Source organism: Chiloscyllium punctatum, chromosome 6, assembly GCF_047496795.1.
Source record: "Chiloscyllium punctatum isolate Juve2018m chromosome 6, sChiPun1.3, whole genome shotgun sequence".
In the NCBI taxonomy this organism is placed as follows: Eukaryota; Metazoa; Chordata; class Chondrichthyes; order Orectolobiformes; family Hemiscylliidae; genus Chiloscyllium; species Chiloscyllium punctatum.
In genome coordinates, this window is record NC_092744.1 from 28,500,757 (window position 1) to 28,572,845 (window position 72,089).

At 42.5% G+C, this 72,089-nt stretch overlaps 1 protein-coding gene across 1 annotated transcript; it reads left to right on the forward strand.

Moving 5' to 3' along the window:
- The first annotated feature begins 26,044 nt into the window (after positions 1-26,044).
- LOC140478482 (somatostatin-1-like) lies at positions 26,045-27,712 on the forward strand. The gene is made up of 2 exons (XM_072571742.1): positions 26,045-26,326; positions 27,267-27,712. The coding sequence occupies exons 1-2, from the start codon at positions 26,183-26,185 to the stop codon at positions 27,471-27,473; spliced, it is 351 nt and encodes a 116-aa protein (XP_072427843.1). The 5' UTR covers positions 26,045-26,182; the 3' UTR covers positions 27,474-27,712.
- Positions 27,713-72,089: the final 44,377 nt, after the last annotated feature.

Below are 72,089 nucleotides of genomic sequence, written 5' to 3' on the forward strand. Positions count from 1 at the left end.
CTGCATTTTTCACTATCCTAACTACCTATTAATGCATTTTCATGGAACTCTGAACCTGCACTCCAAGGTTCTTAGTTCAGCAACACTCCCCACGACCAAACCATTAAATGTATAAATCCTGCCCTGATCTGCCTTTCCAAAATCATCTTATCTAAATTAATCTCCATCTGCCAATCCTGGCATATTGGCCCCATCTGATCAAGGTCCTGTTGCATGAAATCAGTATATAATAGTGCTAGAAACATAGATATTCAGCCCATCATGTTCATGTAGACTCTTGGAAACAGCAGCTCAGCCAGTCCTGTTCCTCAGTTCTCTGTAGACCTGTAGACTTTTTATTTCAGCCATGTTTAATAGGTCTGTGCAGGGTGAGGAAAAGTTATGTGGAATGCTGCTGTGCCCCACATCCATTATCCACTGCAAGCTGCCCATGGGCTCCTAAAATAAATTGCGACAACAGAGCATCCTCCCCTGACTCCACAACTGAAACAAGCCAGGAACCTTCTGGATGCTCCAAAGGCATCAATTCAGAGCGTGATCTGCATTTTGACCAGTGATATATTGACTGCACAACTACCATGTGAAGCAATAAAGATGAACAATGAACTTGGACTATTCAGAAATAAATCAGAAATGTTTCACAGATGATGAAGTCATTGACGATGCAATGTGACTGTTGACTTTTTATTCAAAAACTATGAATAAAGATGCAATGATAACTGTAGTCTAGTGCATGTTATTTGGCACTTCCACGGTGGAAAAATGAGTGAAATCTTTGTCCAAAGACATCTTTCAGCAACTACAGCAGGACCTGGAGGATTGTGAATGCTTCCCACTGCAGTTCAATGAATCCACTGACATGACTGACACAGCCTAGTTAATTGTTTTGTGTGCAAGATGTTTAAGGGCATAACAAAAAAGGGAACCTTCATCTTTTTCCCCTTCAGGAGAAATCAAGGGAAGAGTATATCTACATTAACTTCAAGGGTTTGTGCTTGAGAAGCATCTTCCAATTAAGAAAATGGTTTCCATCACAACTGATGATGCATCAACTATGCTTGGCCCAAATACAGGGTGGGGGGTGTTGTTGCAATTTGTAGAAATGATCCCGATTTCTCTTCTCTTCTAAATTTTTCCTGTTTAATTCACCAGCAATCATTACCGAGTAAAGCTATGAACTTTTCTCCCACAATGAGAGTTGTTGTTAAGATTGTAAGATTCAAGCAAGAGCCATTCAGCACCACTTGTTTAAATCCTTATAATGAAAGGGTGAGTAGATTGGGCTGGTACTCAATGAAATACAGAAGAATGAGAGAGGTCCTTAAAGATTCTTAGGGGACTTGGCTGAATTGATGAAAAAAAGGCTCTTTCCCCTAGTGGAGAATCTACAACATGAGGGCATAATGTCAGAATTAAAAATTAATGTTTTATACAGAATTGTGGAGGAAATACTTTTATCAGAGGGTCATGAACTGTGGAATTCTTTACCATGTGGTGCTGATGATGGCTCATTGCATATTTTCAAGGCTAAAATTGATGGATTTTTAATTATTAAAGGAATCAAGTGTTGTAACAAAAAAAGCAGGAAAGAGCAGTTGATGCTTATCAGACCAGCTGCAATCTCATTGAATGTCAGAGCAGACTTGATCGGCTGAATGTATTCTGTTCTTATGTATTCTGGCCTGAGGTCTTGCTCAATATCCTTGATATTGCCTATATTGAACAAATCCTTCATGCTGAAGTGAGGGTGTTAAGTCAAGAGAATTCCTTCCAAAGATTTTTTTATCTGATGCCTGAATTTTTTCACATTTATAAAATTAAGGAAACAAACGTGCAGTGAACTGCCAGATGATGTGTGGTTGCTAACTTCAAGTTCATTACAGACACAATGTCAAAACTGAGCAACCTGAACTGTGAACTTTAAAGAAAGGTCAGAGACTTAGCAACATGAAATTAGTGCTGTGAATACATTCAAATCAAAACTAGGTTTATGGTCCTCCTAATTAAAAAAACAAAACACAACAATACTTCCTGAGTCTGGAGAAAATTCTAGAAAAAGACAAAGACAAAGGAAAATGTCTTAGCACCCCTGAGGAAGTTTGCAGAGTCATTCAGCAGGTGTTTTCAGCAATGAGATGTGATGGAACAAATTGTCATGTTTATCTCAAATTCATTCCTTCAAGTAGTCATTGATGGGTTGGCTGGCTGTTCCATCAGGTATTGACTTATAAAGCAGTGGATAGAATTACTAAGCAACATAATAGTGAGCTGAAGCCAGATTGGGGACAACAATATTTGGAGAATTATAAGCAGTGAGAGTAACCACTCTTGTCATCTTGTGTTTTCAAAGTGAAAGCGAGTCCAAGTTTTGCACCCACCTCACAGACTCGATGGGGTAAATGGCCTAATTTCTGCTCCTATATCTTATTGTCTTTGATAGGTTACATACTATAAGTCTCGAACTACATCTCAGACTTCAAGGCACTGACAGATAATGTACAGTCACAGGTATCACACTGTGGCATGGTGAGCAGAGGACAAAATAAATAAATACACACACTTGGTTTTAGATTTATGTGGCACTAAAATTAACATTTTATTCCATATTTTCTTATGGTAGATCCTGGCTTGCACTTAAATTCAAAAAGTGGTCTTGTGACATTGCCATAGAATTAGTGCAACAGGTGTTCACCAGACTTATTCCTGGGATAACAGAACTGTGCTATGATGACAGTTTAGGCAAACTGGGACTGTATTCATGAGTTTCAAGGTATAAAAGATGATCTCATTGAAACCTACAAAATTCTTGAAAGGATAGACAGGATAGATGCAGGTTTGACGTTTTCCCAGTGAGACTGAGTTGAGTTACTGCAGTGTATCTTGCATATTCATTAACGTCACTGCGTGTCAGTAATAGAATAAATATTCAAGAAAGAATAGTGGTGCCAAGCAAACAGGTGCCTTTGTCTTAGATGGTGTTACAATTCTTGAATATTGTTAGAGATGCCCTCATCCAGGCAATTGGACTGTTTTCCATCACACTCCATACCTGTGATTTGTGGATGGTAGATAGGATTTGAGAAGTCAGGGGATGAGCTACTCAATTCAGGATCCCTAGCCTTTGACCTGTTCTTATGTATTTATACAACTGACCTAGTTCAAATTCTAGTCAATGTTAACTCCCAGATTGTTGAGGGTGGGGGATTCAGCCATGGAATTCTCATTGAATGCCAAGGCTGACAGTTTGGCTCTTGCTGGAGATGGTCATTGCCTGATATGAAGGTTGCATCCCACTTGTTGGTCCAAGGTCTAAATGTTATACAGATCTTACTGCATTTAGGTTGTATTTAAAGAGGTACTAAAGTAGTGAATGTTGCAATCATAAGTGACCATTCTTATTTCTGACCTTATGATGGATCATTGATGCAGTAGCTGAAGATGGTTGGATAGAGGACACTACCCTCAGAATCTGCTGTCATGATCTCCTGGAGCTGTGATGGCTGATCTCCAGCAATCACAACTATCTTTGTTTGTGCCAGGTATGACACCAACAAGTGAATGTACATTGTCATCAAACAACAGGCTTGAGCTTGTAGTAGAGCAGCTTGGTTGAGTTGTGGATCGTTTTGGAGCACGTGTCTTTAGTACTAATGCTGTAATGGTGTCAGGCTCCATAACCTTTGCAGTATCCAGTGCCTCCAGTCATTTCCTGATATCATGTGGTGTGTATCCAATTAGGCATTTGCTATTTGTGATTCCAGGCACTCAGGAGGAGGTCACCACGATAGGTAATAAATCCTGGGCTGAGCCAGGGACATCTTGTGACTGAATAAAAGCATAAATTTAGAATGTCACCGGGATTCTATTAAAACAGCCATAGAATAGTTTTAATTGTTTCTTAGCGACAAATTGTAAGATTTACCTCTGACCCATTCAACGAACTAAATTATTAGAAACAAGATAATATTTGTTTAATTCTTTGGAGTACACACAATAAAAATTCTGAGGGACCCAGTACTTGCAATTGTGTGCGGCATGAACCAGATTGGCATCATTTGTTTATTTGCTTGTTTGTGTAGCAATAGCAAAATAGAAAGCTTCACTGTACACTGTGGTCTGTTTCATATCGATTGCTTAACATCAGGATAGCAACATAGGACCACTCAGAATTTAGACTGAACTTGGAAGATATCACATCATTGCAAGTTCTTTCTCCTGGGAACATGGAAAGGATGGTCAGTAATTGTAAATTACTGTGAAAACTTTGTTTGCCTGATTCAGTTTTTATTACAAATATTCTGATCATTTCAAAAGAATGAATTTTGCTCGAGGAAGGTATCAGTTGTTGAATTGAAATCAGAATTGAAATTGAAATTGGGGAGGGAAGAGTAGTTACCAATTCAGTTATAGGTAAAAACAAGGACTGCCGATGCTGAAAACCAGAATCTAGATTAGAGTGGTGCTGGAAAAGCACAGCAGGTCAGGCAGCAGCCAAGGAGCAGGAAAATCAACGTTTCGGGCAAAACCCCTTCATCAGGAATAGAGGCAGGGAGGCATGTTTTACCTGCACATCCACCAATATCATTTATTGTATCCGTTGCTCCTGATGTGGTCTCCTATACATTGAGGAGACTGGACATCTCCTAGCAGAGCGCTTTCGGGGACATGTCCAGGACACCCGCACCAATCAACCCCACTGCCCTGTGGCCCAACATTTCAACTCCCCCTCCCACTCTGCCGAAAACATGCAGGCCCTGGGCCTCCTCCACCACCGCTCCCTCACCACCCAGCACCTGGAGGAAGAACGCCTCATCTTCCGTCTCGGAGCATTTCAACTCCAGGGCATCAATGTGGATTTCACCAGTTTCCTCATTTCCCCTTCCCCCACCTCACCTCAGCTCTAAGCTTCCAGCTCAGCACCGCTCTCATGACCCGTCCTACCTACCTATCTTCCTTTCCATCTATCCACTCCACCCTCCTCTCTGACCTATCACCTTCATCCCCACCCCCATTCACCCATTGTACTCTTTGCTACCTTCCCGCCCCCTCCTCTCTGACTATCACCTCCATCCCCACCCCGATTCACCTATTGTACTGTATGCTACTTTCTCCCCACCCCCACCGTCCTCTCATTTATCTCTCCACTCTGCAGGCACCCTGTCTCTATTCCTGATGAAGGGCTTTTGCCCGAAACGTCGATTTTTCCTGCTCCTGGGATGCCGCCTGATCTACTGTGCTTTTCCAGCACCACTGTAATCAATTCATTTACAGTCAGGTGCGATTTCACATGGGTTTTGGAGATAATGAAATGGATGTGTTGAGTTAGTGATGATGCCAAGTTTATATTTTCTTGCCACAAACTCCTCTATTTTTGCAAGGTTTGTGAAGGTGTGTAGCTCAGGTTGAGGTTTAGGGTGTAGGTTTGCTCGCTGAGCTGTAGGTTTGATATCCAGACGTTTCATTACCTGGCTAGGTAACATCATCAGTGGCGACCTCCAAGTGAAGCGAAGCTGTTGTCTCCTGCTTTCTATTTATATCTTTCTCCTGGATGGGGTTCCTGGGGTTTGTGGTGATGTCATTTCCTGTTCGTTTTCTGAGGGGTTGATAGATGGTATCTAGATCGATGTTTATGGCGTTGTGATTGGAGTGCCAGGCCTCTAGGAATTCTCTGGCATGTCTTTGCTTAGCCTGTCTCATGATAGATGTGCTGTCCCAGTCGAAATGGTGTTTTTTTAAGACCAAATACTTAACTACACCAGCAACCATCTCAACGCACACAAACGGAGCTGTATCAGAACACTATTCCAACGAGCCATCACACACTGCAGCACAGACGAACTTCGGAAAACAGAGGAGAACCACCTGTACAACGTATTCAAGAAGAACGGATACTCAAAAAATACAGTCCGCAGATTCCTCAGGAACAAACCACGACAAGCATACCTAACACAGCCAGAAACCCTAACCACCTAACCATCAAAGAAGTCTCAGAAATGACAGCCAGACTACTAAGACCCCTCGGAATCCTAGTAGCACACAAACACACCAACTCTCTCAAACAAAAACTAACAAACTTAAAAGACCCAGTATAACCCATGGACAAAACCAACGTCATCTACAAAATTCCATGCAAGGACTGCCACAAACACTACATAGCACAAACAGGAAGAAAGTTAGCCACCAGGATACACGACCACCAGCTAGCCACAAAAAGACACAACCCTCTCTCCCTCGTAGCCCTACACACGGATGAAAAAAACCCACTATTTCGACTGGGACAACACATCTATCCTGGGACAGGCTAAGCAAAGACATGCCAGAGAATTCCTAGAGGCCTGGCACTCCAACCACAACGCTATAAACAAACACATAGATCTAGATACCATCTATCAACCCCTCAGAAAATGAACAGGAAATGATATCACCACAAACCCCAGGAACCCCATCCAGGACAAACATATAAATAGAAAGCAGGAGACAACAGCTTCGCTTCACTTGGAGGTCGCCACTGATGATGCTACCTAGCCAGGTAATGAAACGTCTGGATATCAAACCAACAGCTCAGTGAGCAAACCTACACCCCACAGCCTCCTCTAGTTTTGATCATCATCATAAGGAAGGGAAGGTCCAATGAATATGGACCTCATCCTTGCCTAACAACCATGCAGATATCCTGTGATAGTGTGGTAAAGTGGAGAAATCACTTGCATTTTTGCTCTTCCTAGCACATGAATATTGATCCCTCCCACTTCACTGTGACCAGCATAAACTGGTGTTGGATTTTTCTTGAGTATAGAGTAGATTAAGCCATTTTATCTTTCATCTCCATTCCCCCTCACCACACCATTTCCGCACACCTCCCTCTGACCTTGCTTTATTGGGAGAAAATTTAGAAATGGTCTGTTCTTTTTTAACTTGCGGAATTGCAACACGGAACTGACGAGACTCTCAGCGTTAGATAGCTGACATCAACATGAGGCAATGCGAAGACATGATGAATTTCCACATTTCAGTGTCTGACAAACTTTAGTTGCTCCTTTGTAGGACCTTCTGAAGGACCCAATGATCTGGCTTTTAGCGGTAGCGGATGCAGACAAGGATGTTGTAGAAGCTCGTTTGTAAGCGCCATTCACAGAATAAAATTTAAAAAGAAACATTGCACCTCATTGCACTGTACTTCTCTGTATTCAATGTAAGATTCTACTTCACCATTTCACGATGACTCCTTCCCACTTTGCTGCCATGCAACCTACTCTCCCCTTCTGTACCTCATTTTATCCTATTAAACTTCACTGTACTTCACTGTTGTCCTACTGTACCCAATTGCCCTACTCTGTGTCTCACTATGCATACTGACTCTTTCCCTCTGTACCTACTATATTGTATTATACCACATTGTAGTACACTTGTACCCCACTGTAACACATTGTTCGACACTATAGGCAACTGTACCCCACTATAAAGTACAGAGTCTTTCACACTGCACCACAATCTACGACAGTGTGTACCTATGTACCTTTTATATTAATTATAATCTGACAATAGTTGCAATTAATCTGCAGTACAACTGAAGCTTTAGTTTAATCTATTTGATGAACACATCCTTTACTTTTTGTTTTGCATTTGTACTCAAAATCCTTGTGTTACTTTTTATGCACGATGCAATAAAAATGCATTCACACTTGAAGGTTATGCTGCAGTCTCTGTCTAGATGAAATGCTTTCATATATTTTGTGGGATATAGGTAAAGAAGTGTTACTTCTGCAATCATAGTTACTTATGCAAGGTAAATAAACTCACACCAGTGTATAATTGTTTCAACCAAGAGCTGAGTCAACAAGGATGAAAACTATGTGAAGGAAATTTATAATTGTTTTTGTATTAGCTAAAATGTGCATACAAGAATGAAATGTGCCTGCAAACAATGGTAGATGTTACAGACAAATAGATAAGGTGCTGTGAGAGTGTAGGTTAAGCCAGATATGCTTGTACAAACAGTAGTTAGAAGCATCTGTTTCCCACTTCTGCAAAAACAAAAACAAACCTCAATTAAGAGGTCATAAGGCTCAATATGGATGAGGAATGGGAGGAAATGTTGCAAGTAAGGGAAGCAGATGGCAATAAAGAAGGATATACCTAACAATGGACCACAGCAGGATGTGGTCAAACGGCCTTGTGAGGCCAGAAATAAGCATTTTGTCACAGACAAGGTCGGATAAGGCAAGAGATAAACAAGAGTAATGGGTGCCGGTCTTAGGGAAGTGGGAGATGTAAACAAGGGAGGAGCAATGGGAGGATGGAAGAGGAACGAATTATATAAATATTGTGTACTCGATAAACACGGTGTGTGTGACTATTTTGTATATAGACACCACACCCCTCTTGCAAGACCGTAATAAATGATACTACTGTTTCAGATCTTGTCTTGGATGGAAATTATTGAAGTGAGTGAGCTTCGTTTCTCATATATTTCAAACAACCTGGTGAGATTTATCATGGCCTTACCGAGGATCCAGTAATGGGAGGCCTAAGGTGACAATTCCATGCAGTATTGAGGCGCACTACATGCCATCGGTGTTATTTTTAGAACATAGAACATAGAACAGTGCAACACAGTAGAGGGCCTTCGACCCTTGATGTTGTGCCGACCTTTTCTGGCAGTCTGTCCTTTCAGCTAGACTTGGAAATGTCACAGCTTCAGTTGAAGATGACCAGAACGTTTTTGTCATTAAATGACATCATGTGTGATCTGTTTCTGTTTGAATTCCACATTCCCATCTTTTCCCACCAATCTTTGACTCCTATGCATTACTTATAGACCTATCCCCAGTAATTGTCAAATTTTCTTTTGTCATTCACTTATTTTCGCACAAAACTAAACATCTGCACCCAAAGTAATAAATCTATAAACAGATAGAACTAATTAACTCTGAAATGCATATCTGAAATAAATGGCTAACGGAAATCTTAATTTTGCAAAGTCGCTCCCATTTATCTCATACTAAAGCAAAATAATATGGAGACTGGAAATCTTAGATAAGAACAAAAGTGTTGGGAAAATGCAGCATGTAAGACACTGCCCATCAAGAAAGAAAGAGTTAAACATTTAATCTGAAAATTGACTCCATTTCTCTTCAGGAGTATTCCCAACTTGCCAAAATTTCTCAGACGTTTGCTGTTAATATATAACTTAGAACGGATTTGAAATGAAACACCATATAGTACCTTTATTACCAAATCTATAAATGTGATGTTGAAAGACATCTGGCTTAAAAAAAACCCTAAAATCTTCAATTGTCTTAATGTTTTAAACAAGAGTTCTAATAAATATAAACGTAACATGTTAAGAACACTCAGCAGGTAAGGCTGAACCTTGGAGAGAGTAACAAATGTAGAGAAAATAATGCAATCCATTTTTTTTTCAGAAAGATACATTTCTGGAAGCCAAACTTTAATAATAGTAATTTCAATTTGAAAGAACATGTTACTTGACCAATTTAATTGGAGTCTGAGTCATCAGCAGCATTTGGAAAATATAATATGGTAGATGTAATGCTTTATGTTTCTAAATGACATTCAAAAGTTAACATTTAATAAACTAATGAATAAAGTATGCAGATTCATAGCAAATGTCAGAATGAATGCAAATTAACTGCAAACAGAAAGCAGAGTGGGGATAATTAGCTGCTCAGAGTCACAGAATCTATGAAGAAAGGTTGTTCAGAAAAAAAGCAATGGCATTTTCAATTTATTTTGATGATTTTGGAATCAAAGCACAATTTAGAAATTTGTGGTTGTTTCCAAATTGGGTCAGAGTTAGAGTTCATTTTGAGGCAAACAGGAATACATTTCAAGAAGATATGTATAAACTTATAGGATGGACATGTGGTAAGTTTCAAAATAGATAGAAAATAAAGAGTTACATATTACTTGCAAATAAGAAATTTGATTGAATATTAGACCACAGGAAGCAAGACAGACACAGACATGAATCACTAAGAATTGCTCAACTGCCCACTAAGGCACTAAAGAGTAAAGCAAACACTCAGCGTTCCAAGGGGTGGGGGGGCATTAAACTCTAAATATTCACTGTTTTCTCTTTCTACAGATGCTGCCAGACCTATGTCATTTCTCCAGCACTTTTCATTTTTATTTCAAATCTCCAGTACCTGCACTATTGTGATTTTATTTATCTGAAGATGATGAAATTGGAAAGAGGCATCAGAAAGTACTTGGTGATACCTTGTACCTTTCTACTACCAGAAATATTTTTCTAGCAACAGAAAAGATATGAAATGAAACATCTGCCCAGAACCCGAATGAATAGTTGTCCAGTTAAGGGGGTGCGGGCGGTTTGGAAGAGATGCCATATGGGGAGTTGGTCCAGTTAAACTGGGAGTCTGGAAGCAGGCTTTGTAATTACATGCCAACTATCCACAGCTCAATTGACCATCATCACAGCAACTTCCCCTCAATGCATCCTCATGCACTTGGTGCACTGGAACAAATAGCTATCGTAGCAAGGGTGCTGCTGAACTGTCAAGTGTTATTCTTGGCATCAGGCCATTATTCATTATAGACTCAAAAGGTCCAGCATTGTCACTTAATTGGTTGCAGTTGGCAAGATGGAATTCCATTGCCTACTGCACAGGGATCATCCTACTAAAGGTTATACCTCACACCTATCAGTGTTGAAATTCATTAGCTGACATGTCAGTTACCTCCTTCACCATTTTGTCATTCCATGTCCTATACCCTCCCACCTCACTGTGCTTTAACCTTCATTCTAATAGCCTCCTTTACTGTGCTATAACCTTGGATCCTATACTTACCCTCACTCTGCCATAGCATATGGAACCTATACACCAGCCTACCACCCTCACTGTGCCGTAACTCTGGGTCTTATAATCTTCCTCATTGCACTGTAACTCTGGATCTATTATCCTCTCTCACTGTTCTGTAACTCTGCGTCTTATACCTTTCTATGTTGTAATGTAACATATGTCTTACGCTCTCTCTGACTGTGTTATAACCTTGGGTCCTACAGACCAGCAGTCCCATGTCCCTTCAATGTTCTGTAATCCTATTACCCTCCCTAACTGTAGTGTAACCCTGGACCTTGTACTCTTTATCATTATACTGTAATGCTGGATCTATTACCTTCCCTGTTACCCTGGGTCTTGCACCCTTTCCCCCATCTCACTGTGCTATATCCTTGGGAATCCCTTACTATGCTGCAGCCTCGAGTATACGACACTTCTTCACTATGTTGTAACCTTTGTACACTCCCTTGCTGGTCTGATACCCTCCCTCACTGTGCTGAAATTCTGACTCTATTACCCTCTCCCAAAGTGCTATAATTCTGCATCTTACACCCTCCTTCTCTATGCCACGACCGTGAGTTTTGTACCCTTTCTCTTTGTGCTGCAATCCAACTTCCTTCAAGAATTTGTGCACCCAGGCTTCCAGATGCGCCTGCTCCTGCAATCCCTTCGAATTACACCGTTTATTTTACACAGCCTCTCCGGGTTTATTCCACCAAAACGAATCACTTCACATTTCATTGAATTGGATTCGCTGTGCAACATGTCTGTCAATTTCATCTACCTTGCTATGTTTTTCGAACTTCTCTGGGACCCTCCTCACAGTTCACAAATGCTTCCAAATTACATCATCAGTACATTTTGAAATCGTCTGCAGTACAGAAGGATCTAAATCATTAATGTAGATCAAGAAGTTCAATGGTGACGAAACTGATCCATTCGACTCATCGTGCCTATATCACCAACTTGAAGGTGCCACTCTCTTTAATACAAGCGGTCAATGTTATGTTCCTGACCTGTTCCGCACCGTCTCAATGTCAAGGCTGAGAACAATTCCAGCTTTAACTACTCCGAGGCGCCTCAATGTCTGCCATTCTAAAATAATGTCCATTTAATGAATCAGCGATTAATTTCGGTGGTTTCTTTCCCTTTGAGACGCTTCCAGATTAGTCACAGGCCCCTCTCACAGACCAATAGCTCATTAATCTCCCGGGACACTGGCACATCACACTAACAGTGACACGAGTTTCTGCCTTGCCTTGAGTTACGATAAATGTTATTGTAGAGCTCCCTGGCGCTACTATCCATAAACAGGACAGAATCCATTCAGGCTGATAGGCTCCTACTTATCTTGTCAAAACACACCGACATGTAAGTAACAATTACTGCAGCCTTAATATATTCATCAGCACTCGTTCGCCAAGCCGCGCCCACTATCTATTTCTCCTCAAGTTCCTTCACATTGATTAACAGAAATATCTGCATAATAATCCAGGAAATCTCCTTTCACTCTCCCAATTTACTACAAGAACAATGGTTCAAACTAACATTACTCAGGTCCTTCGGTCTTTTGTGAACAAGCTGCAGCTCTTCCTGATGTCTGGCAAAAACAAAAGATCATTTGTCCGGTGCATTCCAGTTTATTTCTGGTGCCGGGTGAGACCGTGCCATCTGTAAATGAAGATAATCTCGGCGAATTGTATTTCCGTCCAGCCGTTCCCACTCAGCGCAGGAATCTTGTAAAAGTCAAACTGAAATAAGATGAGGACATACTCCAAATAGTTCAGCAGCATCGGTGTTGGCAGAAAATTTGCCATTTGATGATAAATGTTAGGGTTTAAGCTGAAGACTTGAATGAAGCTTAGAACAGAGCTCACAAATTGTAGGTTCCGATTTTTGAAATTCCAAAACGAAAATCCAAAAGATAAACGAAATTGGACAGACCGTCGAGACAGACAGAGACCGGGACAGACAGGGAGACGGGCAGAGATGGAATCGCACTCGAAGAGACAGAGACAGATAGAAAGTGTCACTCTTTTTAATTGTGACAAAATCTGAATCATTTTTTTTCCTTGAATTTGAATTATCTGAGAAACCGTTACCCGTAGAATTTGTTTAACCTGTTCATGTAAATAAAAACAAGTATTTCTCCGGACAATGCTTTATGTAATAGTCGGTCTGGTGCTGACTGCAGTTTTCTTGCTCTCGCGCAGAGATTCAGGTATTTCATATTGGTTGAAGCGATCAGGGAGGTCGATAACATTAAAATTGTGAAGGGTTGTAGGTTGCAAATCTCTACTAACCACCAAATTAGTGTAAAAGTTAAGTTAAACCCCGAGTCCACTGGATTTGGTGCTAGTTTTAAGATAAATACGTATCAGAACGGGATTGTTAAAGCACACATAAAACTGCCACTCAATTATTTGGAAATGAGCGTGTCTTTCCCCAGGAAATAATTATTTTCTGTGCCTCACCCAGTCTCTGTCTTCAAAAACCCACACAATCCAATCCAGCAGCAAATAGAGTCATGGAGCCATAGACATGTACAGCATGGAAACAGACCCTTCGGTCCAACCTGCCCATGCCGACCAGATATCCCAACCCAATCTAGTCCCACCTGCCATCACCCTGCCCATATCCCTCCAAACCCTTCCTACTCATATACCCATCCAAAATGCCTCTTAAATGTTGCAATTGTACCCACCTCCACCACTTCCTCTGGCAGCTCATTCCATACCCGTACCACCCTCTGCGTAGGAGCTGGAGTCAACTATTCTACCTATCGCCCCTGATATCCATATATTTAAATTCAGGCTGAACTGGTTGTGGTCCAATTTGCTGACGAGATTTTGCTGCCTTGTCACGGCCTATCGAATTCTGCATTGATTCATTTCAATGACGCAGCCTGTGCCACTTTCTGAGGAAAGATGTTCAAGGAGAAAGTGAGGACTGCAGATGCTGGAGATCAGAGCTGAAAATGTGTTGCTGGAAAAGGGCAGCATCCAAGGAGCAGGAGAATCAACATTTCAGGCATGAGCCCTTCTTCAGGAATGGGCAACACATTTTCTTTTCCAGCAACACATTTTCAGGAAAGATGTTCAAGGACTAACGACCCTCTGACATCTCCCAGCTCAGTCTTAAAATGGTGACTTCATCCTTTATAGAATTAGAATTCCTACAGCATGGAAACAGGCCCTTTGACCCAACAAGTGCACACCAACCCTCTGAAGGGTAATCCACCCAGCCCTATATTACTCTATCGTCCCTCTGACCAGTGCACCTAACCAACAAATTTCTGAACATCGTGGACAATTTAATATGGCCAATTCACATAACCTGCAGATCTTTGGACTGTGGAAGGAAACTCACCAGACACGGAGAACGTGCAAACTCCACACAGACAGTCGCTTGAGGCTGGAATTGAACCCGGGTCCCTAACACGGCCAGGCAGTAGTGCTAACCACTGATCCACCATGAAACTGCTGCCTAGAGTTATACTCTTCCTCATTAGAGGAAACACCCTTCAGCATCTCCACCTCTGGATCATTCAGTTTGAGAAGGGATCGGCCAGCACTCCTCCGGATTCTGGTCAGAGAGTTTGCTTGATAAAATTCTGTGCATTTGGAGAGCTATGGGCCCCATGGTCACTCCAGCCTTTTGCAGAGGTTAGTGAAGATCATCTGGCCCCACCACCCACTCCCCACTCCGTCTCACGATGCCTCCCTCAGAAACACCAAAACAATGGATCAATCTCAATTTATCCAGGCACTGAGAAAGAGACCCACAATATGAACATGGTGATTGGAAGTGGAGATATAGCATGGACTATCTACTCAAAGAAAATTCCACATATTATGATATTAATAATCCAGAATCTCTCAAGGATGTTGCAGGATTGAAATGTCAACAAATAAGCTCAAGTCATGAAGGGACAGGACAATGAAGCAACTCAAAATTATTTGGATGTGAACATAGGAGGTATCGTTAGGAAGTTTGCAGATGAAGCCAAAACTGGAGGTTTGTTGGACAGCGAAGATAGTTACCTCAGAGTACAACAGGATCTTGATCAGATGGGCCAATGGGGAAGAGTGGCAGATGAAGTTTAATTTAAATAAATGTGAGGTGCTGCATTTTGGAAGAGCAAATCAGGATAGGACTTACACACTTACTGGTAAGGTCCTGCAGAGTGTTGCTGAACAAAAAGACCTTGGAGTGCAGGTTCGTAGTTCCTTGAAAGTAGAGCCTTGGGTAGATAGGATAGTGAAGAAGACAGTTGGTATGCTTTCCTTTATTGGTCAGAGTATTGCATACAGGAGTTGGGAGATCATGCTGCCACTGTACAGGACATTGATTAAGCCATTTTTGGAATATTGTGTGCAATTCTGGTCTCCTTCCTATTGGAAGGATACTGTGAAACTTGAAAGGTTGAGAAAAGATTTACAAGGATGTTGCCAGGGTTGGAGGGTTTGAGTTATAGGGAGAGGCTGAATAGGCTTGAGCTGCTTTCCCTGGAGCATGGAAGACTGACGGGTGACCTTATAGAGGTTTATAAAATCATAAGGGTGGGGGAGGGGAGGGAGTCCAGAATTAGAGGGCATAAGTTTAGGACAAGAGGGGGAAAATTTAAAAGGGGCAAAAGGACCATCTTTTTTTACACAGAGACTAATACGTGTATGGAATGATCTGCCAGAAGAAGTGGTAGAGTCGAGAGTGTGGTGCTGGAAAAGCACGGTAGGTCAGGCAGCATCTGAGGAGCAGGAGAATCAATGTTCTGGGCATAAGCCCTTCATCAGGAATGAGGCCTGTGGGCCAGGGGCAGAGTGATAAATGGGAGGGTGTGGAGTTGGGGGTCAAGTAGCTGAGAATGCAATAGGTAGATGAAGGTGAGGGAGAAAGTGATAGGTCGGGGGTGTGGAGTGGATAGATGATGGACAGATCAGGAGGGTGATGCTAAGTTGGAGGCTTGGGACTGAGATAATGTGAGGGAAGAGGAAATGAGGAAGCTGTTGAAATCCACATTTATCCCATGTGGTTTCAGAGTCTCAAGGCAAAATATGAGGCATTCTTCCTCCAGACATTGGGTGGTAACGGTTTGGCAGTGGAGGAGACCCAGGACCTGCATGTCCTTGACGGAGTGGTAGGGGAGTTGAAGTGTTCAGCAACAGGGTAGTGTGGTTAGTTGGTGAAGGTATCCCTGAGATGTTCTCTGAAACGATCTACAAGAAGGCGTCCTGTCTCCCTGATGTAGAGGAGACCACATCAGGTATAGTCCATGACATTGGTAGAGGTACAGATAAATTTCTGTAGAATGTGGAATGATCCTTTGGGATCCTCACTTTCTCCTACAGGAAGTGTCGGAGGCTGGTACAATTACAACTTTTAAAAGGCATCTGGATGTGCATATGAATAGGAATGGTTTAGAGGGATGTTGGGCAAGTGCTAGCAAATGGGATTACATTAAGTTAGGATATCCGGTGGGTATGGGCGAATTGGACCGAAGAGTCTGTTTCCGTGCAGTATATGACTCTAAGACTTGACTGAATTGGCTGCATTCATTCGTAATGGACCTGTCCCAATATCCCAATACCGAAGCAACTGCCAAATTGCGATGAGGTAACCACATTGAGACTCCCTGCAGCCGTCTCCCGACGTGAGCTCAAACTAGGACAAAGTTGAAAATCACACAACACCATGTTACAGTACTAGCTTCAAAATAAACCTGTTGGACTACAATGTGGTGCTTTGTGATTTTTAGCTTTGTCCACCCCAGTCCAACACAGGCACCTCCACATCAACAGCCACATCCACAACCAACTGATGAAGACGCAGCGCTTCGACAGCTTGTGATTCTAAATAAACCTGTTGGACTATAACCTGGTGTTGTGTGATGTTTAGCGTTTAAAAGGAGCTGCAGCAGCCAGGAGCGAGTCGGCGTGGAACTGTCCGCTGAGCTAGTGCTGAAACGCCGCCAACGACAAACGCTGTCAAGCTGCAACTCCCACTTCTTTCCTTCCTTTTCTTTGCGAGGTGCCTCGCTTTATGCAGTGATGTGGTGCAGCCGAGTTCTCAGCCTTCTCTCCATCGCCTGGCAGTGCTGAGGCCGGGCAGGTATCGCGAATTCCTGCAGACATCCATGGCTGCTGCAGGGCACCGGAGTAAAGCGGTAAGAATCCAGCCAAGGTCACAGTCCAACCAAGGGAAACCCTATTTAATAAAGCGGATAATATGGCCATACAGGGGAGGTTAGTTATTGCTGAACCTAACCTAATTAGGAAGACGTAATGCGCATCAAATAATAACATGGACGTGTGAGTTATATTTGAGCTCCACAGATCTCTCGGGTATAGGAACGGCTCTGAGCCCGTGGGAGTTGACTGAGAGATCACTGGCAGCATTGGTTGAAAGGGATATACATTTAAATGATATTAACCGTACAGTTTAGATATTCTGTTTATTAGCTCTAAGCCCCAGCTAAATCAGAATTGCGGGAAAGAAAAGCAAGCTCGGATTCTCTCCTATTTCTCCGCTCCTTGACAAAGCCCAAGCACCACCATACCATCTCATCTATGGTTTCCTCCTTCTTTCCAAATAATAGAATCCCTCCAGTGTGGAAAGAGGTCATTCGGCCCATCGAGTCCGCACCGACCCCCCCGAACGACATCCCATCAAGACCCACCTCTGAAAGCCGCCCCTGTGACCCTTACATTTCCCATGGCTGCTCCACCTAACCCGCGTACACCTGGAATACTGGAAAATGTGCATGGTCGATCGGTAACGGGACCATCTTCGGACCGTGGGAGACGGGGAGAATGCGCACACTTGACGCAGACAGTCCCCTGAAGGTGGAATCAAACTCGATTCCTGGCTCTGTGAGGCAGCAATGCTAGTCACTGAGCAACTGTGGATCAGTTCAGCGAAGGGAGCTGCAACGATGTATTTGCTACTTTGTGATTTTATTATCGATTGGGGGGTTCACGTCCTGTTGGAGTGAAGTAGGAAATGAGGATAATTTCACTCAGTGGGATACAGGGTCTGATCAGCCAGATTGAGTTGCAGAATTGTGCAGCAGCAGTCCAGTTCTCATTGTGATTAGATAGGATTGCCCTAATTAACGAGGTTCTTTCTCATTGAAATAAAAGATCTGTTTGAAAGTGCAATACTTTGTTCGCGTTTTGTGTTTTGGGAGCTGTGGGCAAAATACTCCACGGGCAGAAACAAATCAAACTTTCGAAAACTCCAGTCGTTCTGGGAAGGTGCATTGCGTGGAATTAAGCTCCCATCGGGAATTTGAAGAATCTGAACACAAGTGGGTGACAATTGCTTTGGGTCGCATGCCCGAAGGGGGTTCCATCACAAGTCTTCGTGCGTACTGTGATTGTTACAAGCTACGCAGAACGAGACCCATCCACAATGCAGGCATCGATACCCAACCGCCTCAATGAAATAAGGAAAGCTATCACACACCGTGTAACTACCGTTCCATTAAAAATAACAATTGGTTTTGCCAAGTGAGACCATGCCCAGCCCTGTCCCACGAGCAGCACAGACCCATCCGGGACAATGCGAGATGTTGAAAGTGGGATCCTTGTCTTCGGGAATGCACAACTTTACATTCCTGAGTCCAGGAAATTTCGCATCAAACAATAACTCGCCCCATACTTTAACCAACAAATCAGTGTTTAATCTGTTGTGCAGAGACAGGAAGAAGCTTTAAGGGAAGCGGGGGAATAGAACGTATTCTGATTCCGACACCACTGCGAGGAGGGACAGCCACGCACACCTTCAGAAGGCAAAGCATTCTGTTTAGCAATCCTTCATGATGCATGGTGTGTACAGACTAACTGTCAATGATACACTGTGAACCACAATGTGTAACCTCGTGATCGAGCATACCTCTCAGTCTTCCACAATAATCCATCCAGGAGACAATCTGGTTCAGTCGACTGTGGCGGAATTGTGAGAATGCAATCGGCCATAGGTTTTTATCCAAGTTATTTCCATCTTGATTTGGAGATATATTGTAGTCCCTCCACTCTTGTTAAACCAAACTCCAGGAACTTCCTTCCAACGGCACTGTGAGTGCCCTAACCTCCCAGGAACGGCTGCAAATGAAAATGGCCGCTCACCACAGCTTCTCCTGAATAATTAGGGATGGGTTATAAATGTTGGGCCGGCTAGTGACACCCACGTCCCATCACTGAATAACAGTAAAAGATCCTGGGAATAGCAGCAATCTCACTTAGAAAAGAGACAAAAAATTATTCATGCTATAACATTGAGATATTTATCAGAGCAAAACATTTGGGAAGCCAAATTATCAGAGCAAAGCGCTATTGTCCTATTATATGCATTAAAGTGCATAAGGAGGGAGTAAGAGGATTTGAATGAAATGACACGAAAATCACCATTCACAAACCACGATGAGTGTTAGAGAGAAAGCTGAAAGTTTGCAAAATCTTTATCAAGAGGTCAGCGTCAGGATATGTTGCTGAGACTCTCCGAGGTTCCAGCAGGTGAATAAATCATGGACAACGGTCAGTCTTAAATGTATTGCTGCTGTTTCCTCAATTCTGCTGTGTGTTCTAACCTCAATTCCCGACCTTTCTAACTATTAATTCTTTACACACATTTTCCTAATCTGATTTAACGGAGAGAAGAATGCAAATTGTTATCGACTGAGCAACCAATTGGATGCGAAATGCATTCTTTTTCACAATAATTCAGATTCAAACTGTGCAAAGTAAACCTTTTGCTACTCTGGGGATCTCCTTCCCCCCCCCCCCCCGCCACACACACACACACCTAAGATCATAAGAAATAGGAGCAGGAGTGTGCCATTCGGCATTTCGAGCCTGTTCTGCCATTCACTAAGATGGTGGTCGATTTTAAAAAAAACTGCCGAGCTGGCTGAGTTCGCCTCCATTCAATGCTAATTCATATCTAATTGGATATGCGTGATTCATAAATCAACGAATCCCCAACATCGCCCACCCCATTTCCCAGCTAAGAAATGGTGCTCTCCCAACTTTAACGTTTGGAATGTGGTCATCTACTCGCGATAAATTGCATTGTTCCAATATTTAACCCTTGTTTTCAGTGTGCCTGCTTGTGTGACTCAAAAACTAGCACTTTGACTGATAACGTCAAAGATTGTCAGTTCAAACTTGATCTTAGAGGCTTCAGAAGAATACCATGGTTGCTGTTTGGATCCAAACACATTTGGGAAAATGGCTGGAATTCAGTTCCCCTGAACTCGTTACCAAATTAGACAGTGGTGTTAAAGTCTACCATGACAAAATCACTCTTTGGTATATTGAAATAAACCTGACAATTGGATTCAAACTTCTTTCATCCAAAGCAAAAGACTTTAGATGGCTTATTTAATATCTTCTCATTGTCAAACTCTCATGGCCAACTTCATATTCCAAGTCACCTATCTGTTCCAGCTAGCAGCTTTTTAGCAGTTACATTATAGAGAGCGGGCAATGAGAAATTACTGAGGTGGACCCTGGGAGAGGTCAACTCATTCAGTACAACTGATTAGGAATTGTGGAGGACCCAGTGCTCAACAGGAGGAACAATATTCAACAGAAAGTGGCCGTAGATGCAACTGAGGAGGTTTCTGAGAGACGCCGGCTCATTCATCAAATGTAGGAAGGAGATCATGGAGGATCTGCTGGTCTCAGGAGGAAAAACATCCAATAGAATCGAAGAGTGAGCAGCAACAAAGGAGAACTCACAGAGAAGTCAGCCGTCCCACCACAAACGAGAAGGGGAGCTCAGAAAACCTGGGTGAAAAGAACCATGTTAATAATGATGGCAGGGACTCTGGGAATGCCTGTGATATGGTTAGACTGAAGTTTTGGATCTACAAGGCATCTAGACCAATCACATCTGTGAGAAGGGCCACAAGGCAGCAGTTCTTGAATAACATGTGGCTGGCTTGGAGTAGTAACTTTCCTTACTGAACTATGTACAAGAAGGGGTGTGGTCACTCCACATCATGATAGACAGGCAATGATGACTGCAGAGATGGCACGTCTGTGAGTGACAAATCATTAAAATAAAAAGAGACAGAAGGTCTACAAAATCCAGGACTCCTTGGAGCTGTCTATCAGGTGAGAAATTTTAGGTGCCTATTTAATGAGAAACATGATTGACTCAGGCCTTGAGGGAGAATCACAGTACCATACTGCTTGAGGCTAATCTGGGAAAATAAGGAGATAGCAAGCAAATTAGAAAGATGTTAGCCCGTGGGTGACTCAATATGTGAGGGACAGATCATGAATCCCATATGGTCATTTGTCTCATGCGTGCAAAGATTTGGGGTGCAACGGAACCGCTGGTTAAACTTCTGGAAAGGGAGTGTGAACAATCAGAGGCTGTGGTTCATGTGGGACAAAGATTGGATGAAGTGCAGGATCTGGTTCAGGAGTTAGGGAGTAAGTTGAAATGTAGGACCTCTGGAGTAGTAATCTCAAAAATATTATCTGTGCCACGCACTTCACCATTTAGTAAATGCTAGATCAGGGAGGTATATTGAATGTTTGAGGAATGGTGTAGAATGGAGGGGCTTAGAGTTATGGGGCACTGGGATCACTTTGGAAAAGGAGAGAGCTGTCAGAAACAATGGGCTTCATTTGAACAGAAAAGCAAACCAATCTGTTGGCTGAGAAAGTAAATTATGTACTGTATTGGGGTGGGTTTAAATGTGTAAGGCAAAGAGGTTGGTTAACTGCTGGGCCTAATTTCAGCAGTATGAGAAAAAGGTAAAAGAGAGGAGTGGATAATGGGGAAAAGGAAGTGAGGGAAGACTTGATTGTTGACAAAGAACAAAGAAATGGTCACTTTCCAAAGGGCAAGAAGAAGATAAAGGCAGATTTAAATAGCATATATGTAAATGCACATAATATACTGAACAAAAGTTGGGAACTGGAAGAAAGGGAATATGACTGAAAAGACTGGATATCTTATATCCTGGGTTATAAGTTTTTGAGTAAAAATCAGGTGATGAAAAAGGGAAGACGTATAGCAAACTTGGTCAAAGATAATATCATTAGCCTTGAGTGAGATACAGTTCCTGAATTTGAATCTATGGCAGGAGATGAGAAACAGAAAGGGAGTAGTGACCTTGATGGTTATTTATTATAGACCTCCAAATAGTGGAGAGGAAATAGAAGAGATCATTTGTTAGGCATATTAAGGAAATTTGCAGTTCAAGCAGGGTTGTGATAGTTGGTGATTTCAATTACCCGAGTGTAGACGTGGAAAAAGGTAGAGAGTGGGGGATGGAAGGGAAGAAATTCCTGCAACATGTGGAGAAAAACGTCCAGTACATTTCCACTTGCACCAGAGAGGGACGTGTACTGGATCAGGTCCAAGGGAATGAGATAGGTCAAGTAGTGAATATCAGAGAGTGGAACATTTGGGAAACAGCAATGATAATATGATAATGTTTAATATTAAATTGGAAAAGGATAAACAAAACATCAGTCAAGGGTTAAGTTTCAAGACTGGAAAAGAGCTGATTTTTGGTGATTAGAAGTTGACTGTTGCAGGTTCAATTGAAGCAAGAGGAATAGGGAGGTACTAAATGAGAGCTTTACTTCTGTCCTTACCTAATTAGAAAATGGTGACAATTGCTTAGTTGAAAATATGGGACAGATAAAGAAGAGGAGCTAAAAAGAAAGACTGGCAGCACACCAGATAGAGAAGTCACCAGACACAGATTGAATTCTGAAAGATGTAGGTGAGCAAATTGCAGAGCCATTGACAGACATTTTCCAGGCCTTTCTGAATGTAGGATTAGTCCCAGCAGACTGCAGGAGAAAAGTGAATTGTTGGGATTCATTTTTTAAATTTATGTACATGATTTGGAGTTGGGTATTGAGGGCAAAAATCATTAAATTTGCAGAAGGGAATGAGATAGGTCAAGTAGTGAATATCAGAGAGTGGAACATTTGGGAAACAGCAATGATAATATGATAATGTTTAATATTAAATTGGAAAAGGATAAACAAAAGTACTAAGGGAGAAAAGTGAATTGTGAGGACAATGCTGAGTAACTTCAAAGGAACGTTGACAAGTTGGTCAAATGGACAGATATTTGGCAGATGAACTTCAATCCAGAGAAATATGTGGCATTGCGTTTGAATAGAAGAAATACTGAGAAATAATGCAGGGTAAGTGGTAGAACTTGAGGGGTGTGTAGCAGCAGTGGGACTTCAGGGTTTGTATACATAATTATCTAAAAGTCACCAGGAAAGTTGAAACAGCTTTTAAGAAGGCTTATAGAATCCTTAGGCTTATAAATAGAGGCGTAGAGTTTAAATGCAAGGAAGTGAAGTCAAATTTCTACAAATAATCGTTCACACCACGTTTGGAGTATTATTTACAGTTCTGGGCATGTTATTTAAGGAAGAATGTTAGAGCCCTGGATAGAATGCAAACGAGATTTACTAGAACAATATCAGATTTCAGCGATTTTAGATACAAGGAAAGATTTCAGAAATTGGGCATATTCTCCTTGGAGTAGAGAAGATTAAGAAGTGGCCTTATTGGGGTGTGCGAAGTTCTGAACGTTTTGACAGGGGAGAGAAGTATATTCTGTTCACACTAGCTGTTATGTCAGTAACTAGGGGTCACAATTTCAAGATGGTCACCAAGAAAACTAGGAGTGAGATGAGGAAAAACGCCTTTACTCAGACAGCTATTATAATTTGGAATGCAATGCCTGGGGGAATGGATTCTATAGGAGATCTCAGAAGAAAAAGTGATATATATTTGAAAGTGCTGGTTTGGAGGGTTAAGGAGAGAGAGTTGGAGAATGGAACTAGCTGGGTAGCTTTTTCGGTACCGGTGGGAAAGGCACGATGGATCGAATGCCTTCCTGCTGTACTTAAAATCCTATGATTGTATGATTCTATTCTACGCTGATTGAAAACCTTATTACTCTCTCAGTGCACTGCAGGGACATGGATTTCAAGTAACATAATTTCCAGTCGTTCGGACTTTCGTGAATAAGGCATTCAAAGACAGGCACGGGATCGATCTCAGATCTTTCTGATGCCTGGTGAGTATTCATTATCCTGCATCATTCCATTTCATTTCTACTGCCGGGTTGCATAGTAAAATCTAGAAATTAAGATAATCTCAGTAAATTGCATTTCCTTCCATACCTTTCCAATCATTACAGACTTCATCCAAAACTCAAACTGTAGATGCTGGGAATGTGAAATAAAATCAGGACATGCTAGAAATCATCAGGAAGTCAGTCAGTATCTGTAGAAACAGAGCACTTGCCATTTGTCGCTCGATAGGGTTTTTGTGGAAGATTTAAATGCAGCTTAGATAGAACTCAAACATTGTTGGTTCTTAGTTCTGAAATTACAAAATGAAAATCCAAAAGATGAACGAAATTTGACCGAGCTTCGAGAAGACAGAGGATTGAACAGACGGCAACAGAAGCAGACAGAGACCGAGACAGACAGGGAGACAGGCAGAGAGATGGAGTCGCAGGCAGAGTGACAGAGACAGACAGAAAATGCCACTCTTTTTAATCATGTTCAAGTCTGGATTGTTTGTTTCCCTGATTTGAATTCTCCGATAAACGTTTAGCCGTTAAGCTGCCTGACTTGAAAATAAGCAGGTATTTCCCTGAAAAATGGTATATTTAATACTCAGCCCTAGTACTGTCTGCTGTTCAGTGTACTTCCGTTCGCGCAGATATTCGGATATTTGATATCGTTTGAAGCGATCAGGGAAGATGATATCATTAAAATTATGAAGAAATTTGCAGGTTGCAAATTTCAACTAACCATTAATTCAGTGTAAAAACAAAGTTAAACCTAGCGTCCACTGGGTTTGGTGCTAGTTTTGAGTAAAGAAGTATCAGAACGGGATTGTTAAAGCACACATAAAACACGGAGATAAATCCACAAAATACCACACAATTATTTGGAAACTAGCGCACCTCTCTCCACGAAACAATCCTTGACTGTACCGCATGTCCTCTCTGCCTTCATGATCTCACACAATCCGATGCAGCAACAAATACTTAAGGAGCTGGAATCAGCTATTGTGCCTTTCTCCTCTGATATCAATTTCTTAAAATTCAGCCTGAATTGATTGTGGACCACTTCCACTTTGCTTTCTCGTCACAGCTTTTGACTGCCTTGCCTATCAGAAACCGATCGAATTCTGCCTTGATTCATTTCAATGGCGTAGCTTGTGCTACTTTCAGAGGAAAAGATGTTCAAGGACTAACGACCCTCTGACATCTCCCAGCTCGGACTTAAAATGGTGACTTCATTCTTAAACTGTTTCCTAAAATTATAGTCTTCCTCATAAGAGGAAACATCCTTCAGTATTCTACACATTTCCATCTCTTAATCATTCATTTCTATAAGGGATCATCTAGCACTCCCCAAGATTCTGGTCAGAGAATGTGTTTGATAAGAATATTCGTGTTTGAGAAATGTGCTCACTTTTCCGAATGGGCACATGGTCTCTCCCGCCTTTGGACAAGATCGAGTTATCAGTGGAAACCACACCGCCCAGAAACTCATTTCAGACCCCCCCTCACAAACATCAAAAGGACTGGTCAAATTAAATTCATCCTCGCATCTAGAAAAAGACCCGCAATAAGAACATGGTGACAAAAAATAGAAATTGCTGTAAAAAAACTCAGCAGTCTTGCAGCATCTGTGGAGAGAAAGGATAGTGAACGTTTCGGTTCCAGTGACCGTTCTTCAGAATCATGTTTCTGATCTCCAGCATCCGCAGTTCTTTGTTTTGTTAAGTGATAATAACGCCGTGATTGGTAGCGAAGATACAGGATGGGTTTTCTACTCAAAGAACCATCCATGTACCATGACACCAAAAAGTCCGAGGTCCCTCAAGGGTGTCGCAGGATGAAAATGTCAACAGCGGAACTCAAATCATGAAGTTCCCGAAAAATTGAACAATTCAACACTTGACTGAATTGACTGCATTCATTCGTGATGGACATGGCCTAACATCCAATCACAGGACCAACTGTCAGAACGCGATAAGGTGTCCACATTGAGAGTCCTTGGCCGTTATCTCAATCTTCGTCAGCTTGGTAATTATTTGGTTGGATGATGTGACTGGGTTGTGCGTAAATGCGAGTAAATCTCTTGGGAGCCGTCCTCCTGACGTGTGCTCAGGTTGGGAGAGCGCCTTTAAAAGGAGCTGCAGCATCCAGGAGTCAGTCGGAGCGGAGCTGTCCATTGTGCTAGTGCTGAAACTCCGCCAACTTTCAAACGTTGTAAACGCTTGAACCTCTTATTTCTTTTCTTCCTTCCTTCTCTTTGCGAGGTGCCTCGCTTTGTGCAGTGATGTGGTGCAGCCGAGTTCAGTGCGCCCTCGTCCTTCTCTCCATCGCCCTGGCAGTGCTGAGTGCGGGTGCCGCTCCCACAGCCGACAGGTATCGCGAACTCCTTCAGACATCCATGGCTGCTGCAGGGCCCCGGAGTAAAGCGGTAAGAGCCCAGCCAAGGGAAACCCCCCTGTAATAAAGTGGATAATATGGTCAAGCTGTTTAACTTAAATAGAGACGAATAAGGGGAAATGAATTATTGATGAATCTAACCTGGTTAGACAGATCTAATGCCCATCAAATGATAATAAGGATGCGTGAGTTCCACAGATCTCTCGGGTTTATAAACCGCTTTGAGCGTTCTTGTTTCGACCGAGAGAGATTACCGAGCTGCCCAGGTCCACGGAGACAGTCCTCTCCCTCTCTCCAGTTGATCTCGCCACTCTGATCAGACTGGAAACAAACGGCGTGTAACTTTCTGCAGTTTTCAGGAACCTGCCCTCTCCATCTTCGATCCAGGCTCATTCCCTCGGATTGAATTGATAATTCTCTGACCAACCTCCAATCGCTCATCTAAATTGAATCAAACCAGCAGCAAAGTTACCTTGGTTGGTAGAAATGTTGATGTAAGTGATGTTAACCTTGCAGGTTTAGACGCTGCGTTTATTAACGGAAAGCACAGAGCATAGATTCACCAGAATTGCGGGAAAGATAAACGCGCTGTGATTCTCTCCTCTTTCTCCACTGTATCTGCCTCTCAATAAATCCTAAGCACTACGATACCGTCTCATCCGGGGCTTCCTCTCTCTTTCCAGAGACCGGCCCACCATGATTAACTCAGCTCCTGAAGCATCCACACGGGATACGAAGGGAGCTGCACAATGTATTTGTTGCATTGTGAATTAATTGTCGATTGGGGGTTTCACTACCCGTTGGAGTCCAGAAATGGGAAATGAGGATAATTTCACGCAGTAGCACACAGGGACTGATGGGTTTGTTGTAAACACTCGCCAAGCTACACTTTCAAATCCAGCAACTGGCACTTTCACCAGCGCCAACTGAGAGAATTTCTCTGCCCTAATTATTTCCTTTTCTTAATGTAGGAGCTGATCAAATACAATCTCGTCCAACTGCTCTCGGAGCTGGCAAACGCCGAGAACGAAGCCTTGGAAGCGGAGGATTTGCCGGGGATGGCGAAACAGGATGAGATCCGGGTTGAGTTGGAGCGATCCGCCAACGCCAATTCGCCCCAGAGGGAACGGAAGGCGGGCTGCAAAAACTTCTTCTGGAAAACCTTCACAGCCTGTTAACTCGCTGACACTCCAGAACAACCCGCGGGCTACTGCTTCATCTCAATCACACACGGTCAGATGTGGCAGCACCAGAACTGTAAACTAAATAATGTAATCGATGATTTGATTTGATTTATCTGACAGAAGAGTTTTAGCTTTTGTCCAGTAGCAGACCAGTCCTCATTGTGAGTAGGTAGGATTGCTCTGATTAATGAGGCTCTTTCTCAGTGAAATAAAATTTTCTGTTTGAAAGTGGACTACGTTGTTCTTGTTTTGTGTGGTGGGAGTTGTTGGCAAAATATCTGAACGAGAGGAAACAAATCAGGTTATCCCAAGCCCCAGTCGACCCGGGAAGGCACACAGCGCGGAATTAAACTTCCACAGTTAGAACAATGCCACCAGCAGCTGGTGGGAATCGCTTTGAGTCTCATGCCCGGAATCTGGTTTGTGTTAAGTTGCCCCGTGTCCAAGCGGCAGTGACAGTCAGCCTTCTCTATATGAGGGGGATTCTGCTCCAGGTCTTTGTGTGTTTTCTTATAAACTACATGGGACCAGAGCCGCAGGACAGGCATCAGGACCGAACCACCTTAATGAAACCAACAACCTACTGGTGGTGGTGGTGAAGGTTGAGGGGGGGGGGGGGGGGGGGGGAGAGAAGCACACACTCTTTAAGAACGAAAGGCGTTTTCTGTAACAATCCTTCATGGTGCATGACATCGGCATGGCAAGTATCTACAATCTGACGCTAGATCACCACTGACAATGATACACTGTCGGCCATTAATGTCAGAAGAATTGTAAATCTTCGTGCTCGAGCACACTTCCCGTCTTCCACAATCATTTAACCAGGAGACAAAATGGCTCAGTCGGATCTGGAAGAATTGTGGGAATGCCATCACCCTCACGTTCCTCTCCAAGTTACTCACCATTCTGACTTGGAGACATATTGTTGCTGGGTCAAATACCAGGAGCCTCCTTCCAACAGCAGTGTGGATGACATAACAAGGAAAGAACAAAGAACAAAGGAAATTACAGCACAGGAACAGGCCGTTCGGCCCTCCAAGCCTGCGCGATCCAGATCCTTTGTCTAAACCTGTTACCTATTTTCGAAGGATCTGTATCCCTCTGCTCCCTGCCCATTTATGTATCTGTCTAGATAGATCTTAAATAATGTTATCATGCCCTCTACCACTTTCGCTGACAGCACATTCCAGGCACCCATCACCCTCTGCGTAAATAACTTTCCACGCATATCTCCTCTAAACGTGTCCCCTCTCAAGTCCCCCACTCTGAGAAAAATAATTCTTGCTATCCACCCTGTGTATACCTCTCATTATTCTGTAGACATAAATCAGGTCCCCCCTCAACCTCCCTCCTTTCTAATCAGAATAATCTTAATTGACTCTACTTCTCTTCATAGCTAGCACCCTCCATACCAGACAACATCATGGTGAACCTCCACTGCACTCTCTCGAAAACATCCACATTTATTTGGTAATGTAGTGACCAGAACTGTATGAAGTGTTCTAAATGTGGCCAAACCAAAGTCTTATACAACTACAACATGACTGTCAACTCTTGTACTCAATACCCCATCCAATGAAGGAAAGCATGCCGTATGCTTTATTGACCTGTGTTGCCAATTTCAGGGTACAATGGACCTGAGCACGCAGATGGCTCTGTACATCAATTTTCTCTAGGACTTTTCTCCTTACTGTATAGTTCACACTTGAATTGGATCTTCCAAAATGCATTACCTTGCAGTTGTCTGGATTGAACTCCATCTGTTATTTGTCCACTCCAACTCTCCAATCTATCTACATTCTGCTGTACTCTCTGTCAGCCCCCTTCACTATCTGCTACTCCACCAATCTTAGTGTCTTCTGGAAACGTACTAATCAGACCACTTATACCTTCCTCCAAATCAGTTATGCATATCACAAATAACAGTGGTCCCAACACAGATCCCTGTGGAACACCAATGGTCACAGTTCTCCATTTTGAGAAATTCCCTTCCACTACTACTCTCTGTTTCCATAACCTCCCAAGAACTGCTGCAGTTGAAAATGGCAGCTCACCACAACTTTCTCCAGAATGATTAGGGATGGATTGTTGACACTGGTCAGTGACACCCACATCCCATCACTGAATAACAGGAAGGATAAGGACAAAAGGGTAAATCAGGAGAGAATAGGGCCCCTCAAAGATCAGCAATGTGGCCTTTGTGTGGAGCCGCAGGATATGGGGCAGATACTTAACCAGTATTTTGCATCAGTATTTACTGTGGAAAAAGACATGGAAAATATAGGATGTAGGAAAATAGATAGTGACATCTTGAAAAATGTCCATATTACAGAGGAGGAAGTGCTGGATGTCATGAAACACATAAAAGTGAATAAATCCCCATTTCCTGATTAGGTGTACCCTAGAACTCTGTGGGAAGCTAGAGAAGTGATTGCTGGGCCTCTTACTGAGATATTTGTATCATCCATAGTCACAAGTGAGGTGCCAGAAGACTGGAGGTTGGCTAACGTGGTGCCACTTTTTGAGAAGGGTGCTAAGGACAAGCCAGGGAACTATAGACCAGTGAGCCTGACCTCGATGGTGGGCAAGTTATTGGAAGGAATCCTGAGGGACAGGATGTACATGTATTTGGAAAGGCAAGGACTGATTAGGGATAGTCAACATGGCTTTGTGCATGGGAAATCATGTCTCACAAACTTGATTCAGTTTTTTGAAGAAGTAACAAAGAGGATTGATGAGGGCAGAGTGGTAGATGTGATCTATATGGACTTTAGTAAGGCGTTCAACAAGGTTAGATCTCATGGAATAAAGGGAGAACTACCATTTAGATACAGAACTGGCTCAAAGATATAGGAGACAGAGGGTGGTGGTGGAGGGTTGTTTTTCAGACTGGAGGTCTGTGACCAATGGAGTGCCACAAGGATTGGTGTTGGGTCAACTATTTTTCATCATTTATATAAATGATTTGGATGTAAGCATAAGAAGTACAGTTAGTAAGTTTGCTGATGACACCAAAATTGGAGGTGGAGTGGACAGCAAAGAAGGCTACCTCAGATTACAATGGGATCTTGATCAGATGGGCCAATGGGCTGAGAAGTGGCAGATGGAGTTTAATTTAGATAAATGTGATGCACTGAATTTTGGGAAAGCAAATCTTTGCAGGACTTATACATTAATGGTAAGATCCGACGAAGTGTTGCTGAACAAAGAGACCTTGGAGTACAGGTTCATAGCTCCTTGAAAGTGGAGTCACAGGTAGATTGGATAGTGAAGAAGGTGTTTGGCATGCTTTCCTTTATTGGTCAGATTACTGAGTTCGGGAGTTGGGAGGTCATGTTATGGCTGTACAGGACATTGGTTGGGGACATTTGGAATATTGCATGCAGTTCTGGTCTCCTTCCTATGAGAAAGATGTTGTGAAGCTTGAAGGAGGTTCAGAAAAGACTTAGAAGGATATTGCCAGGGTTGGAGAATTTGAGCTATAGGGAGAGGTTGACTAGGCTAGGGCTGTTTTCCCTGGAGCTTTGGAGGCTGAGGAGTGACCCGATAAAGGTTTATAAAATAATGGGGGACATGGATAGGAGAAAAAGACAAAGTCTTTTCCCTGGGGAGTCTAGAACTAGAGGGCATAGGCTTATGGTGCGATTGGAAAGATATAAAAGAGACCTAAGAGGCAACATTTGCACTCAGAGGCTGGTACGTGTATGGAATGAGCTGTCAGAGGAAGTGGTGAAGGCGAGTACAATTGCAACATTTAAAAGGCACCTGGATGGGTATATGAATAGGATGGGTTTGGAGGGATATGGGCCATGTGCTGGCAGATGGGACTAGATTGGGTTGGCAAATCTGGTCGGCATGGACGAGTTGGACTGAAGGGTCTGTTTCTATGCTGTACATCTCTATGACTTGCGAATAGCAGCAATCTCATTTCAAAAACATACACAAAATTCTTCAAGCTGGAACAGCAAGTTATCTGTCAGAGCAAAGCACTGATCAGAGCCAGCTGATCAAAGCAAAACAATGTTGTCCTGTTATACCTAGTGAAGAATATCAGTGCATAAGGAGGTAGTAAAAGGATTCGAATGAAATAACATGAAAACCTCCATTCACAATCATAATGAAGTCCAGGTCATGTGTGTTAGAGACAAAGAAGAAAGTTTGTAAAATCTTTATCAGGAAGTGAACACGAAGATATCTTGCTAACACTCTCCAAGGATCCAGCAGGTAAATGAATCATAGGCAGACAATATGTCTTTAAATGTATTGCTGTTAACTCCTCAATTCTCCTGTAAGATCTAATCACAATTCTGGTACTTCCTCTCTAACTATCGATTGATTTTGTTCTTACATTTCTTCAAAATTTTCTTCAATCATTTAATACTGAAAGAATGCAAATTGTTGTCAGCTGAGCACCCAGTAGGAGATAGGATTCTAGTCTGAACTCAATGATGGCAGTCTTCTTTGCAAGTGAACAGTACCCTTTGTTTTGGATGAGCAATATCCAATTGTTGAATAAAAACAAATACACCCAACAAAAATTACATTATTCTATTGCCACCTGCAACCCTAACATCTTCAATTTGTGACTAAGTAAACATGAGGCAGTTCAGTCAATAGGACCAAAATCACCAAGTTATGACATTAGTTGTAAAATTCATTCTTTTTACATTAGTCCAGATCCAAACTGTGGAAAACAAGTCAAATTGTACTCTGGATTTTGTTTTTTTACCGAGATTCTAAGAAATAGGAACAGGAGTGGGCCATTCAGTCCTTAGACCAAACTCTGCCACTCAATAAGAACTTGGAAGATGAAATAAATATGTTGAGCTGGTTAAGGTTTGGCACCATTCAATGTCATTTCCTGTATAATTGGATACAATTGGAGATTTATTACACACACCAACTCCCAATGGTACTCTCCCAAATTTAATCTCTGAAATGTGGTTCTCTACTCGAGATGTATTGCAATGTTCCAATATTTTAATCTGTAACTAGTTCATTGTTTTTAGTGTGATTGTGTGGTTTGATGTTTCACACTTTTCTTGATACCATCAAAGATTATGAGTTCAGGTTTGACTTCAGAGACATCAGAATAATACCCATGCAGGAGCCATTGTTTGAATCCACACTCAATCAAGAAAACAGCTGGAATTCATTTCCACTGACTGTAGTTACCAAGTGAAAAAATGGCCATCAAAGTTTCTCCTGATCATTTATACTGTGGAATACTGAAATAAATGTGACAATTGGATTCAAAACCTTTTTATTCAGATAAACCTGGCTCTCCAGCATCAAATCCCAATGCTTCACTTTATATTCTGCATCACCCACCGCATAGCCTTGGCAGCTTTTTAAAAATAGTTCACATAATAAACCAAAGATTCATCTCCATCTACTACATGCTCAAATTTGCTTCTAGGATCATTCAGTGCCCTCTGAAATGTAATGCTTTTACAATGTGCAATGAAATCTAATCTAACTTAATTTCCCCATTTGATGTCCAATAAAACTTGCTGGTAATCTCATTAAGTACCACAATAAGATTGTCTTGGTCCCATCCTGCCATTTTCCAACCTCCTTCTAAGATAGTGGAACTTGCAGTTAGAACCAATATAATTCATACTTTGCACTGAACTAGAGTAACTCTTCAGAGCAAAAGTAACCTACTGGCAGTGTAATACAAGACTAGTGTAATGTGATGCCAATGTAACTCTGTGCCATTGTACTGGGTGTCAGATCAGTTCTGTGACAGAATAAGTTGATGACAATGTGACTTCATGAAGTGGAACTTGGTCCCAGTGTAACACAATACCATGGTAACTCAGTGTCATTGTAACCCCTTGCTGATGTAACATAGTACCAGTGTATTGTCAAGCCAGTGCAGCTCAGTATTAATGTAATGCCATGCCAGTGAAATGCAGTGATAATGTGACTCCAGCATCAGTACAAATTGTTGCCAGTAAAATTCAGCACTGTGTTACTCCAAACCAGCAGAATTCATTTGATGCCAGTGTATGCTTAAAATAATACAAATATAGCTTTATGCTAATGTATCACACACCAGAGTAACAGTGTACCAGTGTAATTCTGTATCTGTGTAATCACATTCAATACTAAGTGTGTGGATGTAACTTGCTGCCACAATGCCAATAATAAGTTGGTGTTAAAGTAACTCTATGCAAGTGCAAATCTATGTTTGTGCATGTTATACTGTTACACAGGCAGCCAGTTGCACTATTACAGAGTTTTACAGGCAACAATTCACATTGACAATGAGTTATATGACCACAGAGGTACACTGGCAGAGTTAATTTGCCACCCTGATGCACTGGTATGGAATTGGACCAGTACCAAGTTATACTGACATTGAATTATACTAGCATTTAATTACAATGACACACAGGAAGGGAGTTATACTAGGACATAGTTATACTGACCCAACTAGTGTAACTCCATACCAAGGCAACATGATGCCTGTCTAACTCAGTGTCAGTGTAACAAGGTGCCAATGTGGACTTGCTGCTTGCATGATTCAGTGCCATGATAGAGTAATTTAGTGCCAGCATAACTCACTGCCACTGTGTTTGTGAAAGTCCATCCCAATAAAGCACAATGCCATTGTGATGTTGTGCCAGTATAACCTGATGCCAACAGAAAGTGATGCCAATGTTAATCTTTGCCAGTGTAACTTAATGACAGTATAACTGTGTCAATATCGGCAATGTGTGTCTATGCCAGTGTAAAACTGCAAACAAAGCACAATACCAACACAAATCTATGTCACTTTAACACTTGCAAATATAACTGGGTGCCAGTGTATCTCTGTGTCAGGATAAAACTGTGCCTATGTAAGAAAACAAGTGTAGCTTCATGCCAATTTTAAAAGGTACCAATACAACTCTGCTCTGATCTGCAATAGTGCCCATTTAAGTTTGTGTCACTGCTGCTGTTGTGCCAATTAAACTTTATGCCAGTAGTAACAGTATAGCTAGGCCCCACTCAGTTGAACTGGTAATACTTCACTGGCACACTGCTACTCCATTATACTGACACTGAGTCACATTGGCACGAAGTTACAATGATACCAAATGTCTTTAGGGGAGGCAATGGGCCATGTGGCATTGTTACTGGACTAGTAATTCAGAGACCCAGTTAATTTTCCGACTATGGCTGATTGTAGAATTTGAATTCAATAAAAGTCTAGAATTAAGACTTAATAATATCCATGAAACTGTTGCCAATAGACATGAAACACTCATCTGGTTCACTGATGTCCCCTAGTGAAAGATCTACCGATTTTGCCTGGTCTAGTCGAAATGCAACTCGACAACCACTATAATCTAGTTGAATCTTGATAAACTGGCTGAGCCAGTGATGCCCACATTTCTTGAGCGAATTAAAACAAAACTAGCACACTGCATTTATTTATACATGCAGCATATTTCGCTGGCATGGAGGTACTTTTGTTGGGCCTGTGTAATTAAGTACCAGTCTCCAGACAAAAAAAATTAGAAATTGCTGGGGGAAAGCTCAGCAGGCCTGGCAGCATCTGTGGAATGAAATTAGAGTTAACATTTCGGATCAAGCGACCCTTCCTCGGAACATGTCAAGGAAAGGTACTGCCGAAGTCCCAGTCTAAATCACTGGCTGTAATATGCGCCACTGTAACTGAGTGCCAGTGCAACAACGCGTCGGTATAACTTAACCCCTGTGCAATTCCACAAAAGTGCATCTTAGTGCCATATTACTCAGTGCAAGTGTTAACTCCATGCTGCCAACTCGGTGTCAATATGAATTATTGTCTGTGTAACTGGGTGCCAGTGTAAGTCTGGTGTAAGTTTGTCCCTATGCATCTCAGCAGCAGTGTAACAGGGTGGCAGTACAACATGGTTACTGGTTGTTCAATGTGTTTTTTGGGGGGCTGGAGATGTTGGGAGGATCAGTTAGTGACCGGCAGCGGACTGAGCAGCTCGCGAGAGGGAGGAGGTTAAAGAATGATACCAAGTCGCTGTGATTTCGCCCGCTGCAGTTAACCCCCAAAACTGGCTGGTAAACCGGTCACTGGTTGCAGCCGTGATCCCAGGTGAAGCACCCCCTGCCCTCGCTTTCATCTTGGATTTAATTGTTACAGAATTCCTAACAGAGCCGGGGGAGAACATGCTTGCGGGGCATGTTTCACTGCATGGATGATGCTCAGATTAAACTGCTTCAGGCTAACAATGATTGTGTTTCTGCCGCTACGGGACTGAGTCCGAATGCAACCTGCATTTGCTTTTAAAACGCTCCTGAAAAAACACTCCCGAAATGATTTCCCCGGGGCGCTTCCCGATCCCACCTGCTCGGCAACAGTGCGTGAAGAAGGTTTCTGCAAAAACAAAACCAGAAAGTGAAATCAGGAACAGAAAATCTATGACATTTCCCTGAAACCTTCATTTTGTTTCTGACTCTACAAATGCTGTCAAACCAGCTGAGTTTCTCAGGATTTCCCGTGTCTGCAGTATTTAGCTTTTCTTGAAGTTTCTGACGAAGATACAGCCACAGAATAGATATCGTTCCAAATGCTTGTCGTAGAGAGTGTGGGAGAGATTCCGCCCAAATGATTTGTGAGAAGGATAGTAATGAAAATCGAGCAATACGAACGTAGTACAATAAACAAGTTTGTGTCTATTGGTTAGTCAGATCCTTTTCAGCTTTGGAGGGTCAGATTATCATCTTTCAGTGTGAAGCTGAAGAAAGTAAAATTGCTTAGCTTGGACCAAAAGGAAACGAGCTTTCTGGCCTACTGAAACAGCAAACCCATAGCATCTGTTCGGATCGCAGAGGATGGTAATACTGGACAAGTCAGACCACAGAATAAATTAAAACAAGCAACTGCTGATGCTGGAAATCTTGAACAAAAACAAGTTGCTGGAGAAACTGGCAGCATGTGTGAGGAGAAAGCGGTGGTAACATTTAGAATCCATTGACCCTTCTTCAGATCGCAGAGTGAAGCCTGGTTTGATAGATCATAAATGTTAACATTTGGTTCCTTTGACTGAGCATACCTACAAGAGGCTGCCAAATTAAAGTTTGTTACACACAAGAAAGAAAAGACATAATTTAGTTTGACACGTATTTGACACAGTCTTACCTGAAATATCAGAAATAAAGATTCGATCCTTCTGCCCTCAACCTCACAACATCCTATGGTCACCCAAGTTCCATCTTAAAGTTTAGTGTTCAGTTGTGACAGCATTGGTGGGTTTCTTTCTGGCAAACATCTGCATTCATGCAAAGCTTCTTTAGTTAGTATCTCTTCACAGGGCTCTTAAATAACTGCTAACACAGCCAATTTATTTCTTAACATTTATTCCTAAACACTCTTTCCATAGCTTTCCGTTTCTGTAGTTTTCTCTTCCTGATATTAAGCCTTCAGGATCGCTTTTCAGCCCAAACTGCTTTGGACACTACTAAGCTAACAACTATTTCTCTGCCATAAACCTGTTCTCTCTGGAGTAAGTTTGTGCACTACCTAAATTTCCAGATGAAATCTCTTTCTAAAAAGAAACTGCTTTTGTCTCTGTCGCCCTGTGTCATGGGGCATTTTGTTGCTAAGCAACAGTTAGTTTTCTCCTCCAATTCTTTTACCCCTGTCTTTCCAGTGCACTGAGTTATTCACATCAATGCACTTTTCTTTAAAAGCCTCATGTAAGCACAATTCCAGGCACTCTAGCACCTAACATAGAATTCATAGAGATGCATCCTAGGCTGTTGTGGGAGGAAAAGGAGGCAATTGCAGGGGGTGTGACATTAATTCAAATCCTTTCTAGTCACAGGAGGGGTGTGATATGATACCTAATAGAGTCATAGAGATAGGCCCTTTGGCCCAAACTGATCCATGCTAACCAAAGTTTCCATCCACTAACCCCAGTTCCCTGCACTTGGCCCATATCCTTCTAAACTTTTCCTATCCATGTATTTGTCTAAATGCCTTTTAAATGTTGTTAATGTACCCACCTCAACCACTTCCACTGGCAGCTCATTCCACATGCGTACCATTCTCTGTGGTACCATTATTCAAGGTGGCTGGTCGGGCTAAACCAAGGAACTGCAGGCCAATGAGTCTAATATCTGTGGTATGGAAACTATTGGAAAAACACCCAGAAGACAGAATTAATCTCCAGTTAGAAAAGCAAAGATGAGTCAAGCATAGTCAGCATGGCTTTGTTGAGGAAGATTATTTCCAACAAATTTGATTGATTGCTTTAAGGAGATGACTAGATGTCTAAATGAGGGTAGTGAAGTCGATGTAGCATGCACAGACTTGAGTAAGGTTTTCAACAAGCCATCACATGGCTGGCCACTAAAGAAGCTAAAAGCCCATGGGATCTATTTGGCAAATCTGATCCAAAATTGGCTTCATGGCAGGAAGCAGAGTGTGATGGTTGAAGAATCGTTTTTTGTGATTGGAAATCTGTATCTAGTGGTATAGATTTCACTACTGAATCCCTTGCTGTTTGTTGTACACATTAATAATCAAGATGTGAATGTAGGAGATATGATCAGTAACTTTAAGATGGCATGAAACATTTGTGGGGTGGTAATTAACAAGGTGAAAGCCTTAGACTACTGGATGATATAGAATAGCTGGTCAGATGAACTGAACAGTTGCAAATGGACTTCAATCTTGATAACTGTGAGATGATGCATTTTGGGAAGACTAACGCATCATACGCATCAATGTAGGACCCTATGGAGTACAGAGGATCAGAGGGACTTTGAAGTGCATGTCCATAGAACCTGGAAAGCAGCAGGGCAGGTAGGTAAGGTGGTTAAGGCAGATGGAATACATAACTATGTCTTAAGTATTCAAGGCATGAATGTAAGGGCAGGGAGGTTATGATGAAGCTGTATAGAATGCTAGATTGGCACCACAGCTGGATTATTGTATGCAGTTCTGTTTTCCACATTATAGGAAGGATGTGATTGCCCTGGAGAGGATGCAAAGAGATTCACTAGAAAGTTGCCTAGGCTGGAACAATCCAGCTGTTAGAAGAGACTAGATAGGTTAGAAGAGTTTCCTTTAAGTGGGGAAGACTGAGGGAGGATGTGATTGATGTGTATAAAGTTCTGAGTGGCATAGATAATGTAGATAAAGAGAAACCTGCCTCCTTAGTAGAAGTTAGTAACCGGAGGAGACAGTCTTAAAGTAAAGAGCTGGAAGTTTGAGGGGAATTGAGAAATATTTTTCCACCCATAGGGTTATGGACAACTGTCTAAAAGGGTGGTAGAGGTGGGAAGCATCAGGCCATTTAAGATGTATTTAGATAAGTGCTTGAAATGCCATAGCATACAAGGCTGTAGCCCAAATTCTGGAAATGGGATTGGAATAGACAAATGCTTAATGAATGAAGGCAATGGTCTGTCTCTACTGTAGAAACTCTGTGACTTTATGAAAATGGATAGATTTACATTCACTATTTTCCCAAATAATGGAGCTTTATTTGAACCTAAGTAAATTTGCACAATTAAAACCAAAGTGTCAACTACCTCACCAGCCACTCCTTTTAAGACCCAAGGATAAAATCTGTCAGAAACCAGGGACTTCTCAGCTTGCAGATCCAACAGCTTGCTCTCAATTTTCAGCCAGATGTGCTAAGTAGACAAAAAATCTTGGCCTCCCACAAGGTCTCCAGCATTACAGTTGCAGACGCCAGGCGATTCCATTTAATTCACATGATATCAAGAAATGGCTAAAAGCATTGGATACTGCAAAATCTATGCATTCTGACAAATACTGGCAAAGTACTGAAGGCTTTTGCTCCAGAACAGGTTTCACCCACAGCCAAGTATTCCAGTACACTTATGGCTCTGGTTTCTACCAGGCAGTGTGGAAAAGTGCCCAGGTCTGTCTTGTCCACGAAAAGCAGGATATATCCAACCCAACCAATTTTCATCCTATCAGTCTACTCTCAATAATCAGCAAAGTGATCAAAGGGCTCATCAACAGGTCTAACAACAGATACTTGCTCAACAATAACCTACTCACTCACATTTGATGCTGGTTGCACCAAGCTCCTGACTTCATGACAGCATTAATCCAAACATAGATAAAAAAGCTGAAATCTAGAGGTAAGTGAAAGTGATTATCTTTGACATCAAGGCAACATGTTTGATTGAGTGTGTAATTAAGGAACCTGAGCTAAACTGGTTTGCATGGCCTTCTTTTGTGCTATAACATTCATTGGTTCAGTACATAACAGCCTTGTATTTATTTTTCAGTATTTTTATTGTGGACTGAAATGGGAAAATAACTCTTTGAAAGACCAAGGAATGCTGAAGGATCACTGCACTTTGACACTCATTGTACGGGCTGTTTACTCAGTTGATTGTTCAATTAGTTTGGAAGACCAGATTCCAGACAAAAGGTGTCTACAAATGGAGTTTCAACTGGCAACAAGGAATTAATTAGTCTGTGAACTGGTGACCACTTACCGAATAAAAAGGCCATCTGCCTGCCCGCCAATATATGGTTGGCTCTAAGGTAGCTGAATAGTTTGCGGCTGTGAATGAGATAAGGGGAAAGTATTAAATCTCTCTGAGGACCAGAGCTGTCCCTGTTTTCTGTAATAGAAAAGATCTCAAGCCTGAAGAAAGCCAGTTTTGCCTCAGTAGTTTCTGTAAGCTGTGACATGTTACTAAGAAGTAAAGACTTTTATACATATGAACCAGCCATCTTGTGCCCCCTGAAACCAAGTGAAAGCATTCAAAGAAAGACAATCAAGAAGCAGAATTTTAACCAACAAGAGAATCATTTTGTCCAACCCTGTGAATGGGGACCAGTGTGTTGCTTTCCTGTTCTTTTCAGCCACCCATAATACCCAAGCTTTTTATATCCGTTTGTATATTTGTATAGTTCGGGAGTTCATTAGAGGGTTGGAATTTTAACTACTGGAGTTACATATCAACTATTCAGAATTGTTTATCAGTAATTAGAACCTATTTATTTGTTAAGTAAAAAGTGTGATCCATGCACACTGTCAACCTAAGTCTAAAAGACAGGTAAATTGGATAATACTCCACATTTTAAAGCATCATTTGCTTTTGTGATCACTCTGTGGGTCTTTATTTTCAGTATAATGCCCTATGAGATATAATTTCTTCAGTTCAATCAACTCAGCACCAGAATTAATCCCAGCTCCTTATTTAGCATCAAATTTAGTTGATCTGAGTCTGATGTTGAGTTTAAAAAGGTGCAGAATGCTAACTGGAGTTGCTGCTGGGCTGGAATCCTTCTGAACTGCAGAGATTTATGACAGAGGCAGAGGTCTCATTAAGTGCATAAATATTAATAACAGTTACGGGGAACTAGCTTTGCTTTTGAAATGAACGTCCTTTCCCTGAGGAACAGCAATCAGTTTAACAATTACAAACAATATTTCTTCTGCCTAGTATCAGTGAAAGAGAGATGAACGAGAGTGTTCACAAACTGAAGAGAATAAATTGTGAAAGGTTGTTTGTAAGTCATTAGCAAGGTTTAGGATTCTCATTGGGAGGTGAGAGGAGAAATGAGAAGGAATTGAGGCAGGTAATTTTATTGTGTGGTTTGACTTACCCCTGAGTTTGGGTTCAAATCAGATTGGTTAAGGAGGAGATAAAGTCAAGAACTGCCTTCAGACTTAGACTTCAGTCAGAACAACAGCAGAAGAGAAGTGGAGTGGAGTGAATCTGAAGATGAGCAGCAGCAGTGGAGCTTCTGGATAAAAATCTGAGGAGCAAGACCCAGACCGAGCTCAGTTGGAACTGCAGTGGGAGAGGAGCAGAGCAAACATCATTGACTCCAGAGGCAAAGCTGCTGATATGACATTAAGGTTCAAAAGAGAAGGGGGAGAAGGTTGGCTACTTAAGAACCAGCTTTAGGGGCTGAGAGAGTAGTACCAGGAAGGAGCCAGAGAGTAATGTTCTTATTTTTGTAGCTTGTAATTTGTGAGGAATAGAGGGGGGAGAGAGAAAGAGAGAGAGAGAGAGAGAGAGAGAGAGATATTTCTCTTGCAATATGTGAGAAATGAGAAACACTTCCATTTTCATGGTGACTCTCCATACTTTTCCATGTAATAGTTCAATGGCCATCTTGTGTGCTAAGTGACCAACTAATGGCTCAGCAGTCATCTTGTGCCTGTGTGCCCCATGTCAGCATGCCCTATGTCAATTCCCACTTCAGCTGCATGGAGCAGCTGGAGCTGGAGATGACTCACTATGAAGCATCCATGGGGCTGAGGACGTTGTGGAGAGAGCATGTTTAGTGAGTTAGTCACATGATGAGTAAGGGCTATACAGGAAGAAAAGAACTGGGCAACCACCAGGAATACTAGTGTAAGTATGGGCAGGCAGTGCAGGAGTCCCTGTGGCCATCCTCCTCTCAAACAGATACATGTTGGATGCTGTTGGCCTCTCAGGGGAAGCAGCAGCAGCAAGTTGGTAATAGCACAATTGACTCTGCTGTAAGCAGCAGAGAGAAAGGGCTGGAGAGCTTTAGTGATAGGGGACTCGATTGTAAGGGGAACTGCCAGGTGGTTCTGTGGTAGCAAATGAGACTCTTGAATGATATGGTGACTAACTGGTGCCAGGGTCAGGGATGGCTCACAGCAGCTGCAGGGCATTCTGAAGGGGGTGGGGGAACAGCCAGCAGTCATAGTATATGTCAGTACCAATGACATACGTTAAAAATTAAATGAGGTCCTGCAGCAGGTGTTTAGAGAGCTAGGTAGTAGATTAAAGAGGAAGACTACTCCGGTTCAAATTACTTCCAGTGCTATGTGCTACTGAGTATAGCAATAGGAAGGCAGGCTAGATGAATGAGTGACTGAAGGTGATGGTTTAGGAGGGAAGGTTTCAGATTTTTGGATCATTGGGATAGTTTCTGGGGGAGGTGGGACCTATACAGCTGGACAGGTTACACCTGAACCAGAATAGGTCCAATATCCTTGCTGGGAGTTTTGATCATGCTGTTGGGAGATTTTAAACTAATTTTTCTAGGGGATGGGGCACAAAGTAGAGATAAAGTCAGGAGCAAGATCCAATCAGATAGAGAAGGCATGTTAGGGCAGTGCAGTAAGTGGAGAAGACATGGGCAGGAGAGGGCACTTGGAAGGTCCAGAAACTTAAATTGCACCTATTTTATTGCAAGGAGTTTGACTGGTAAGGCTGAATGAGCTTAGAGCATTGCTCAGCAAGTGGGAATATGATAACTTCACAATCACTGAGTTATCATTAAAAAAAAGGACATGATGGGCAACACAACGTTCAAGGGTTTAGAAGTTTCAGGTGCGATAGGGGGAATGTAAGACAGGTGGGGGCATTGTGTTATCGATGAAGGAAACCATCACCGCAGTTATGAGGGAGGATATCTTAGGAGGGTGTTCAAATGAGCTAGGTGAAAGTGAAGACTGCAGATGCTGGAGATTACAGTCGAGAGTGGGGTGTTGGAAAAGCACAGCAGGTCAGGCAGCATCTGAGGAGCAGGAGAAACAACCTTTCAGGCAAAGCCCCCTTCAAATGAGGCCATCTGGGTGCAGCTTAGAAATAAATGGGTGAATATTTTTCTGGGATTATGCTACGGGCTTCTTAACAGTTAGCGGGTGTTAGAGGAGCAGATATTTTGGCAAATCAGAGAAAGGTGTGAGAGAAACAGGGTATGGTAGTAGGCGATTTCAATTTTACTAACATGATCAGGGATTGCCTTAATGTGATAGGATTAAGCTGGGTGAAATTTTTAGATTGCATCCAGGAGAGCTGTTTTTATGGCAGCAGATAGAGAGATGAGGCAGAGCTAGTTTTAATCCTACTCAATGAAACCGATCAAGTGGTGGAAGTTTCAGTGGATGAGCATTTTGCAAATAGTGACTATAACTGTGAATTTCAAAGTCATTGTAGAATGGGATAAGAATAGTGCAGAAGTACCCAAAGCCAATTTTAATATCATTACACAGGATCTGGTCAACAAAGAACAAAAGAATCTATTTGCAGGTAAGTCCACATTTAGAAAGTGAAAGTCTTTTAAACTATTAGAAGTTGTAGGGGGAAGTAAGAGTATTATCGCTAGATTATTAGTCCAGAAGCATAACTAATATCCTGGGGACCTGGGATAGAATCATGCCATAGCAGCTGGTGGAATTTGAATTCAACAAAAATAAAATTTGGAATTAAGAATATACTGACAACCATGAAACCATTGTCGATTGGTGGAAAAATCCATCTGGCTTACTAATATCCTTCAGGGAAGGAGGTCTGCCATCCTCACCTGGCTTACATATGACTCCAGACCCACAACAATGAGGTTGACCCTGAACTACCCTCAACTATGGGTGGCATGGTGGCACAGTGGTTAGCACTGCTGCCTCACAGTGTTAGAGACCCGGGTTCAATTCTCGCCTCAGGTAACTATCTGTGTGGAGTCTGCACATTCTCCCCGTGTCTGCGTGGGTTTCCTCCGGGTGCTCCGGTTTCCTCCCACAGTCCAAAAATGTGCAGGGCAGGTGAATTGGCCATGCTAAATTGCCCGTAGTGTTAGGTAAAGGGGTAAATGTAGGGGAATGGGTCTGGGTGGGTTGCTCTTCGGAGGGTTGGTGTGGACTTGTGGGGCTGAAGGGCCTGTTTCCACACTGTAAGTAATCTAATCTACCCTCAGCAATGGACTTGTGAGTCATTTAGAGCACAGGACATAGAACAGTACAGTATAGGTCCATTGGTCCTTGATGTTGTGCCAACCTTCTAGCCTACTCGAAGATCAGACTAACCAACATACCCTTCATTGTACTAACTTCCATGTGCCTCTCTAAGAGTTGCTTAAATGTCTTTATTGTATCTGACTCTACTATTACTTCTGGCAGTGCATTCCATGCACCTACCACTCTCTGAGCCAATGAAACCTTCCTCCAATCACGTTAAAATTTTGTCCCCTCATAATAGACATTTCCACCATGAGAAATGCTATCCACTCTATCTATGCCTCTCAACAAAGAGAGGCTTCTATCAAGTCACCTCTCATTCTTCTTCGCTCCAATGAGAAAAGCCCTAGCTCCCTCAACTTTTCTTCAGAAGAAATACCCTTCAGTCCAGGCAGCATCCTAATAAATCTCCTCTGTATCCTCCTAAAGCTTCCACATCCTTCCTATAATGAGGCAACCAGAACTGAACACAATATTCCAAATGTAGTCCAACCAGGACTCTATAGAGCTGCAGCATAACCTTACGCCTCTTAAACTCAATCCCCCTGCTACTGAAAGCCACCTTCTTAACAACCCTATCAATCTGGGTGGCAACTTTGAGGGATCTATGAACATGGATCTCAAGATCCCCCTGTTCCTCTACACTGCCAAGAATCCTGCCTTTAACTTTGTATTCTGCATTCAAATCCAACCTTCCAAAGTGAATGACTTCACACTTTTCCAGGTTGAATTCCATCTGCCACTTATTAGCCCAGTTCTGCATCCTGTTAATGTCTCATTGCGACCTTCAACAGCCCTCCACACGATCCACAGCTCCACCAATCTTCATGTCATCAGCAAACTTACTAACTCACCCTTCCACTTCCTCATCAAGTCAGTTATAAAAATGTCAAACAGCAGAGGCCCCAGAACTAATCCTTGCAGAACACCACTGATTACCAAACTGCAGGCTAAATACTTTCCATCTACATCCACTCTCTATCTTCTAAGGGCCATCCAATTTAGTATCCAGACAAACAGATTTCCCTGTATCACATGCTTCCTTACTTTCAGAATGAGTCTACCATGGGGAACCTTATCAAACGCTTTGCTAAAATCCATGCACACAATATCCACTGTGTTACCTTCATCAACTTGTTTTGTCACATCCTCAAAGAATTGAATAAGATTTGTGATGCAAGACCAGCCCCTCACAAAGCCATGCTGACTATCTCTATGCAAACTACAGCATTCTAAGTAATCATAAATCCTGTCTCTCAGAATCAACTCCAATACTTTGCACACCACAGATGGAACACTGACTGGTCTAAAATTCCCAGGATCATCCCTCTTCCTTTTCTTGAACAAGGGAATAACATTTACCACTCTCCAATCATCTGATACTACTCCAGTGGACAATGAGGATGCAAAGATCACCGCCAAAGGTGCACCAATCTCTTCCCTTGCTTCCTGTAGTAACCTAGGGTATATCCCGTCTGGCTCAAGGAATTTATCTACCCTTATGTTTTTCAAAATTTTAGCACACCCTCCTTCCTAACATCAACCTGTTCTAGCATATCAGTCTTGTTCATGCTGTCCTCAGAAACATCAAAGTCAATCTTAGAAGTGAATACTGAAGCAATGTATTCATTATGGGCCTCCCCTATTTCCTCTGACTCCAGATGCAAGTTCCCTCCACTATCCATAATCAGTGCTAATCTCACTCTGACCAACCTTACTGATCCTCATATAAGTGCAGAATGCTTTAGGATTTTCCTCAACTAAACAACTCACTGGAGGAGTAAACTCCACAAATATCCTCAACCCAAGGATGGAGAATGCCAATGAAAGATAAGTGTAAAAGATAAGGCTGAAGCATTCGCAGCAATCTTCAACCAGAAGTGTCAAGTGGATGATCCATTTTGGCCTCCTCCAGTGGTTCCCCAGCATCTTCAGCCAATTTGATTCACTCTGCATGATATCAAGAAGCAAATGGAGGCACTGGCCACTCCAAAGGCTATGGGCCCTGATAACATTCCAGCCATAGTACTAAGGAATTATGGTGCAGAATTTACCATTACCATAGCTAAGCTCTTCCAATACAATTACAACATTGACAACTACTGGACAATGTGGTAAATTGCCTAGGTATATCCAGTACACAAAAAAACAAGACAAATGCAACCCAGCCAATTACTGCCCCATCCGTCCACTCTCAGTCATCTATATAGTGATGGAAGGGGTCATCAACAGTGTAATCAAGCAGCAGCTGTTCCATAATAACTTGCCCAGTGACGTCCAGTTTGAGTTCCACCAAGACCACTCAGCTCCTGACTTCATGACATGGGCTCCTCCATAACAGAAAATTGCAAACATGGACAAAGGAGCTGAATTTCAGAGATGAGGTGAGAATGACTAACCTGGACATCGGAATCACATTTCACCAAGTGTGGCATTAAAGATCCCTAGCAACACTAGAATCAATGGGATCAGAGGACAGACTGGAGAGATAAGCTAGAGGAGGGTGGGGGTGGGGAGAAAGTAGCATAGAGTACAATTTATGCGAAGGTTTGTAGGGTGGAAGGTGAGCACCAGGGGCGTTCTGTCCTTGTTACGGTTGGAGGGGTGGGGTCTAAGGGCGGAGGTGTGGGATGTGGACGAGATGTGTTGGAGGGCATCTTTAACCACGTGGGAAGGGAATTTGTGGTCTCTAAAGAAGGAGGCCATCTGGTGTGTTCTGTGGTGGAACTGGTCCTCCTGGGAACAGATCCGGCGGAGGCGGAGGAATTGGGAATACGGGATGGCATTTTTGCAAGAGGTAGGGTGGGAAGAGGTGTAATCCAGGTAGCAGTGGGAGTTGGTGGGTTTGTAAAAAATGTCAGTGTCAAGTCAGTCGTCATTAATGGAGATGGAGAGGTCCAGGAAGGGGAGGGAGGTGTCAGAGATGGTCCAGGTAAATTTAAGGTCAGGGTGGAACGTGTTGGTGAAGTTGGACTAGTTCCACCACAGAACACACCAGATGGCCTCCTTCTTTAGAGACCACAAATTCCCTTCCACCCTACCTTCCACCCTACAAACCTTCGCATAAACCAAATCATCCGCCGACATTGCCGCCACCTCCAAATAGACCCCACTACCAGGGATATATTTCCCTCCCCACCCCTTTCCGCCTTCCGCAAAGACCGTTTCCTCCGTGACTACCTGGTCAGGTCCACGCCCCCAAACAACCCACCCTCCAATCCTGGCACTTTCCCCTGCCACCGCAGGAACTGTAAAACCTGCGCCCACACCTCCTCCCTCACCTCTATCCAAGGCCCTAAAGGAGCCTTCCACATCCATCAAAGTTTTACTTGCACATCCACTAATATCATTTATTGTATCCGTTGCTCCCGATGCGGTCTCCTCTACATTGGGGAAACTGGGCGCCTCCTAGCAGAGCGCTTTAGGGAACATCTCCGGGACACCTGCACCAATCAACCAAACCGCCCCGTGGCCCAACATTTCAACTCCCCCTCCCACTCTGCCGAGGACATGGAGGTCGTGGGCCTCCTTCACCGCCGCTCCCTCACCACCAGATGCCTGGAGGAAGAACGCCTCATCTTCCGCCTCGGAACACTTCAACCCCAGGGCATCAATGTGGACTTCAACAGTTTCCTCATTTCCCCTTCCCCCACCCCGCCCTAGTTCTAAACTTCCAGCTCAGTAACTGTCCCCTTGACTTGCCCGGACTTGTCCTACCTGCCTATCTTCTTCTCCACCTATCCACTCCACCCTCTCCTCCTTGACTTATCACCTTAATCCCCTCCCCCACTCACCCATTGTACTCTATGCTACTTTCTCCCCACCCCCACCCTCCTCTAGCTTATCTCTCCACACTTCAGGCTCACTGCCTTTATTCCTGATGAAGGGCTTTTGCCCGAAACGTCGATTTCGAAACTACTTGGATGCTGCCTGAACTGCAGTGATCTTCCAGCACCACTAATCCAGAATCTGGTCTCCAGCATCTGCAGTCATTGTTTTTACCTCAGAAGACAGACTGTCTACTGGTTAGAATCATACCTGGCACATAGAAAGATGGTTGTGGTTGTTGGTGGTCAGTCATCTTAGTTCCAGGACATCTCTTCAGGAATACCTCGGGTTACTGTCTTGGGCTTAACAATCTTCAACCACTTCTTCAATGATGTTCCTTTAATCATGATGATAGAAGTGGGGATATTCGCTAATGATTGCACAACATTCAGCACCATTTGTGACTCTTTGGATACTGAAGCAGTCCATTTTCAAATGCAACAAGACCTAGACAATATCCAGGCTTGAGCTGACAAGTGGTGAGTAATATTCATGCCACACAAATGCTAGACAATGACCACCTCCAATGAGAGACAATCTAACCACCACCCCTAGATATTCAATTGTGTTACCATCACTGAATTCCTCACTATTAACATCCTGATCAGAGTGGCTACAACAGAAGGTCAGAGATTAGGAATACTGCAACAAGTAACTCACCTCCTGACTGGCCAAAGTCTGTCCACCATCTGCAAGGCACAAGTCAGGAGTGTGATGGAATATTCTCCACTTGCTAGGAAGGATGCTGCTCTACTAATATCAAAAAGCTAGTCACCATTCAGGACAAAGCAGCCTGTTTGATTGGCACCATGTCAATAAATATACACTTTCACCATCTGTGATACTCAGTAGCAGCAGTACACTATCTCCAAGATTCATTGCAGAAATTCACCAAAGGTCCTTAGACAATACTTCCAAACTTACAAACACTTCCAACTAGAAGGTCAAAGCCAGCAGATAGAGTCATAGAGATGTACAGCATGGAAACAGATCCTTCGGTCCAACTCGTCCATGCCGACCAGATATCCCAACCCAACCCCCTCTCACCCTAAACCTATGCCCTCTAGTACTGGACTCCCTGATCCCAGGGAAAATACTTTGTCTATTTATCCTATCCATGCCCCTCACAATTTTGTAAACCTCTATAAGGTCAACCCTCAGCCTCTGACGCTCCAGGGAAAACAGCCCCAGCCTGTTCTGCCTCTCCCTTTAGCTCAAATCCTCCAACCCTGGCAACATCCTTGTAAATCTTTTTTGAACACTTTCAAGTTTCACAACATCTTTCTGATAGGATGGAGACCAGAATTGTATGCAACATTCCAACAGTGGCCGAACCAATGTCCTGTACAGCCGCAACATGACCTCCCAACTCCTGTACTCAATACTCTGACCAATAAATGAAAGCATACCAAATGCCTTCTTCACTATCCTATCTACCTGTGACTCCACTTTCAAGGAGCTATGAACCTGTACCAACCCGCCCGGCTTCACAATCGATATGCCCGATGCTGCCTATTCTGCAAACTGGACTGGTTTGATGATTCCTTTGCTTTCCAGCCTTCTGATTTATAGAGACATTGAGTCACAGAGATGTACAGCATAGAAACAGACCCTTCAGTCCAACCTGTCCATGCTAACCAGATATCACAACCCAATCTAGTCCCACCTGCCAGCACCCAGCCCATATCCCTCCAAACCCTTCCTATTCATATACCCATCCAAATGCCTTTTAAATGTTGCAATTGTACCAGCCTCCACCACTTCCTCTGGCAGCTCAGTCCATACATGTACCACCCTCTGTGTGAAAAAATTGTCCCTTAGGTCTCTTTTATATCTTTCCCCTCTCACCCTAAACCTATGCCCTCTAGTACTGGACTCCCGACCCCAGGGAAAAGACTTGTCTATTTATCCTATCCATGCCCCTCATAATTTTGTAAACCTCTATAAGGTCACCCCTCAGCCTCCGACACTCCAGGGAAAAAAATCCCAGCCTGTTCAACCTCTCCTCTATAGCTCAAATCCTCCAACCCTGGCAACATCCTTGTAAATCTTTTCTGAACCCTTTAGGGTGTAGGTTTGCTCGCTGAACTGTAGGTTTGATATCCAGACGTTTCATTACCTGGCTAGGTAACATCATCAGTGATGACCTCCAAGTGAAGCAAAGCTGTTGTCTCCTGCTTTCTATTTATATCTTTCTCCTGGATGGGGTTCCTGGGGTTTGTGGTGATGTCATCTCCTGTTTCTGAACCCTTTCAAGTTTCACAACATCTTTCCAATCGGCCAATTCCTGTACTCAATACTCAATAAAAGAAAGCATATCAAGCACCTTCTTCACTATCCTATCTACCTGCGACTCCACTTTCAAGGAGCTATGAACCTGCACTCCAAGGTCTCTTTGTTCAGCAACACTCCCTTAGATCTTACCATTAAGTGTATAAGTCCTGTTAAGATTTGCTTTCCCAAAATGCAGCACCTCACATTTGTCTGAATTAAACTCTATCTGCCGCTTCTCAGCCCATTGGCCCATCTGGTCAAGATCGTCTTGTAATCTGAGGTAACCTTCTTTGCCGTCCACTACACCTCCAATTTTGGTGTCATCTGCAAACTTACTAACCGTACCTCTTATGCTCGCATCCAAATCATTTATGTAAATGACAAAAAGTAGAGGTCCCAGCACTGATCCTTGTGGCACTCCACTGGTCACAGGCCTGCAGTCTGAAATAAAGCCCTCCACCACCACCCTCTGTCTTCTACCTTTGAGCCAGTTCTGTATCCAAATGGCTAGTTCTCCCTGTATTCTGTGAGATCTAACCTTGCTAACCAGTCTCCCATGGGGAACCTTGTTGAACGCTTTAGTGAAGTCCATATCGATCACATCTACCGCTCTGCCCTCATCAATCCTCTTTGTTACTTCTTCAAAAACTCAACCAAGTTTGTGAGACATGATTTCCCATGCACAAAACCATGTTGACTATCCCTAATAAGTCCTTGCGTTTCCAAATACATGGCAATCCCACCGTCTGCAAGTTCCCTTCCAAACCACTCACCATCCTGACTGGGAAATGTATTGGCATTCCTTCACTGTTGCTGGGTCAAATTCCTGGAATTCCCTCCCTAAGAATATTGTGGATCAACCTACAGCCCTTGGACTGCAGGGGTTCAAGAAGGCAGCTCACCACTGCTTTCTCAAGGCCAATTAAGGAGAAACAATAAATGCTGGCCAGCCAGCAGCACCATGACCCATGAACGAATTTTTAAAAATTGATGAGATTTCAGGGCACAAGTCCAGTGAAAACTGGATGTCAAGGGATATTGGAGTTTCATAAAGATAAGGAAGGAAATATATGTCTTGTACACTGCATTAAAAACAGGAGAAGTCCTTCAGAAATCTAGAGGCTGTAGGGGATTGCTTAAAATGAAACTAGGAGGCAAAGAGTGGCCACAAAATATCTTTGGTCAATGGGATCAAGGAAATCCCCAAGGCCCTTTATAAGTTTACTGAGAGTAATAGTTGATAAAATGGGAGCTGGAAAAAGCGCAGCAGGTCAAGCAGCATCAGAGGAGTGGAACAGTCAATGTTTTGGGCAGGACCCTTCATCAAGAATTTGGAGGGGGAAGGAGGCTGAGAAATAAATGGGGGTTTGGATTGTGGGAAAGGTTGGTGGGATGGCGATAGATTGATGCAGGTAGAAGGCGATTGGGATTGGTCAGTGGGAAGGGTGGAGGGGATAGGTTGGAAGGAAGATGGACAGATTAGGTCAGGTCAAGGGGGTGGAGTGGAGAGGAAGGGCTGGACCTGGGATGAGGTGGGGGATGGGGAGATTTGGAAGCTGGTGAACTCTATGTTGAGGCCATAAAGTTGTAAGCTCTTGAGGTAGGTGATGAGGTTTCTTCTTCCAGTTGCATGTTGCCTTATTTTGATGATGGAGGAGGCCCAGGATGGACATGTCGTTGGGGGAGTGGGAGGGGGAGTTGAAATGTCTGGCAATCGGGAGGTGAGGTTGATTGGAGCATGCAGACAATAGATTGTCCCTGAATCGGTCCCAGAGTTTGGGCTCAGTCTCTCTGAGGTAGAGGAGGCCACATCGGGATCAATGAATGCAGTAAATCAGGTTGGAGGAAAGGCAGGCAAATCTCTGCTGAATTCGGAATGATTCTTTGGGGCCTTGGGTGGAAGTAAGAGGGGAGATGTGTCAGCAGGTGTACCTCCAGCAGTTGCCAGGGAAGATGCCAGGTGTGGAGGTGAGGTTGGTGGGGAGTGTGGACCTTAGGAGGGAGTCACGGAGGGAACAGTCTCTATAGAAAGCAGATAGGGTTGGGGAGGAAATATCTTGTTAGTGGTAGGGTCAGACTGCAGTTGGTGGAAATGGAGGAGGATGATGTGTTGGATTTGGAGATTAATGAGGTGGCATGTGAGGACCAAGGGGACTCTGACCTTGATGTAATTCTGGGGGAAGGCTTGAGGGCATTGGTTGGGAGATGTAGGAGATGGCGTTGAGGGCATTATTGATCACAGTGGAGGGGAAATTACAGTCCTTGAAGTAGGAGGCCATCTGGATGTCCTGGAGTGAAATTGTTCATCCTGGGACCAGATACGGTGGAGGCGGAGAAATTGGGAATATGCTTTTGCATTTTTGAGTGGGGTGGGTGGGAGGAGGAATAGTCAACATGCATTGAGAGGAATAGGATTACTAGGGAAAGAGGGAAACCTTTTCGATACCATTTGTGTGAAGCCATTGGATGTGGGTGACGTCTTAAATTAACACTTGTCAGTAGAATTCACAGAGGAGAAAGTTGTTGTAGCCAGGCATATCAGTTGGGATGGTGTGGTTCTAGAACATATTATAATTAATAAGGAGGAGCTATTAGATGTTTTAGTATACATAAAAGTGCATAGATCTCCAGGACCTGATGAGATGCATTCCAGACTGTTATGGGAGGCAAGAGAAGGGATTGCTGGGACCCTGGTGGAGATATTTAATACTTCATTGATGACAGATGATGTTTCAGATGACTGGAGAATAGCTAATGTGGTCCCTTTGTTCAAGAAGGGTAGTACGGATAGGTCAGATAATTACAAACCAGTTTGTCTGATGTCATTCACAAGGAATTATTGGAAAAAATTCTAAAGGACAGGACTAATCAATATGTGGAAATGCAGGAATTGATCAAGAATAGTCGGCACAGATATTGTTAGAGGAAGATTCAGTCTGACAAATTTAATTGAGTTTTTTGAAAAACTGATTAAATATATTGATGAAGGTAATGAGTTGATGTGGTTTACATAGACTTCAGAAAATCCTTTAACAGGGTTCCACCTAGAAGGCTGTTAAGAGCCTATGGGATCCTGAGGGGGGGGGCGGGGAGCATGGTGGCTCAGTGATTAGCATTGCTGTCTCAGAGACCCAAGTTCGATTCCAGCCTCAGGTGACTGACTGTCTGTGTGGAGTTTGCACATTCACCCCATGTCTGCATGGGTTTCCTCCAGGTGCTCCGGTTTCCTCTCACAATCCAAAGATTTTCAGGTCAGGTGAATTGGCCATGTTAAATTGCCCATAGTTTTAGGTGCATTAGTCAGGCGTAAAATATGGGGAATGGGTCTGGATGGGCTATTCTTCGGAGGGTTGGTGTGGACTTGTTGGGCTGAAGGGCCTGTTTCCATGCTGTAGGGAATCTAATCTAAGGCAAGTTGGCAAACTGGATACAAAATTGGCTTATGAATAGGAGGCAAAGTGTGATGGTGAAGGGTGGTTTTAGTAATTGGAAATCTATGACCAGCAGTGTAACTCAGAAATTTGTGCTGGGATCCTTGCTGTTTGCTTTGCACATTCATATCATGGATGTGAATGTGCAAGGCATAATTAGTAAGCTTGCAGATGACATGAAAATTAGTAGTGAGGAAGATGGTCTCGGGCTATAGTCTGATATTAATCAGTTGGCAAACTGGGCTGGGTAATAGCAGATGGAATTTGATCCCAAAAAGTGTGAGGTGATGCATTTTGGAAGATTTAAGAAAGGGAAGAATATGCATGATGAAAGATAGATTCCTTGGGAGTCCAGAGGAACAAAGGGATCTTGGTGTAGAAGTCATAGATGCCTGAAGGCATCAGCACAGGTAGACAGGGTCGTCAAGAGATCAGGGATACTTGCTTTCATTAGCCAGGGCATAGAATGTATGAGCAAGGAATTCTTATTACAACTTTATAAAATATTTGTTTGAGCACAGATGGAATACTGTGTACAGTTCTGGTCACTATAGTATCAAAAGGACTTGATTACAGTGGAAAAAATGCAGAGGAGATTCACCAAAATATTGCCTGGGATGAAAAGTCTCAGTTATGAAGAGAGATTGGATATAAGTTTGTTTTCTGTGGAATAGAACAAGGGAGGAATCTGATTCAGGTATACAAAATTGATAGGCTATAAATTCTGTGTCTTATAATCTTACACTCCACAACCACCAGATGAAGGAGCCACACTCTGAAATCTAGTGCTTCCGATTAAACCTGTTGGACTATAACCTGGTGTTGTGTAATTTTTAACTTTGTACATCCCAGTCCAACACTGGTATCTCTAAATCAAGTGCACCATATGCCTTCTTGACCACTCTATCCACTTGTGCAGCCACCTTCATGGTACAATGGACCTGAATTCCCAGATCCCTCTGCTCATCAACTTTTCCCAGGGCTCTTCCAGTATAGTTGGCTCTAGAATTAGACTTCCCAAAATGCATCACCTCACATTTGCCTGGATTGAACTCCATCTGCCACTTCTCCACCCAACTCTCCAGTCTATCTATATTCTTCTGTATTCTTTGACAGTCCCCTATGCTTTCTGCTACTCCACTAATCTTTGTGTCATCTGCAAACTTACTGATCAGACCAACAATGCCCTCTTCCAGATCATTTATGTATATTACAAACAACAGTGGCCCCAGCAATGATCCTTGTGGAACACCACTGGTCACCTTTCTCCATTTTGTGAAACTCCCTTCAACTACTACTCTTTGTCTCCTGCTGCTCAACCAGTTCTTTTTCCACCTAGCTAGAATACTCTGCACACCATGTGACTTAACTTTCTCCATTAGTTTACCACGGAAAAACTTATCAGACGCCTTACTAAAGTCCATGCATGTGACATCTACAACCCTTCCTTCATCTACTAACTTGGTCACTTCCTCAAAGAACTCTATTAAATTGGTAAGGCACGATCTCCCCTGCACAAAACCATGGTGCCCATCACTGATAAACCCATTCCTTTCCAAATATAAGTAGATTTTATCCCTCAGTGCCTTCTTCAGCAACTTTCCCACCACTGACGTCAGGCTCATTGGTCTGTAGTTACCTGGAATACCCCTACTACCATACTTGTACAGGGGGACAACATGAGCAACCCTCCAGTCCTCTGGCACCTCATCTGTGTTTAAGGATGCTACAAAGATATCTGTCAGGGCCCCAGTTATTTCCTCTCTCACCTTCCTCAGCAACCTGGGATAGATCCCATCTGGTCCTGGGGATTTGTCCGCCTCAATATCCTTTGGCTTACCCAACAGATATTCCCTCCTTATGTTAACATGATTCAGAGTAAACAAATTTCTATCTCTAATCTCAGCATTTATCACCTCCTGTTTGTCAGTGAACACTGATGCAAAGTAACTATTGAGAATCCCACACATTTTCTCAGGTTCGACACACAACCTTCTTTCCTTATCATTTAGTGGACCAACCCTTTCTCTAGTTACCCTCTTGCTTCTTACATAAGAATAAAAGGCCTTGGGATTCTCCTTAACTCTGCTCACTAAAGATATTTCATGACCCCCTTTGGCCCGCTTGATTCCTCGTTTAAGATTGGCCCTACTCTCCCGATATTCCTCCAAGGCCCGTTCTGTTCTTAGCTGCCTGGACCTTATGTATGCTTCCTTTTTCCTCTTGGTTAGTCGCACGGTTTCTCCTGTCATCCAAGGTTCATGAATCTTGCCTTTCTTATCCGTTGTTTTCAACGGGACATGCCTATCCTGCACTATCTTTGAAAGCCTCCCACATATCAAATGTGGACTTCCCTTAAAATAGCTGTGTCCAATCCATATTTCCCAGCTCCTGCCTAATTTTGATATTATTGGCCTTGGCCCAGCTTAGTACTTGTCCCTTAGGACCACTCTCATCTTTGTCTACAAGTATTCTAAAAGTGAGCTCCCACATCAGGCAAGAGGCACATGCCACAGATCTGAGGTCCCCTGCTTTATGTCAACTAACTAAAACAAAACAATGCACTTAAATATATGAAAGAAAAGAAAAAAATTAAACCTTATCTGACAGAGTCCTTTTTCTTCTGGTTAGTGGAGAGTGCTGGGAGGGAAATACAACACATGTAGTATCTCTGGTTTAGCTGTTGTTGGGAACGCTTTGAATTAAGCAGGGATTTTGGAACGATTAAGGATAATAAATGAGAAAACACAAAGAGAGTTCATTTTCTAAATGACTTGATTACATCTCCTTAATAAAAGCTTCCACCATATTCCAAATGTTTGCTAACTGTCTTGACATTCCTTGTTTGCTTTGTCTCTTCTTTTTGGCAATACTGGGACATAGAGTCATAGTCATAGAGATGTACAGCATGGAAACAGACTCTACATCTTTTCTACTTCCCAGTCCTGAGACCTTCCTGTTATCTATAGAATTTTGGAAGATTACAAACACAGAGCAGCTCTGTAATCACCTCTTTTGGAACCCTTGGATGTAGGGTGTCTAGGCTATACTTTGCCTCTTGTTTCTCTGCATTAATTTTCCTCTCTTGATAGTAATTAATCAGAGGGCCACCTTGGACAAAAGGAGCTGTTGCATCCATACTTCCTATGGAGTAATCCCATCGATTCCATTCACTGTTCCTTCCCCGTTGTCTGATGAGTTTATTTCCTTCATGGGCCTGTTCAATTTCCTTGAGAGATCATCCATCAGCTTTGCTTCCCGCTTCATGGGCAGTAGGTTCCAGTTAATCTCTACTTGCTGTTGAAACAAGATCCTCTTCATATTCCCCTTGTCACCTCCTGCCTCGGTGGGAGAAGTGTGCCAAACTTTAGGAAGGATGTGAAGGCATTGGAGAGGCAGTGCAGAAGAGGTTTCAAGAATGGTCCCAAGGATAAGAACTTCAGTTACGTGGATAGATTGGAGAAGCTCGGTCTGTTCTTTGTGGAGAAGACAAGACTGAGAGGAATTTAATTGAGCTGTTAAAAATCATTAGGAGTTTGGACAGAGGAGAAAGAGAGAACTGTTCTCAGTGGATGGATCAAGCAAGAAAAAGCACAGATTTATGGTGGTTAGCTAAAGAAGCAAAGGGAACATTACAGAACCCTTTCTCATTCAGCAAGTGGCTCAATTTTGGAATGTGCTGCCTACAAGTATGATAGAGATAGGTTCAATCAAGACTTTAAAAGAGAATTGAATTGTTAACTGGAAAGAATGAATATGCTGTGTTATGGGGAGAAGGCATGGAATGGTACTTGGTGAGATGCTTCTTCTGAGAGGCAGCACAGATGCAATGTGTTGAATGGCCACATTCTGCATTGTAACATTTCTATGATTCTTGCCCAATACCTTAAATCACTGTCCCCTAGGTCTTCTAACAACAGCTAAATGAGAACACTGTTTCCTTATGGTTAGTATTCAGTTTAGGATTAGTTATTGTGCAGAATCAGTGTTACTGGGTACTTTGATGATTGTGTCATAATCTGGGACCTCTATCTCCTGAGGTCATTAATATATATGTTAATGAGAACAGATGTGCTCTCATGGTGATGGATTCATTGGAAGCTGTGATATTGCTGTTGTTTAAATTGGAACAATGCCTGGAATAACCTCTGTATCCCATAATCCTATTCATATACAGCTTCTCTTAGTTACATGATGCATTTTGGAAACATTTATTGCCCTGCTGATGTCATTACAATTCCACTGATTATTATTAATCATTAGCAATGCAGTAATCATCTTCTGACAGCATTTCTTTCAGATCCGTAATGAGTACTACTCCCTGTGCAGATGGTTGTGGGTGGCAGCAGAGACAGCCTCTTGCTTCATTTTCCTTCCCTGTTAGGAATCATTTATGGTTCAGTCACATCTGAGACTGATGGGACTATTTGTGGTGAGTACTTGTTTGGGTGACTAAGTTCTCAGCACTTTGCAGCTTGTCCTCACCGATAATCTGATCTCATCATAAATCTGATAGCTATTTATTGCTGACATCACTCCATTATTATCATCAACATCTGGACAGCACAGCACATAGCCCAAAGAGGTAGAGAAATTTTGTGCACAACAGACACAAGAGACTGCCAACACAGGGACAAAGAGAAAGTGTGATCACAGGGTGGGAATAGAGACAGTGAACAGAAGATTTGGGATAGAATGACCAGAGTGTTTTAGAGAGAGTGACAACTGGGTGGACATCATAAGAACGATTAGTATATAAATCAAACCTTTTTGAACTGGTATCTTATGAAGTTTACTGTGTTAATCTATCTAATCATTATAGTTTAAAAAATATCTTTACCTCACTGTGAATATATTTGTCATTCAATTGAATAGCCAGATGAAATATCTTTGGTTCATTCAATTTCAAGTCAAATTCTCCTAAAGTAGCGTGATCTCTGAGTTAGTCGGTTGTAGGTGCGACTGAGAAGGCTCTCTGCCAGTAAGTTTTATTTAAGGCAATGTTACATTATTATCTAAGTGATTTATGCTGTAAATAAAGTGTGACTGTGATGTGTATACCCACTGCACTACGTTTCTATTATTTACAATGTGTTTTTACAATGATTATGTGGACCTCTTGGTTATTCAAAATACTTGATCAACTGCACAGTCCTTGTCCCATAGTTGGCTGTACATATGTTAGATTTAGAATGTGTGACTGCAAGGCAAATGTAGAGAAAGCTATAACTAATTGATTCAATGCTTGTGCAAGAAGATAACAGATCTACAAATAGCCTACAAAGAAGTGCCTCAGTTCAGTAACTACCTCACTGATGAATGGCAATTGCCTCATATACTACTCTTGGATGAGATGGAGATAGTTATAGTTAACTCTGAATACCCTAGGTGGGTGCAGCCTTTTCATTTGCACTCACCTTTCCTCCTGCAAAACACGCATCTTCTCCTCTCTATTGCCTTTGATCCATCTCCTTGTAGTGCCACTATCCAGGAAGAACTACTACTGCCCATGGATGCCAGCAAATGTTTGGCTGATGATCCTTAATCTCCACTGATCTCCTTGGATTAGCCCAGCAACATTGTTGTCTTGGCCCAACAACTTTCAGATTATCATTAACAACACAGAGCACAGGCTTTTCATTAACATTTCACTAACATCGATTCTCCTGCTCCTCGGATGCAGCCTGATCGGCTGTGCTTTTCTAGCATCACACTTTTCAACTCAAGAATGTTGTACGTTTCAATCAAGTCACTTTTGAATGTTCTAAACTTCAGAAGATACAGGCAAAAGTGGATACTGCAGACGATGGAGATTAGAGTAGTGCTGGAAAAGCACAACAGGTCAGGCAGCACCTAAATGGTTCCTGATGAAGGGCTTTTGCCCAAAATATCGATTCTCCTGCTCCTTGGATGCTGCCTGGTCTGCTGTGCTTTTCCAGCACTACTTTAATCTTGCCTTCAGAAGATACTGGCCTAGCTTTAGTAGCCTTTCCTCATAAGGTAATCTGCTCATTCCTGGTATTCATTTACGAAACTTCTTCTGAACAGCTTCCAATACATTAACATCCTTCCTCCATGTGGTGACTAGTGCCGTACACAGTACTCTTTGCAGTCTTACCGGTGCTCTGTATAACTGAAGCATAATCTCCTTGGTCTTGCATTCAATTCCCATCTCAATAAAACATACTATTCTATTACCTTTCCTTATCTCTTGCAAACCTGCATACTAACCTTTTGTGATTCAAGCACTAGGACACTCAGACTCTGCATCTCAGAGTAGAGGCATAATACATAAAATTCCAATGGCAAAATGTATCAGAAAATGGAAAATGCAGGCATCAATGAACATTGCACAGATATTTTACATTGTCAAGATTTCATTGGACATAATACAGTTCTGTAAAATAAGCTATACTGTACATGTCAGGTAGTGGGGAAACCTCAGCATGAAATCAAACCAGCACCTTTGATATCCATACTGGTTTTTGAAGAATCAATCGAAAGTTTGAAGGTTATGGAGAAATGATACCAAAACACCTTCTATTTGTTATGGACTACCAATTAAGTTGCAATGTGATCAGGATTCTAACTTTACATCTAAAGCTTTCCAGGAAATCTTTAGCAGTTTGTGTAGAAACCAATTAAAGTCAATTGCACATCATCTACCAACATAGGGAGCTTTAGAGAAATAACATCAGACTCTCAAAGCCATGATTAAGCTTATTATCACAAATTCCCATGCATTGGGGTAAAGGATCTGATTTCTTAGCATTTCTACCAGGGAGTCACCAAATGAATCTACTGGGTTTAGCCCATTTCAGCAAGTGTATGGTCATGAGATTAAAGGTTAAAATTAATTTGTGAGAAGTTCTTGAATAAAACATTGTCAATTTTGGATTATGTGTTCATGTTTCCAGAAAGACTCACAGGATAGCAAAGGAAGATTTGTAAGTTTTACAAGTGAAAATGAAAGAATAGATGGATAAACATTCAGCAACTAGAACATTTCAAGTGGAAGATGAAGTATTGGCACTGTTGCCTTTGCAAGTTGAACCTCTGAGAGTGAGATTAAATGGTGCATATAAACTGGTACAATAGAAAGAAAAAAATACTGTGAATGCTAGAAATCTGAAATAAAAAACAGAAAGTGTTGGATAAACTTAACAAGTTTGGCAACACCTGAGGAGGGAGAAGCAGTCCAATATGACAGTTCCTCAGAATTGAAAAGGGTTGAAAATTTATATTTTAAATGCTGTAAGCAGAGGATGAGGAGGAGCAAGTGGAACAATATGAGCCAAAGACCTGTGCAAGGCAGCTCTGGATGGACTGTGCTTGTCTAGATACATAGCATGCTTTTAAAGATGTTGCAGAGGTAATGGATGCTGATTAATTATGGGATATCAACTGAGCAGTGAGCTTTTCTGGGAACAGTACACAGTTTACTGGGCGCATAATCAGATGGCAACAACAAGATAGGAGTGGGTGTAGGTAGTTAATGAGGAGGTTCGATAAGATATGGCAAGAAACCTTGTTAGGCCTTGCACTGGAAATCCATCCAAAAACCTGTAGCCACTTGCACTTCAGTAAAAATACACAATACTCAGTCCGGTGACATTCTCTGCAGATGCTGCCGGACCTGTTGAGTCTCTACAACACTTTCTGTCTTTGGTTCTGATTTCCAATATCAGCATTATTTTGTTTATATTTCACCATGAGCTTCTATTGTAATTTGGTTTCTAGATTCTTTAACTCCCTCAATGAGACTTAAGCCTGGATCATCCCTATGCCTCTGCTTCCAATGCATCCATGATAATTCGACATTCCAGAGTAGGGCAGGCAAAGAAGGAACCTTGGAAAGAAGGAGCATGTCTGATTCATATGCAGAGATCTCCAGTTTCTATAGTCTATGTATCAGTTGAGATCTGGCAGTAATTTAGAAACAAAGTGGGAGAAAAGTTTGAACAATAATTTTACACCACAATGCTTTGAGAATAATGACTTCAATAACTTAATAATAGACAGCAGGTTGAAGCAGAAACTATCGGCAGTCATTGTTTCACTGCAATGAGACTAATGCCCCAGTGGCTTGTTATTCATCATCACAAATATTTAATTATTTGAAAAAAAATACAGAACAGATTGATGCACTGCTAACAAAATCATTAAAGAAACTATTGTTATGAATTAATAACCTGTAATAAGATTTAACTCAGTGGTTTACCCAGCTCACACTGCAGCTTCATTAATGAGGCATAACATCACTGATGGCAAATTCATAACTTGGACTGAATTGATTAAACATGCATTCCATCAAATGCAGAATAAAACAGAAGCACCTTAAAGAGCCTACAGTGAAGAGAGATCTCAGTGTCAGTGTGAAGATACCATTATTTGTAATAGTTATTCCACATTGCCTGTGGAATATTCTACCAGGCTCCTGTCTGATACTTGATTGTAATAAGCCCATGATTAGCAATGATTACTCAACACCAATCAGATGGTTCAGTGTCAGAAACATTTTAAAAATTGTACTTTCCAGGTGACAGAATCTAGCAGGAATGTGAAATCCTTGTTAAGGACTTTAGTTTCTTAATAATCTCTTTTCATAATGTTCCAGGGAAGATTTCTTCAAGATGTGAAACCTTATGTTCCACACAAAGAAACAAACATTTCAACTCAAATGAAGTCAGGACAATGGGAGTAGAGAAGATAAATGAAAAGAAACCTGCAGACTATCTGCTATCTACAAGTTCTGCACTTCAGAACTCATTAAGGACTCTTTGACAACACACCCGAAACCAGTGCTCATTATTACCTATAAAACAAGGACAGTAGATGAGTATGAGGAGTAGAAGCAGAAAATCCGTTAGTTCCCCTTCAAGCCACAAACTATTCTGACTTGGAACTATATCACTGCTCCTTCATTGGGTTAAAATGCTGGAACTCCCTTTCAAATTGCAAAGTGGGTGTCAAACAGCACTTCCTGAGAACAATGAGCAATGGGTAATAAATGTCAGCCTTGCCAACTCTGGCCACATACCAGATTGGATTATAATAAGGATATGATTGATTGATAAACCTTGATTGACAACTGTCTGTCAGGCATTGTTTCACTGATGTATCTTTTACCTTAAAAATGCAACCAGAGAAACCTCTCACAAACATCTAATATTCCTAAGTTTCACAGTGGTCCAATCAACACTTGTTGAATCTCCCCCCGTAACAAGACACCCTACCATGCAGCAAATCGGAAATTTACACAATTGATGGCATTCATGGTTGCACTAAGCATCCTCTGCATTCCAACAAAACCAAACACTGAAAGTTAGAAATGCATTAATTACAGGCAATTATTATTGATTCTATAAACCACTGACTGCTCATTAAATTTAATTCAGAGTTAGTGCACTATAATTCACCCTGTTACAATTTAATTCATTCTTGGGCATGTGAGCATTGCTAGTAAAGCCATCAATTATTGCCCATCCTTAATTGCCTGCAAAAAGATGGTAGTGAACTGCCTTCTTGAACTGATGCAATCTGCATGGTTTATGTACACCAATTTAGATGCTATGGAGGGAGTCACAGGATGTTAAACCAGGAACACTGAAGGAACAGTGTAATAAGTAGATTTATTTTGGAAAATAAACTGAAATATGGTAATTTGGACAGGGTTATATTTGTAGATAAAGTATTTTCTTCTTTCTTTCACAACCTGAAGTTCAGAAGTGGTAACGAGTAGTGTTCACAGCTTGTCACAAACCTGATAAAGCAACTGGCACTCAGACGCTCAAAAGCCTGCAAACAACGACAGCTCTCAGTCTCCGAGGATTGAAAAATTGCCAATGTAACACCTTTATTTAAAAATGGAAGGAGACAAAAATAATTTACTACAGGACAATTAGTTTGAACATCTGTTATTGGAAAACATGTCTTTTGTAAAGAATATAATATCAGAACATTTAGAAGTTCTTAACATAATCAAGTAAAGCCAGCATGGATTCATGAAAAGGAAATCTTGTCAAATATTTACTAGGAATCTTTCAGGTCAGATGCAGGATAGATAAAGAACAAGTAGTGGTATATTTGGATTTTCAGAAGGTGTTTGCCTCATATTCGGCTACTTAATAAGATAAGACTCTACGGTTTTTGAGGTAGTATGTTAATTTAGATAGAGAATTGGCAGATGAATAGCAGACAGAGTTGAGATAAGGAAGGAATTTTTAGGATGGTAACCTGCAACTAGTGATTTGCCATAGGAATCAGTGCCGGGACCACAATTATGTATGATATATTTTCATGACTTGGATGAGAAAAGTGATTGTAGTATAGCCAAGTTTGCAGATGGCACAAAAATAGGTAGGAAGTCAAATGGCAAGGATGACACGAATAGTTTGTGAAGTGATATAGAGTTACATGAATGGGCAAAATCCTTGCAGATAGAATATAATGTGGGCAAATGCGAGATTGTGCACTTTGGCAGGAAGAAGAGAGCATCTGAATATTATTCAAATGGAGAAAGACTGAAGAAAGCTACAGTACAGAGGGATTAGCGAGTCCTTGTGTATGAATCACAAGGAATTATCATCCAAGTTCAGCAGGTAATAGGGAAGGCAAATGGATTATCGGCCTTTATTTGAAAGGAAATGGAGTTTAAAACCAGGTAGGTTTTTCTAAAATTGTAAAGGCACTGGCAGATCACAGCTGGAAAGTGTAAATAAATTTGGATCCCCTAACTAAGGAATGATAAATGGGCATTCAAAGCGGACAAGCGAAGGTTCACTGTGCTGATATCAGGTAGAGTAACTGTCTTATGAGGAGAGGCTGATTAGATTAAGCCTGTACTCGTTGAACTACAGGAGAATGAGAGGCAATTTATTGAAACAAACAAGACTCTTAGAGGACTTGACAGTATCGATGTTTGGAAAGGTTGTTTCTGCTTGTGGAAGAGCCTAGAATCAGAACACATAATTTCAGAATATGGGGTCCCACATTTAAGACAGAGATGGAGAGGAATTTCTTCTCTGAGTGTTGTGAATACGTGGTATTCTTTACCACAGACAGCTGTTGAGACTGGTCCATTCAGTATAATCAAAGCTGAGATCGACAGATTTTCAATCAGTAATGGAATCAAGTGTTATGCAGAAAAGGCAGGAAAGTGCAGTTGAGGATTACCAAATCAGCCGCGATCTCATTGAATGATAAAGCAGATCTGATGGGCTGAATGGCCTACTTCAGCTCTTATGTCTTATGGGATTATGGTTACGGTCTGTTTCTTATGCTCTTTTTAGTAGAAAAACTAACAGTCAAAGCCCCTGAAAGTAATAAGTGCCAGTCAATGACCATCTCCAACAACAGAGCATCTAACTACCTCTCCTTGATGTTTGAGAATATCATCATAATTGAAATCTAATGGAAGCAAAGTCCTAGTCCCAACTGACCTTTGAGGATCTTATGTAACCAACAACAACATGATATCAACACCAGAAACTAAAAGAACTGTGAGAACGTTATTCTATTTCACCTTTGTGATTTCCTAGGCCACAGGATTTCTTCCTTTTTTGCCTGCATTTTGCTTCCTTGATATTTCTACAGGACATGCCTGCCTATTTTTTGATTGAATGTGTGCATATATTAGGTTTAAAGGTGATGTAGTTTAAGTTTGTATAATAGTATTTAATCCTCAAATTTGATACTTATTAAAGAATTGGCTTGTTTATGATAAATAAGTACTCTTCTTTATCAATGAAACCTGGTGTGCGTTTCTTGGGTCCTAGATTGCAGAAAATGCCAGGCAAATTAATCATCTGGGTTATTCAATTAGTAATTTATACGTTTGTGATTACTCATGGAATAGTGGGGCTTGATTGCCAATGCGCTCTTCCAATGAGTGCTGTGACAAAAGTGAAACACTTCCAAGTCAGAATGATTACAGCTTGGAGGGGAAATTGCAAGGGTTGGTGTTCCTGTGCACATCTCTCCCTAGTCCACCTAGGTGGTAAAGGTCATGGGTTTGGGAAGTACTGTTGAAGTGTTGTACCTTGCTAAAATGCATCTTTCTGATACGCACGTATGCTAATGGTCAAGGGTGTAAATATCACAAGTGGTGGAAAGAGTGTTGTGTAAGCAGGCAGCTTAGTCGTGGATACACAGTTGGCTGGATAGTTAGTTTGCAAAGCAGTGTGATGTCAATAGGGTGGGTCCAATTCCCATCACCAACTGAAGTTACCATGATGGACCTGCTTTCTCAACCTCTCCCCTTGCCTGAGATGTGGTGGCTCTCAGGTTAAATCACCACCAGTCATCTCTCTCTTTCTAGAGAGAGCAGCCCTATGGCTTGACATGAAAGACCAATTGCTGATTTGGAGATGGTTAATTTTCCGGGTTACTTTATTGAACACAGTAAAACACATTATAAGTTATGAAGAAGACATTATAGCAAATCAACTGATATATTTGACTACAGCAAACCAGCAGATGAACAGCCTGGCAGCATCATTAAATTATGCACATATAGTACATGGAATCCTTAAAGATGAACTCTCTTAAAAGCAATGATACACATACAGTATCTCCCTTATTTCCAGAAGAAAGGTTTACTATTCACAATTGATAGTGAGCCAATGAATCTCTAAAACACAGAGATAATTTGCTGATATGTCCAGATTTCATGGCTGTGACCCTGCTTTTAGGTGTCAGTGATGACCATCAAATAAAAGACATTGTCTGTTAATCCTGTTTGTATTGTGAAGCTTTTCTTCCATATACTACAGCTACTGTTTCAGTTTGCTTATCCTGATGGACTACAGCAAGTTTTGTTCCAGCTTAATTATTGACTAATGTTGCCCCTCAAGCGGATTCAAAGGCTTCAATTTTCTTGGCACTGATCATCTCATTCCTTCAAAGCTTACAACTCGTCTTAAAGTTTCTAGTTTTACATCCTGGATTCATTTATTCCTATCAAAGTTCTGGCTTTCTGCTGGACCTATATATTGTTTTTCATTCATGACCTGTTCTAAAACTACCCAACTTCTTCAGCTTGTATTATTTTTTATTTTGTTTCAAGCCTCAAACTCCTCCACTTACTGTTTCACTGGTTGCTTCCCCATGACCTGATTCAGTTATTTTACTAGAGTATCATTGTTGATATTTATTTCTGAAGGGACTGTCTCATGAGTAATTAGCATCTCATTGTATACAGTGAATTTCCATGTGTTTTCACATTTTCTCCACCACTGCTTTGTGCTTAAACATGTTTCTGTGGTTATTCCTTTGGATTATATTCTATTTTATGCCTGAGTTACTGTAATTCTTGTAATCTGGAATCTTTTTACTAGATTGATGAACACACAGACAAGCATATCAAGAGCAGGAATAGGCAGTTCCGCCCCTCAAACCTGTTCTGCCATGCAATAAGATCATGGTTAATCTGATTAGAACCTCAAATCCACATTCTTGCCTACCCCAATCACCTTTCAACCTTTTCTTTAACAAGAATCTACTCACTTCTGCCTTAAAAATATTCAATGACTCTTCTTCGACAACCTTTTTAGGAGGAGAGCTCTAAAGACTCATGATCCTCTGAGGGGAAAAAGATTTTTGCCTAATCTCGGTATTAAGTGAACAGCCTTCAATTTTTACACAGTGACCCTTAGTTCTAGACTCACCAGAGTCATAGAGTTACACAGCATGGAAACAGACCCTTTAGTCCAACTCGTCCATGCTGACCAGATACCAGTCCCATTTGCCAGCATTTGGCCCATATGATAACTTATCATAGAACTGAAAGTTGGTCCTTTCCTACTCATGTACCCCTCCAGATGCCTATTAAATGTTGTAATTGTACCAGCCTCCACCACTTCCTCTGGCAGCTTATACCGTACACACAGCACCCTCGGTGTGTAAAAGTTGCCCCTTAGGTCCCTTTTAAATCTTTGCCCTCTTACCTTAAACCTATACCGTCTAGTTCTGGACTCCCCTACAAAATACATGGCAATTCACCCTATCCATGACCCTTATGATATTATAAACTTCTATAAGGTCATCCCTTAGCCTCCAATGATCCAGGGATCCAGGAATCCTCTCCCCATAGTTCAAACCCTCCAATCCTGGCAACATTCTTGCACACTTTCAAGTTTCACAACATTCTTCCTGAAGCAGGGAGATCAGAATTGTATTCTGGATTAGTGGTGCTGGAAGAGCACAACAGTTCAGGCCGCATCCAAGGAGCAGCAAAATCGACGTTTCGAGCAAAAGCCCTTCATCAGGAGGAAAGGCAGAGAGCCTGAAGCGTGGAGAGATAAGCTAGAGAAGGGTGGGGGTGGGGAGAAAGTAGCATAGAGTACAATAGGTGAGTGGGGGAAGGGATGAAGGCAATAGGTCAGGGAGGAAAGGGTGGAGTGAATAGGTGGAAAAGGAGATAGGCAGGTAGGACAAGTCTGGACAAGTCACATGGGGACAGTGCTGAGCTGGAAGTTTGCAACTAGGGTGAGGTGGGGGAAGGGGAAATGAGGAAGTTGTTGAAGTCCACATTGATGCCCTGGGGTTGAAGTGTTCTGAGGCGGAAGATGAGGCGTTCTTCCTCCAGGCGTCTGGTGGTGAGGGAGCGGTGGAAAAGGAGGCCCAGGACTTTCATGTCCTCGGCAGAGTGGGAGGGGGAGTTGAAATGTTGGGCCACGGGGCGGTTTGGTTGATTGGTGCGGGTGTCCCGGAGATGTTCCCTAAAGCGCTCTGCTAGAAGGCGCCCCCATCTCCCCAATGTAGAGGAGACCGCATCGGGAGCAACGGATACAATAAATGATATTAGTGGATGTGCAGGTAAAACTTTGATGAATGTGGAAGGCTCCTTTAGGGGTGATAGAGGTGAGGGAGGAGGTGTGGGTGCAGGTTTTACAGTTCCTGCGGTGGCAGGGGAAAGTGCCAGGATGTGAGGGTGGGTTGTAGGGGGGTGTGGACCTGACCAGGTAGTCACGGAGGGAACAGTCTTTGTGGAAGGTGGAAAGGGTTGGGGAGGGAAATATATCCCTGGTGGTGGGGCCTTTTTGGAGGTGGTGGAAATTTTGGCAGATGATTTGGTTTATACAAAGGTTGGTAGGGTGGAAGGTGAGCACCAGGGGCGTTCTGTCCTTGTTACGGTTGGAGGGGTGGGGTCTGAGGGCGGAGGTGTGGGATGTGGACGAGATGCGTTGGAGGGCATCTTTAACCACGTGGGAAGGGAAATTGTGGTCTCTAAAGAAGGAGGCCATCTGGTGTGTTCTGTGGTGTAACTGGTCCTCCTGGGAGCAGATACGGTGGAGGCAGAGGAATTGGGAATATGGGATGGCATTTTTGCAAGAGGTAGGGTGGGAAGAGGTGTAATCCAGGTAGCTGTGAGAGTCGGTGGGTTTGTAAAAAATGTCAGTGTCAAGTCGGTCATCATTAGTGGAGATGGAGAGATCCAGGAAGGGGAGGGAGGTATCAGAGATGGTCCAGGTAAATTTAAGGTCAGGGTGGAATGTGTTGGTGAAGTTGATGAATTGCTCAACCTCCTCGCGGGAGCACACGGTGGCACCAATGCAGTCATTAATGTAGTGGAGGAAGAGGTGGGGAGTGGTGCCGGTGTAATTACGGAAGATCGACAGTTCTATGTAGCCAACAAAGAAACGGGCATAGCTGCGGCCCATATGTGTGCCATGGCTACCCCTTTGGTCTGGAGGAAGTGGGAGGATTATGCCCTCAGACCCCACCCCTCCAACCGTGACAAGGACAGAACGCCCCTGGTGCTCACCTTCCACCCTACCAACCTTTGTATAAACCAAATCATCCGCTGACATTTCCGCCACCTCCAAAAAGGCCCCACCACCAGGGATATTTTTCCCTCCCCACTCCTTTCCACCTTCCGCAAAGACCGTTCCCTCGGTGACTACCTGGTCAGGTCCACGCCCCCCTACAACCCACCCTCCCATCCTGGCACCTTCCCCTGCCACCGCAGGAACTGTAAAACCTGCACCCACACCTCCTCCCTCACCTCCATCCAAGGCCCTAAAGGAGCCTTCCACATCCATCAAAGTTTTACCTGCACATCCACTAATATCATTTATTGCATCCGTTGCTCCTGATGCGGTCTCCTCTACATTGGGGAGACTGGGCGCCTCCTAGCAGAGCGCTTTAGGGAACATCTCCGGGACACCCACACCAATCAACCACACCGCCCCGTGGCCCAACATTTTAACTCCCCCTCCCACTCTGCCGAGGACATGGAGGTCCTGGGCCTCCTTCACCGCCGCTCCCTTACCACCATACGCCTGGAGGAAGAACGCCTCATCTTCCGCCTCAGAACACTTCAACCCCAGGGCATCAATGTGGACTTCAACATACCAGCCTATCTCCTTTTCCACCTATCCACTCCACCCTCTCCTCTCCTATCGGAAAGATGTTGTGAAACTTGAAAGGCTGCAGAAAAGATTTACAAGGATGTTGCCAGGGTTGGAGGATTTGAGCTACAGGGAGAGGTTGAATAGACTGGGGCTGTTTTCCCTGCAGCATCGGATGCTGACGGGTGACCTTATAGAGGTTTACAAAATCATGAGGGGCATGGATATGATAAATAGATAAATTATCTTCCCTGGGGTAGGGGAATCCAGACCTAGAAGGCATACATTTAAGGTGAGAGAGGAAAGATATAAAAGAGACCTAAGGGGTAACTTTTTCACGCAGAGGGTGGTATGTGTATGGAATGAGCTGTCAGATGAAGTGGTGGAGGCTAGTATGATTGCAACACTTAAAAGGCATCTGGATGGGTATATGAATAGGAAGGGTTTGGAGGGATATGGGCCGGGTGCTGGCAGGTGGGACTAGATTGGGTTGGGATATCTGGTTTGCATGGATGAGTTGGACCGAAGGGTCTGTTTCTGTGCTGTACATCTCTATGTCTCCATGACTCTTATGATAATCTGATAGTTGCATAGTTACGATTACTTGGACCAACCTTCAGTTCTATGATCAGTTTTCATTGAACTGGTATTCAAATTTACTATATTATTAACTATTATCAAATTATCTGAATAACAATAGGAGATAACAGAGAAACAAGTCAGTAAAAGGAGAAAATGACGAAGTTGAGTGAATGTGTAAGTGAATGAGTGACTGAGGCTATAAATCCATGAGTAAATGAATGAGTTTTATTTATTCCTTAATGAGATGTGGGCACCTCTGGTTCAGCCCAATTTCTTTTTATTCATTTGTGGGACTTGGGCATTGTTGGCTGGCCAGAATTGATAGCCCATCCCTATTTCCCCTTGAGAAGGTGGTGGTGAGCTGCCTTCTTGAATCTCTGAAGTCCACTTGCTGTGGGTTGACCCACAATGCCGGTAGGGAGGGAATTCCAGGATTTTGACCCAACAACTGTGAAGGAACGGCAGTACAAGTCAGGATGGTGAGTGGCTTGGAAGGGAACTTGCAGGTGGTGGTGTTCCCAAGTACCTGTTGCCCTTGACCTTCTTGATGGAAGTGGTCTTGGGTTTGGAAGGGGCTGTCTAAGGACCTTTGGTGGATTTCTGCAGTGCATCTTGTACACACTGTTGCAACTGAGTGCCAGTGGTGGAGGGATTGACTGTTTGTAAATGTGCTGCCAATCAAGCGGGTTGCTACGTCTTGGGAATGGTGTCAAGCTTCTTGAGTGTTGTTGGAGCTGCACCCACCCAGGCAAGTGGGGAGTATTCCATCACATTCCTGACTTGTGCCTTATAGATAGTGGATACACTTTGGGGCGTCAGGAGGTGAGTTATTTGGAACAGTGCTTAGTGTCTGACCTGCTCTTGTAACCATTGTGTTTATGTGGTTAGTCCAGTTGGGTTTCTGGTTAATGGGAATCCCAAGGATGTTGACAGTGGGAGATTCAGTGATGGTAATACCATTGAATATCAAGGGACAGTGGTTAGAGTGTCTCTTATTGGTGATGGTCATTGTCTGGCATTTGTGTGGTGTGAGTGCTACTTGCCACTTGTTGGCCTAACCCTGGATATTGTCCAGATCTTATTGCATTTGAGCGCGGACTGCTTCAGTATCTGAGGAGTCTTAAATGGTGCTGAACGCTGTGCAGTCATTGGTGAAACTTCCACTTCTGATCTGATGAGAGAGGGAAGGTCATTGATAGAGCAGCTGAAGATTGACCATTTCTATTTGCTTAAGAAAGTAGTGTTGGTCTATCCTCCCAAACCACTACAATCCATCGGTGCATATAAACCTTTCTATTGTCACTACCCTGAGAAACTCCTCAGAGATGTCCTGGAGCTGGGATGATTGACCTTCAACAATCATAAACAGCTTCCTTAGTACCAGGTATGACTCCAACCAGCAGGAGGTTTCCTCCATTAACTTCAGAAAATTAGTTG

Bases quoted from the DNA above. Each gene is read 5' to 3' on its own strand.
- LOC140478482 (XM_072571742.1), top strand. From the start codon at position 26,183: ATGTGGTGCAGCCGAGTTCAGTGCGCCCTCGTCCTTCTCTCCATCGCC. The intron at 26,327-27,266 runs GTAAGAGCCCAG...TTCTTAATGTAG, and splicing joins CAGGGCCCCGGAGTAAAGCG to GAGCTGATCAAATACAATCT.